We start from the raw sequence: 71,801 nt of genomic DNA, 5'->3' as shown, positions 1-71,801 counted from the left end.
CAATGCGTTCTAGATCTGTTTGAGACATGGAAAATTGATGCATTAATTTGTACTAATTTATGCATGTAATTGAATTGTTATTTTCAGCTTTATGAAAGTTTAAATAATATTTTTTCATGCCTCCCAGTGTCTACTCAATGACTAATCCAGAAAGTCTCAGAGTTGATTTTATCTCCAAGAAAACCACTCTTTTGTTTTCTTAACCAGGAGACATGTCTTCCATTAAAGCTCTCTGCAGGAATGAAGTGTGTTGGGAGCTGAAGTATGACGGAGGTTGTGTTTAGTAAAGGCTTAGTTGTAGGGTTTGGGTATTGTTTGAATTTTAGCAGATTCTGCTTATTTATTCAGATTCTTAATGATTCCCATTTTCAAGTGCAAAAAAGACGTCAGATTTTTAGATATGAAACATGTATATTATTTGTCTTTTTTTGCAAAGCATTCTATTGCAGCTGAATGCCACGAACAAAAATCAGCAGCCTAAACAACACAATATGGTTTATATACCAAATATGTGACCCTGGACCACAAAACCAGTCATAAGGGTCAATTTTTCGAAATTGAGATTTATACATGATCTTAAAGCTGAATAAATAATATTTCCATTGATGTATGGTTTGTTAGGATCGGACAATATTTGGCTGAGATACAACTATTTGAAAATCTGGAATCTGAGGGTGCAAAAAAATCTAAATATTGAGAAAATCACCTTTAAAGTTGTTCAAATGAAGTTCTTAGCAATGCATATTACTAATCAAAAATGAAGTTTTGATATATTTACGGTAGGAAATTTACAAAATATCTTCACGGAACATGATCTTTACTTAATATCCTAATGATTTTTGGCATAAAAGAAAAATCAATAATGTTGACCCATACAATGTATTGTTGGCTATTGCTACAAATATGCCTGTGCTGCTTATGACTGGTTTTGTGCTGCAGGGACACATATACCACAGCAAAAACAACTAGACTAACTAATATAGATGCCAAACGTTATTAAAGACAAGCAATAAAAGTATCACAAATAAATTCAGGTACAGAAATTGAAATTAAATGTAATCAAATGTAAAATGACACTAAATAGTTTTCTTTTCATAAATAAAATAAACCTTATTAAAGTGATAACAGATCAGTGAGTGATTTTATTTTTCTTTTGTTTTTTGATTAACATTAATGGCACAGACATCAGCAGGAATATTAGGCTGCTGTCACTTTAAGACCTAATGCATCGCTCCAATATACCGACACACGTTTGTTTTTCCTCAACTGTTTACTTTCACTTAAGACCGACTGTGTTTATGAGGATATTTTGACATAATTTTGAGTGTATTTGTCCGTTCAAGAAGACGTGAAAGAGAACTCAACACAGCTTTCTGTGTTCATGCTGTGGATGTGAAAACTGTATGAGTGCTGAATTGAGTTCTCTTTTGCATCTTCTTGCACTTTATTGCACATTAAAATGCGCCTGATAAGCACAAGACCAAGTCAGGACTAGATGTCTAATAGTAAAAAAACTGGTGTATAAAATTATGACCTGAGCAGCACTTTCCTTTGAATATCAGCTTTTTTAGTGACTGTAAATCAGACACTGTTCTCATCAAATGAGCAGCTTAGTTCAGTGTAGAAGCCTGTTATTTTGCAGGAAGACTTATTTTTACTCTCGCTACACGCAGTGTAAGGCGCACACTGCAGATAAGGTGTTTGCCAAGGGCTCAGTGTGCCAGATTTCAACAACACCCTTCTGTCTCACCGGCGCCAAATCATCAGATTCCTATGCTAGTTTAAAAAACTAAAAAATGTCTAAACATGCTGTCTAAATATGGCCAATTTGGTATAAAACATAATAATAGCATGATTTAAGTTGATGTTTTCGGTGGTACTAATATTTACACTGTTCACTGTTGCTTTTGTTTTTAAAGGAGTCTTTTCTGCTCAGCAAGGCTGCATTTATTTGATCACAAGTACAATAAACATAGTGAAATATTATTAAAATTTAAAATAACTGTTTTCTATCTGAATATCTGTTAAACTGTAATTTATTTCTGTGACACAGCTGTATTTTCAGCATCATTACTGCAGTCTTCAGTGTCACGTGATCTTCAGAAATCATTCTAATATGCTGATTTACTGCTCAACAAACATTTCTGATTATTATCAATGTTGAAAACAGTCGTGCTGCACAATATTTTGTGGAAACCGTGATGCATTTTATTTTTCAGGATTCACAGATGAATAGAAAGTTCAAAAGAACAGCTTTTATTTGAAACAGAAATCTTTTGTAACATTGTGAATGTCTTTACTGACACTTTTGATAAATGTAATGCATCCTTGATTAAAAAATAAAGTGTTCATTTATAAAAAAAAAAAAAAAAGTTAATACTTAATTTTGAACAGTAATGTGTCTGTATATTATGGCATTTCAAATTACCTTAAAAAATACCATGGTATTACCATGGTGCATATCTGAAAATATGGTAATATCACAATAACAAACTGTATTAAATTGTAGTAATTCCATATTGCTTCTTGTACTTTGATATACCATGGTACTGATCAATTACTATATTAATATATAATGCTATTTACATTTAAAATAATATTGTGGTACCATAGTAAAATCCTATTACTTCCATATTATTTCTTGCACTTTGAAATACCACAGTACTGTTCGATGACTGTATTTATATACCATGCTATTTACAAAGAAAACCATGGTACCATAGTAAAGCCATAGGAATTCCATGCTCAGTTTTTGCACTTTATTACCATATTCTTATACCATAGTGTTTTCATGACACCTGAAAGGTGCCGTATTAAACAAATCATGCTAATGACATGCTATTTATTGTAAGTGGATCGTGAATCTGGTTCTCGTCTGTGTGTTTTCTGTAGTGTGTACACACAGTCCACTGTGCTGTTTGAGTCTACACTGGACCAGCTTGAAGAAACCAGCGAGCGCGTTCTCAAAACCAGCCAGCGAGCTCGACCCAGACTCTGCCGCCTGCTCAGTGTAGATGTGCAGTCGTCGTCTGCAGACAGTGCAGCGTCCAGGTATGAGCCTCCACCATCCGCTCTGTGTTTCTGTGTAATTACAGCTCCGGGGCTTTCTGTCATTACCTGTTAGGAGGCAGGTGACTCTATTATGTGTGTAAACGAATCTGTCCTGAGCGTTAACACACACACACACACACACACACAGCTGTGGATGGTTACTGTAGCCCTGTGATGACAGACAGACAGTGTTTCCAGAACCTTCTGCTCACACACAGCCAAAGCACAATGCCTCTTGACACAGATATTCAGAGTGAATTCAGTCACAACGCCACACGAATTAGATTCGTAATGCATGGTGGATCAGTCTGTTATTCATCTGTGGTGTTTGATGAGGTGCTGTTAATTTATCTCACACAGTTTGAATAACACAAATAAAAAAGGTAATTGCAACTTTTTATCTTACTATTTGGACTTTGTTTCTTGCATTTCTAATAAAAAAAGGGTCAGAATTGTGAGATATAAAAAAAATCACAGTTCAGAGTTTCTCAGAGTTTTCTATTTCTGCCACAGAATTAAAAAATAAGGGTAATTGCTACTTTTTATATTAAAATTAAAAAAACAAAATTCTTGCAATACTATATTTTCTTCTGAATTATGAGTTTATATATCATCTTTATGAGTTATAAACTCTTAATTGTGATTTAACATCTTAAAATTCTGAGTTTGTCTCACAAATTGGGAAAAAAAGAGTTAATTGTATGATATAAACTCAATTGTGAGTGGTGGAAAAAACTAAATCGAGACTATGATTGAATTTCTCTTTCGTGAAGTAATGCTGGGGTTTAAATAAAGATATTCATATTAAAATATTAAAAGTTTAGGATATTTGGACAATTGGATATCTTTTAAAAGTCATGGCAACATAATGGGTGGATTTTTTAAAATGTAATATATTGTCAAATATAAAGAGAATATATTATTCTGTATATTTTTGAAATGCATTGAATAATTGTATATGTTATTCATTAATATATAAGGAAATATATTTTCTTCGTATAAGGATATTTTCTTTGTGTAATGCGTTCAACATGCAGTGCACGAGGTCATGTGACAGCAACAATGTAGCATACTGCCTTAAATGTTTATTTCTGTATATTGCTGTTTCACGTCCCTAAATAAACAGGTGGCAGCATGCTGTGTTTTATGCAGTTTGGGGTAGTAACTAGTTACATGTAACTAAATTACGTGATTTAATTACAAAATGAATGCAATTGTAATCAGTTACAGTTACTGAGAAAAATGTGTAATTAAATTACAGATACATACAGATTTAATTGATTTCTTTCATTAATTGCAGTGACTGCTCTAATACATGAGACATCAATGTTTCAGGAGTTTAGGACATTAATTAATTAATATTAACCGTTTATTTTTGTTTTCCCCAAGCCATTGTTAAATGCCAGTATTTCCAGTCATAACTATGCATAGATTTGATTTCAAAAACAGTATCACAGCTACTAAACTGTTTCTTGCTATGGTTTTAAATCAGTATTTAACCTCAGAAGCAAGTCTGATTTTGTGGTGGCTGTGCTTTAAAATTAAATTATTATAATCTTAATTCAAGGGATAAAGGATTGCGAAAGTGACAGTAATCAGTGTTGAATACTACTGTAAGGTCAACCCTGCCTGCTTTACATGTTTTTACAAGTAATCAAAAGTAATCAGTTGCATTACTTTAATAAAGTAATTGAACTAGTTACACATCTTATTACATTTTAGATAGGGTAACTTGTAATCTGTAACCTATTAAATTTCCAAAGTAACCTTTCCAACACTGGTTTTATGCCAGTGGTCCATGCTGAACGCCTTCAGGTCTTTCTGGGTAAAGTGGGATGGTGCTTCCCCCTTGTGGTTATTCACATGAATCACAACCTCACTGTATGGTGTGTGTTCCTCTGGCAGTGAGCTGTACTCGCGGCAGGGCACCAGCGACACCGTCGAGGAGGCAGAGATCCAGCGGGAGCTTCCAGAGCATCCAGACAAACTCTGGATCAGCACCTCAGAGCTGCCGCCTCCGGGAGCCGCGGACATCCCTCCCTCGTACAGCAAAGCCACGGGCCTGGACTCAGCGGGACGCTCCGAGGGCAGGAGGCTGAGGATACAAACCCCTGACGATGAGAAGAGCGCCGACACACTGCTCTCAACGAGCCATCAGCTGACCGCCAGCGAGCTGCTGAAGAGCAGGTGACCGCAGTTAAACACCTTAGATCACCTTGATGTGAGACTTCTAGACTGTGTCTACAAAATAGTTTTATTCTTCTTTTCAAAAGCATTATCATTCAGTAGTTTTGGATTTGGTAAGATTTTTCATGTTTTTGAAAGAAGTCACCTAGGCTGCATTTATTTGATTACATATACAATAAAATATTATTCAAATCTAAAATATCTGTTTTCTGTGTGAATATGTGTTAAGCTGTAATTTATTTCTGTGGTGCGCAGCTGTATTTTCAGCATCATTACTGCAGTCTTCAGTGTCACATGATCTTCAGAAATCATTACAATATGCTGATTTACTGCTCAACAAACATTTCTGATTATTATCAATGTTGAAAACATTGTGCTGCACAATATTTTTGTGGAAACCGTGATGCATTTTATTTTTCAGGATTCACAGATGAATAGAAAGTTCAAAAGAACAGCATTTATTTGAAAAAGAAATCTTTTGTAACATTATAAATGTTTTACTGTTACTTTTGTTCAATTTAATGTGTCCTCACTGAATAAAAGTATTAAAAAAAAATTACTGACCCCAAACTTTTGAACAGTAGTGTATGTAAAAATACAATCATATAACATTTGATTCATGTGTTGCAACACATTATGCATTATTATTTCCAACAATACTTATAATAAATAATTCTTTAAGAGTAACTATAATATTTTAAGACCCAATTGGTTAAATTATTTTACATTATGTTTTTAAAACAAGGCTATTTATGTGTGTACATATTACATATTATGTAAATATATTATGTAAATATTTTTAAATATTAGAAATGAAAAAGTGTGACAAGTCGCCCTGTATGTGAAAGTACACTTCAAAAGTACACAATCTGTTTTATATACTGATGCTCTTCTCCGTCAGGATGTTCTACGACGAGGAGCTGGAGGCGTCTGAGCATTTCTACCACTCTCAGCCGCAGTTCCTCCAGCTCTGCTACGCTCTCTATAACATGCTGGTGGCTCACTCTGAGATGGTGTGTTACCTGGTCATCATCCTCAACCACATGATCTCCGCATCGGTGGCCACGCTGGTGCTGCCCATCCTCATCTTCCTCTGGGCCATGCTGTCGGTTCCCCGGCCCAGCAAACGCTTCTGGATGACGGCCATCGTCTACACCGAGGTACCGCATCTCACACCGCAGACTGAGCATTGATAGTCAGGTGTCTCGATGATATGTTTTGGGTACAGTGTCCTTGTTACATGTGTTAATCCACTCACTATAGTAATAACAATATTATGCAGAATTACAAACATGTTAATAAACAATATTAACATTAATAAACAATGAGCAATGCATTTATTTCACTGTTTACTAGTGCTGTCAAACGATTCATCTCGATTAATCGCGTTCAAAATAAAAGTTTTTGTTTGCATAATATATGTGTGTGTTCTGTGTATATTTATAAATGCACACACATACAGTATATATTTTGAAAATATTTACATGTATATATTTATATAATTTATATTATAAATGCATTTATTTAATATATAAACATAACATTTTTTTTCTGAAATATATACATGCATGTGTGTGTATTTATTTATATATACATAATAAATATACACAGCACACATACATATATTGTGTAAAACAAAAACTTTTATTTTGGATGCGATTAATCGTGATCGTAGGCCTCATTGATCTGAGCTTAAACCTAAATAGTAAATATTGACAGAATTATCCACAAATAATGTTTTTTTTTCACTCGAAAACTGGTGCATAAGCTCTGATCAATGAGGCCTACGATCAATCAGAAACACAAAACCTGTGCGAATTGAAAGAAAACAAGTTCACGTCATTTTTGACAAGAAACGCCAGATTTTTCACGTGTGTGCAAACAAATATTGGTTTCATAGCCTCCTTAATATAGTGACTTGTGAGTGTACGACAGAGTTTAATCGTAACATATAATCATTGCAGTTAATAGTGTTCACCGTCTGTTTGATTACGTGTAATTTGTAACTAACTGCATGATTTTTTACTGTACATTTCTGCCACAGTTACCACTAATAACCTACTCCTAAATATAATGTAGAAACTTAATATTTTCAGATTTTTATCTGATAATTGTCTTAAAAAGCGCTATACAAATAAACTTGAATTGAATACAACAGCACAAATGAATGAGGCCAAACCTGGGACCATCGATGCCTGGAAATATTTTTCCTCCAATATATTGGATTATGTAAAGGAATGATTATATAATGTAACCTTTTTCTTGCTTATGTACGTATGTGTTTATTTATTTATTCTTTCTTGTTTGTCAAATTATTGTCAATGTGTCATTTATTCCTTCTTCCTTGATTGTTTGTTCCAATTATTGTTTATATTTGATAGACAATAAAAAGTTGATCCCAAAAAAGAAGTTGATTAGTGAGTACTTAGTTAATTAACACAGACCAGCTGACCACATACACATAACCTATAATCTTAATAAAATGTCACATAACCTGTGCTTTAGTCTGATAGTTAACGTGTCGCATTGATCTTTCTCAAAGTAATCTTTTTCTCATTTTCTACCTGCAGGTCACCATAGTGATCAAGTACTTCTTCCAGTTTGGCTTCTTTCCGTTTAACCAGAGCATAGAGCTGGACAAATCCAAACCCTTCCACCCGCCCAACATCATCGGTGTGGAGAAGAAAGAGGGCTACGTCCACTACGACCTGGTCCAGCTCCTCGCGCTCTTCTTCCATCGCTCCATTCTGAAGGTAGTGTCTTCATCCATTTAATCGTACATTTTGCTCAGACATGAAAATATCAAAATGATGTGTCATTAGCAACCCTTTGAAATAATGTTTTATGGTGACCGGTGGGATCATGTGTATACTGTATAGTTCCGGTCCTTGATTCTGATTGGTTGAGCTGCGTTCGAAGCTGTTGTAAATTACAATGTAACATACACCTTTGTTTACGTCTGTGTGTTGCTCGGCAACCACTTTGTTGCAACCACAACCGTTTCTGAGGAGCTACATTGTTTGGCGGAAGAATAATGTTTTTATTAATATCATTACATTTTATTTGCTTTGTTTTATTTTGTGAAACCTTGCTACATATGTGGAATAACCGTTTTATAAACGCAATAAGCCCTGTGAAGCCGTGGTTTACAGCTTCGCGTCGTGCCTAACAACGCTGTTATAAATTCACTGTAAACCACGGCTTCTTGGGGGTTATTGCTTTAATATATCTCCGCCCAGTTATTAACCCATTTTAAACTGGTCACCGTTATTTATATAGCATTTTAACAATACAGTTTGATTAAATAATGTGTCAATAATGCAAAAGGACAGTAGTAAACATTCAATTTTCAGTTAAAGGCAGTTCATCAATGTCATCATCACATTCTATGGTTACATTATACATATAAAAGCCCTTATACACTGTAAAAAAAAAAAAAAAAGTTGAGCCAAATTAAAATTTTAAGGCAACCAGCTTCAGCAGATTTTTGAGTTTTCTCAACTTGTCGGTTTAAGTTTATACAACAACAATTTGAGAATCTCCCACAAAAATAAGTTGAGAAAACTCAAAAATCTGCTGAAGCTGGTAAAAAATTTTTTTTTTTACAGTATACAACACTGAATGGGTATACTAAGATTAAAAATTAAAAAAAAAAAAAGTTATTATCCCACCGGTCACTATTGTGACCATCAACATGTTTACTCATTCTATGACCACACTCAACAAAATTTAGTAATTGTGAATTCATATATTAATACTAGACACCTTAAAGATAATGTGGACCAAAAATATTTGTCATATCTTTATGTTAACATACTTTACTAGCCTTTTGTTTTGGAGCTTTGATGCAGCCTTCATCATCATCTCACGGTGCAAACAGGAAGTAAACTGCTTTGGTCATGTGACAATTCGCACTAAACATGTGACACTGCACATATTTAATTGAGACCCTTTATTTTTTCCATATTTGCAGAAAATGCACTAAAACACCTGTCAGTAACATTTTTAGAGCTTTATGAATGAAAATTCTTCTTTACGGTCACTATTGTGGGATTGAATGGGTTAAGTGAGCAGGAAAGGTGAAAGCGCTCTTCTTCCTCAGTGCTACGGTCTGTGGGATGAAGATGAGCCCAGGTCAGGAGGTCAGACTGTGGTCTCTCAGCACACGGATTCAGACAGCGAAGAGAAGGCCCAGTCCCGGCCGGAGAAGAGCGCCGCTGACCTCTCACCCGTCTCCACACACGTCCGTCTGCCCAGAAAACCCCTCCACAGCAGCTCGGCGGTCCGGCGGCAGAGCTCCAGCGTCTCACAGCGCTCGGCCCGATCTAAAGCAGGTGCGCTTCTGCTCTGTGCTCAGATGTCTGAATGTGCGCTTACATTTGCAAAATTTGGTGGGCCAATAGGTCTAATTGCAGTGGTTCCAAGTGAGCCTCAAGATGACTTAAAATGATTTAAAAAAAGACAAAACTAGCTTTAAAATTTGCAGGTTGCAAGCTGACATATTTATTATTTTAATTTGCTTCCCCTAAATTCATGGAGAAGTCTTAGAAAACAATTTATTTTTAAAATGTACATTGCTTTCTAAGATTTTAGTAAATTCTATTTATGTCAAGTTCTACATTTTTAATGGGTAGAAATATTTCATCGCTTGGATTTCTATTGAAACCACTGGATTTTGGCTGTGAAAATTTGCTGAACAACAATAAATGCATCTTCAGGAATTTCACAGGCTTAGTTTTTCCCAACAATCACAGGAGCGCATAAAATAAATAAATAAATAAAAAACTTTAGAGAACAATAAAAATGTCACAAAGTGTTTTTCCTTAATAAGGGGATACAAATTGTGTTTAATAATTGTGCAATTGTATAGAACTGTTATAATCAGATTATTGTGCCGATGCTAGCGAAATCTATATATTAAATGTATTAGAAAAAGTTTGCTCAGACAGAAGCTACTAGGGTTTACATCAAAATTAAATGGTAGATACAGTTTATTGTGTAACCCATGCAATGTTAGCCAATAAAGGGAAAAATAATACAAGTCTTTTAAATATAAACAAGTCTGAAATACACAGTGACTCTTATTTAGAAATTCTATGTTTTACTGTTGCTGGCTGCTCATTCAGAAAGACAAGGGAGATAAAATACAGAAATCTTGTAATATAAACACCATAAAGTAAACACTGTCAGCAGCTGATCATAAGCATAAATGGAATAAATGCATTGCATTGATTGATTGAAACAGCAAGCCTGTAAAACACTCAACAGCACTGCGATTTGACGTTGAATATTCAGCGCTCACGTTTATTTAATGAAATCAGAGCCTGACGTTACTAATCACATTTGGCTGTATAATGATTCTTGTTTTTGTCATCTTAAATTTAAGAATGGTGATTAAGATGTTTGTTTAAGACATTTTAAATACCAGCAGGGAATTTGCACACGTTACTTCCTAAATAGGTTTCACAGTCATAGATGCAAACTCCTCACCTTACAAGGATAAATAAAGAATGAGGGTAATATTTAATGTATTTGAGGTCTGAGATGTGTGAACGGTGAAGAGAGAGAGAGAGAGAGGGCAAACATTTTGCATTTTAGGTCAGCATTGTCCGTCTAACCAGCCAATATTGTCTTGAACAGCCCGCATAGCACCTTATAACATGGGATTTTGACCAAATATATTCAAATATCTTGATTTTTGTAAAATGTTGCAACAAGATGTTATTTATTTATTTTTGTGTGTGTGAAAAATAACAGTTTTTGGACATATAAGGTAATTAAAAAGTAACTACAAAACAGCATGTAAATAAATATCTTTAAAAGAAATTGCACGTTCTCACCGTTTTCCCCTTACCGGTTTGCATCTCTGACCGTTCACACGCATCTATTTTGAGTCTCAAAAGCAGCGTTGATCCCTGATCTTGGCTCTGGATGTGTGTGTTCACAGGCAGCGGCGGCACGCGGACGAGTGTGCGTTCACTGAGCGCTCAGCAGAAGAGCCGCAAGGAGCTCGTTCTAGAGAAGCTCAGAGAACAGCTGATCAAAGCACAGCGGTTCACTATCAAAACGTGAGACTCCCGCTCGCCTCACTCATTTATTTGAAAGGGAAGTTACAACATCGTATTATTTTTATAAATTATTCAATCTGCCGGGTTTGTGTCGTTTCAGGATTCTGGATATCTACATTCCCATTCGGCAGTTCTTCTATAACCTGATCCACCCGGAGTACAGCGCCGTGACCGACGTCTACGTGCTCATGTTTCTGGCCGACACGGTCGACTTCATCATCATCGTTTTTGGATTTTGGGCTTTCGGGGTTTGTAGAGCTTCACCTGCTCAATCACAGGATAGCTTAAAGGAATAGTTCACCCAAAAATTAAAGTTTGCTGAAAATGTGTTCACCCTCAGATCATCCGAGATCAGGATGAGTGTGTTTCTTCATCAGGTTTGTAGAAATGTGTCTCTGCATCAGTGTCTCAGCAATGGATGCTCTGCAGTGAATGGGTGCCGTCAGAATGAGAGTCTGATAAAAACATCACAATAATCCACGATCCAGTAATCCAAGTGCATCTGCTGTTGTCTCTCACATCAAAATCCAGCCACATGTGTGTTTAGAGCTGTTTTGTCTTGTAAACGCTGCTTGATCTGCAGATTTCTCTCCTGATTCACACCAGAACACTTTTTCACTGCAGGAAGCGCTATTATGGATTATGGACTCATATTTTAGTTAAAAACATCTTAATGATGTATTTCGTCTTCTCCAGATGTTAACTGATGGACTGGAGTGCTGTGGATGTTTTTATCAGCTGTTTGGACTCTCATTCTGACGGCACCCATTCACTGCAGAGCATCCATTGCTGAGACACTGATGCAGAGACACATTTCTACAAACCTGATGAAGAAACAAACTCATCCTGATCTCGGATGACCTGAGGATGAGACAGAAGTAGCAACAGATTTTTTTGTTCCATGTTGCGACATCGAAGTGTAACGGATTATTAGAAAAGTAAAAAAACGTAGGACAGGAAGGAGCTTTGTTCTATTATCAGACTAAATGATTGGGCAAGTGATCATGAGCTCAAAATATTAAAAAAATGAAACCTATGCATGGATGCATCATTCACAATAAGATCTATAGCATGGAATTTCCATTATATGCCAACTTTAAGAACAATAAACAATGTAAGTGCAGTAAAACTGAAGTGAAATTGTTTCTCCACAGAAACACTCTGCTGCGGCTGACATCACTTCCTCTCTGTCAGAGGACCAGGTTCCCGAGGCGTTTCTGGTGATGGTGCTGATCCAGTTTGGCACCATGGTGGTGGACCGTGCGCTGTACCTGAGGAAGACCGTGATGGGGAAGGTCATCTTCCAGGTCATCCTGGTCTTCGGCATTCACTTCTGGATGTTCTTCATTCTCCCAGGGGTCACTGAGAGGTAAATGACGATTGATATCATTATTGATCCTGTTTAAAGGGATAGTTCACCCAAACATGAAAATTCTGTCATTAATTACTCACCCTCATGTCGTTCCAAACCCGTAAGACCTTCGTTCATCTTTGGAACACAAATTAAGATATTTTTGATGAATTACGAGAGCTCTCTGACGCTCCCATAGATCCTAACACGATCAAGGTCCAGAAACGTAGCTTTCATGCTAATTTTACGAAGCTACGAGAATACTTTTTGTGTGCAAAGAAAACAAAAATAAAGACTTTATTCAACAATATCGCACTATAAGGCGATGCGGAGGAGACAAATTGTTGAATAAAGTCATTATTTTGTTTTCTTTGCGTACAAAAAGTATTCTCGTGGCTTCGTAAAATTACGGTTGAACCACTGATATCACATGGATTATTTTAACGATGTCCTTACTACGTTTCTGAGCCTTGATCGTGTCAGGATCCTTGCTGTCTACGGGAGGGTCAGAGAGCTCTCGTAATTCATCAAAAATATCTTAATTTGTGTTCCGAAGATGAAGGTCTTACGGGTTTGGAACGACATGAGGGTGAGTAATTAATGACAGAGTTTTCATTTTTGGGTGAACTATGCCTTTAAGAAGCTCGAGGTCATCTAACGTGTGATTGGATTTGATTTCCTAGGCGTTTCAGTCAGAACACAGTTGCCCAGCTCTGGTACTTTGTGAAGTGCATCTACTTCGGTCTGTCTGCCTATCAGATCCGCTGCGGTTACCCCACCCGCGTGCTGGGCAACTTCCTCACCAAGAGCTATAACTACGTCAATCTCTTCCTCTTCCAAGGGTAAGAAATAAAGCTGGACTCAGCCTCAGAGACTCTGAACCTGAGGTTTACAACATATTAAAGTCATTCTTCATGTGGATGACCACAAATGCATTAATGCTAATATACATATACAACATTTGGAGTTAGTATGCATAATACTTCTATTCATCAAAGATGCATTAAATTGATCAAAAGTGACAGTAAAGACATTTATAATGTTACAAAAGATTTTTATTTTTTTATTCAATCTTTTGAACTTTCTATTCATCTGTGAATCCTGAAAAAATATTGTGCAGCACAACTGTTTTCAACATTGATAATAATCAGAAATGTTTCTTGAGCAGTAAATCAGCATATTAGAATGATTTCTGAAGATCATGTGACACTGAAGACTGGAGTAATGATGCTGAAAGTTCAGCTGCACATCACAGAAATAAATTACATTTTACTATATATTCACATAGAAAACAGATATTTTACATTGTAAAAATTATTTTGCAATGTTACTATTTTTACTGTATTTTTGATCCAAATAAATGCAGCCTAGATGAACAGAAAACACTTCTTTCTTTTAAAAATGTGTATATAAAAGGCTAACAATTCTATATTTATGCAAATTTTTTTAGTGAAATGTATTGAATATTTCTATATGATAATGGTTAAATAGTTATTGACAATTCTATTGCTCAAAAAATAAAATCATGTTTGGTAATCAAGATTATTGTCATTTTATTTATTTGTTTATTTATTTATATATATTTTTTTACATTAGAATTCTCAGAAATCATGATCATGAATAAAATATGATTTATTGTGCCGCCCTATTTTCTATCTTTTTAATAACACTGATGTTTTTGTTCATAAAAGCCATAGGCCAACTAAGGTCATGTGTTACAGTGATTTTACCGCGGTTAACAGGGTTTTAGGCACTCTGCTTCATACCATGTCTACTTACCCATCATAAAATCACTGTAATGCACAGCCTCTTATTACTTCATGCCTAGTGCCTAGATTTGTTCTGTTTAAAAGCCCGTTTTCTTTCAATACTAGACGTAATGTGTATAATACATTTTAGTCCATACCATACTTGGTTTGTGGCGTGTCAGAAGCGCTCGAGTCCTGATGAGTTCATCTTTCTGACCGATGCTCAGGTTCCGGTTGGTGCCGTTCCTGACGGAGCTGCGGGCGGTGATGGACTGGGTTTGGACCGACACCACGCTCAGTCTGTCCAGCTGGATCTGTGTGGAAGACATCTACGCTCACATCTTTGTGCTCAAGTGCTGGAGGGAGTCGGAGAAAGTGAGACTTCCTTCCAATGCATCTGTCCATCAGCGGCTTGTCAAACCTGCGTTTAGAATCAAATCAAGTCACCGTTACTTATATAGCGCTTTCTACAATGCAGATTGTGTCAAAACAGCTTTACAGTATTAAACAGGGAAATAGTGTGCCGTTCTCCTCTGGACAGACGAGACCAGCAGTTTAATTCCAGGCTGCAGCAAAGTCAGATTGTGCAGAGGACTCATCTGGTTCCCGTAGTCTTGTCCAGGCTGGACATCTAACAATGTAACAAGTACATCGGGTGTTTTGGGAAGTGTTCCCGGTTCTGGTTGACCTATTTAATGCAGCCTAACAATTCTTTAACAGATCTGAATAATATAAATGTGTTAATGTGTTATGTGTAAACCAGGTTAAAGAGATGGGTCTTTAATCTAGATTTAAACTGTCAGAGTGTGTCTGCCTCCCGAACAGTGTTAGGTAGATTGTTCCAGAGTTTGGGCGCTAAATAGGAAAATGATCTGCCGCCCGCAGTTGATTTTGATATTCTAGGTATTATCAAAATGCCTTTTTGAGTTTTGAGATCGCAGCGGACGTGAAGGACTATAATGTGATAAGAGCTTGCTCAAATACTGAGGTGCCAAACCATTCAGGGCCTTATAGGTAATTAGCAAGATCTTAAAATGTATACGATGTTTAACAGGGAGCCAGTGCAGTGTTGACAGAACCGGGCTAATGTGGTCATACTTCCTGGTTCTAGTAAGAACTGCTGCATTTTGGACCAACTGGAGTTTGTTTATTAAGCGTGCAGAACAACCACTCAATAAAGCATTACAATAATCTGGCCTTGAGGTCATGAATTAACGTTTCTGGTTTTAGTTCTCTTAAAATGCAGTTTTACAAATGCTAGAAATGTGGTTTTCGAAGGAAAGATTGCTATCAAATAGCACACCTAGGTTCCTGACTGATGATGAAGAACTGACAGAGCAGCCGTCAAGTAGACAGTGTTCTATGTTATTACATGCAGAGGTTTTTGGTCCTAATTAACACTTTCAGAATTGAATAGTAAGAAATTACTAGTCATCCAGTTTTTTATATCAACTATGCATTCCGTGAGTTTTGCGATCAGGATTTACGGGGTGTTTGTGTGTTTTCAGAGGTATCCTCAGCCTCGAGGACAGAAGAAGAAGAAGGTGGTGAAGTATGGGATGGGAGGGATGATCGTGATGCTGCTCATCTGCATCGTCTGGTTTCCTCTGCTCTTCATGTCTCTGGTCAAATCTGTGGCTGGAGTCGTCAACAAACCGCTGGACGTGTCTGTCACCATCACGCTGGGCGGCTTTCAGGTGCGGCGAAAAACTGCTGCTCATCACGCATCTGTGAGAAGTCCACTCAAATCAGGGAGAAATTAAAACAACAACAACAAGTCATTACTTTAAATTCTGGAAGCCCATTTCCATCACAGAAAATATATGAATGAATGAATTAAAAAAGTAATCACAACTTTGCTCTCACGATTTTTGCTGTTTCAGAACTGAGATAAAAACACAGAATTCGGACTTTTTAATCTGAATTCTGAGTTTACATCTCGTAATTCTGTTTATTTTTGTTTTCGACATGTAATAAATAATGAAAAATGCCATTTTTATCTCACAATTTAGACATTTTTTCTTATAATTATTTTCAAAAGTACTGTTCTTAGTTTAAATCTCACACTTCTGACTTTTTTAAGATAGAAACCCGAATTGTTAAAAAAGTAATTTAAAGCAATTGCCTTATTTAGTTAGTTATGTTTATTCTGTGGCATAAACAAGCTTCCATATGAAATAAACATTAACTGAAATAAAATGTTAAAAAACCTTTTGTCAGCTAGTTGCAAAAACTCATTTTCATTTAGTTTAAGTTGAAGTCCTACAATATCTTAATAAAACTTAATAAAAACGATATAGACATGCTATGAATAATAATAATAATAATAATACAATATATACAGAACAGTGCTGGGTTAGATTAATAAATTATAAATAAATTATGAATAATTGACTGTCATTGTTTGAATAATACTTAATCATGTAATCCATTAAAAACAACTATAATCTGACTATGAGCATTATAAAATATACTCTAATGACGAGTGCTTGATTTTTGGAATCTGATTGTGTAATCCAGATAACATGTAATCAGTTTAACTTAATAGCATATAAATGAAGCTAAATTAACAGTATTATCAAATATGTGGCCCTGGACCACAAAACCAGTCATAGGGGTCAATTTTTTCGAAATTGAGTTTTATGCATCACCTGAATAAATGAGCTTTCCATTGATGTATGGTTTGTTAGGATAGAACAATATTTGGCTGAGATACAACTATTTGAAAATCTGAGGGTGCAAAAAATCTAAATATTGAGAAAATCTCCTTTAAAGTTGTCCAAATGAAGTTCTTAGCAATGCATATTACTAATCAAAAATGAAGTTTTGATATATTTACGGTAGGAAATGCACAAAATGGAACATGATCTTTACTTAATATCCTAATGATTTTTGGCATAAAAGAAAAATGGATAATTTTGACCCATACAATGTATTGTTGGCTATTGCTACAGATATACCTGTGCTGCTTATGACTGCTTTTGTGCTCCAGGGTCACATGTCTGTGTTTTGTCTGTGCTTTCTAGCCCATCTTCACAATGAGTGCGCAGCAGAATCAGCTGAAGGACGTCACTGACAGAGATTTCATAAGCTTCATGAATTCATACAGACACATTCCTGTAAGTCACTCTCAGTGTGACAGCTTTGAAGAAGCGTGTTGTTTTAGAAACGCCACTCTTTAGTGGTTGAGTAATGTGTTAAGTGTAGTACAATCTCTTTCCCAGAGTGCACTGCAGTTCTTGGAGGCGTATACAGCGGAGGACGTGACTGTGGCCGAGCTGGAAGGAAGCTCAAACTCTCTCTGGACCATCAGCCCTCCCAGCAGGAAGAACCTGATGGACGTCTTGAGCAAAGAGGACCAGTTTCCTGTGACCATGTCCTGGAGCATCCAGAGGTACAGATACAGTGCATCACCTGGACTGGCCCTTTCACTTTTAGATATAAGATACAAAATATAATATGATCACAGTGTTCAGATACACTACCATTCAAAAATAAGTCTCTTCTGCTCACCAAGGCTGCATTTTTGTGATCAAAAGCACTGTAAAAATTGTGAAATATTATTACAATTTAATATTGCTGTTTTCTATGTGAACATTTCTTAAAATGTAATTTATTTCTGTGATGCGCAGCTGTATTTTCAGCATCATTACTGCAGTCTTCAGTGTCACATGATCTTCAGAAATCATTCTAATATGCTGATTTGCTACTCAAGAAACATTTCTGATTATTATCAATGTTGAAAACAGTTGTGCTGCACAATATTTTTTCAGGATTCACAGATGAATAGAAAGTTCAAAAGAGCAGCATTTTTTTTTTTTTAAATAGATATCTGTTGTAACATTATAAATGTCTTTACAGTCACTTTTGATGAATAGAAGTATTATACATACTCACTCCAAATGTATATGTGTATTAGCATTAATACATTTGTGGTCATCCACATGAAGAATGACTTTAATATGTTGTAAGAACAGCATTTATTTGAAATAGAAACTTTTGTAACATTATAAATGTCTTTAATGGCACTTTTGCTCAATTTAATGCACCTTGCTGAATTAAAAGTATCAAAAAAAAAAAAAATTTTTCACAGTATTGTATTATGGTATTCACATGTCCAAAAATCATGGTAATGGTCATTTATTCTAGTGCAGTTCTTAGGTGCATTGCAGTTTCATCTTTAAACACTAAATATATCCCATAATACTTCTCTCTTGTGCAGGAATCTGAGTCTGGGAGCAAAGGCTGAATTTGCAGTGGACAAACACATCACATATCTGGACATGAACACTAGACAAGAGCTGATAGCGTTGCTCAATGGAACCAGAAATAAACCTGTGTAAGTACAAATTCAACATATAAATCATGCATTGCATACTTACATTAATGCTTATATTTATGGTTCATGTTCTCATTCACAGGGTCATAGAGCAAGTATTTCCCTGCTTCATTCGAGCACCGAGTGACTCAAACGCCAAACCAGTAGATCAGCTTTATACAGGTAATGCAGAATCACTATGACGTTTCTCCATGAACACTGACGCCACCTGTAGCTCATACATCTCATCAATCCCTCTGTGCCAGGTGAGGGTTATAAGAGCATTCTGCTGGACTTGGAGAGGTCTCACAACGGCAGTGAAGACATTCAGGAGTGGTGGATTGTGGACCAGCCGTCGGCAGGGAAGATCCACATGAGATCCGAGCCAAAGCTGGAGAAGAAGAGAGAGGCAGGACTGCAGCTGTACGTCTTCAGTGATAAAGTCAGTCCTCCCAGCCTGGGCTTCCTCGCAGGTTACGGGTGAGTCATGGGATACCGGCCCAAGCACGCAGTTAAATAGTTCACGTATTTCACTTTTGTGGTTGTATCACATTGACCATATTATGCAATGTTAGATGTGCAGTTGTCATGCATTACAGAAACAAAATGTGGAAAACTTGTGTCAGACTTTCATAAGACACAAAAATGATATATCGTTATTAAAAGTAAGAACAAAGACACAAATGACAAACAATAGGTAGGATTCAGGTACAAAACAGTGCAGAAATGAATCAAATGTAAAATAAAGCATTGCATAGTCTTCACTGTATAATTTAAATATAGATTAATCCTTAGTAAAGCTACCAAAGTGAACCAGACGAGATCAGTGAGTGATTTGCTCTGTCTTTTGTTGTTTGATTAACATTAATGACAGACAGCATCAGGATTATTAGGCTGCTGTCACTTTAAGACCTATCGCACAGATCCAAAATACTTTCCTTAGCTGTCTACATTCACTTACAGCCTACGGTTTTTTTGTGAATAGCCGCCAAGACTTTTTTTACACAAGTGTGTGAGACAGATGGCGTTCTCTATTCACGCCTCAGTCAGCACATTGAGTTTTTTTTGTGGCTTGACTTTTGAACATGAAGCATTGTATTTTCTAATTCATGCATGTTTATCTCACTAACGTATCAATAACTGATTATGTTGTGGTTAAATGGCCATTTATGCAGGATTCCAAAAAAGTGACATTGTTATCATAAGACTTGATAGATTCATTGGATCATTCCAAGAACATTGATACCAATTATGCCACAATCGGACAAACTTTCTGTCCACCATACTTTTTTGAACTCCTCCTAAGCTATGTGTCCAATTTTCACCAAATTCGAGTTGGATCATCTTCAGACCATGCCAGCAAAAAGTTAATTTCGTGTCGATAGATGAATTGGTTCTCATTTACCGCATCAACGCATTTGACGGCATGATGCCAAGCTTCATCTGTGACCACAGCACATCAATTTAGTAATTGGAGCTATTGGTCAAAAATGATGAACCATTCAATCAGATCACTAGTGATTTTTTTCAACCATTTTGACTAAAATCATCTCAAAATGTATTTAATTACTGGTTTTGGTTGGTGTGATGCCTCCGGCCATGCTTAGGTCCTCATTTTGCCTTGCCGTTAACTTACCTCCAAGATGTTCATGTCGTTTTCTTCTGTCGCAAAGAAATTAAATTTTTTGAGGAAAACATTCCAGGATTTTTCTCCAAATAGTGGACTTCAATGGTGGTCAACAATTTGAAGGTCCAAAATGCAGTTTTAATGCATCTTCAAAGGGTGCATTAAATGATCCCAGCCAAGGAATAAGGGACTTATCTAATGAAATGATCGGTCATTTTCTAAAGAAAATAAATAAATTATCCACTTTTTAGTGTAAAGCCCTTTGAAGCTGCATTGAAGTCCACTATACGGACAAAAATCCTGGAATGTTTTAATTTCTTGGATGACATGGGAGTGAGTAAATGAACTACTGCTTGTTGATTTTGTGTTTTGTTTTGCAATCTCGGATGCAGGTGTAAGTAACGCCTCTCTGTGTCTCTTGCAGTATCATGGGCCTCTACGCATCCGTGGTGTTGGTGATTGGGAAATTCGTCCGCGAGTTCTTCAGCGGCATCTCGCACTCCATCATGTTCGAAGAGCTTCCATGCGTCGACCGCATCCTCAAACTCTGCACCGACATCTTCCTCGTGCGGGAAACCGGCGAACTGGAGCTGGAGGAGGACCTGTACGCCAAACTCATCTTCCTTTACCGCTCGCCAGAGACCATGATCAAATGGACGAGGGAGAAGACCAAATGAGCCTGCTGGGATTGTCGGAAACCCAGAGATCCCAAAGAAGAAGGATGCCGCTTCTCGCAGGAAGCGACGTTAAGACTGTGAGACAGAGACAAACTCGTCGCAAGAGGTTCGACATACAATGTGACCTACAGGTGAAACAGCTGTACCAAAGAGCCCTGATTCGGAAGCTACCCGATTAAGAATGAGCTCTAGCGCCACCTGTCTGTCGGGAGATTGGTTAGTCGCGCATTGTGCAATATGCTGTCCTGGTAGCTGGCCGTAAACTTGAACAAAGAAAGGAGACGGTGACTGAACACTAGCCACTTTTTTCTTCAGAGAAACCTGGACGCAGAAGTGCTTGGGTTTGTAAGACTACGCAACATTGAAATCATGATCTATCCTCGCTTGATCTTTAGGCTTGAACGGAGGACTGAAGGGTTCTCAGGAAGAGTATCCGCTCTTCAGGATATCACTTTAGTGACACGTCGGTGTGATTGTGGATCAATATCATGAGCATAAAGCACACTCTGGAAACCAACTATCATCTTATTTGTCCGTCTACCTGTTGCACTTTTAGTTTTTGTTACATGCATTTCAATGATCATTTTGTATGCATAAAATGTCTTACAGAAACTCAGAACTAAAATATGCAAAAATCACAGATTCTCTTTATTCAGTGGTGTCGTGAGACCATGCAAATCCAGAATGAACAGAAATTGTTCCCTGCAATTTCAAAGCACACCTTCTCCATTAAAACAAAAAATAAACCAAAATTGAGTTTCTCGTGTTCAGATAATCTTAAGGTATTTCATGCATTTATTTGCAGCATGCTGCTTCATCTTCTCATGATGTTCCATATGACAAGACTAAGCTGAGTGGAATAAGTTTAAACAATATTGAAGCTACAAACACAATGTACGGTTAATACATTCCCTCTTTTGGTTAGACAGGCACTGCTATTTGATTTCCAGCATGTAGTATAATTTAAAACGATGACTTGTGTAGTATTCCAGCACAACTCAAAGTTGTAAAGAAATACTGATTCACCTACAGATGATCCCATTGAACCGTAAAGCTGTTGGTCAGATTTGGGTTTTTGAAGCTTGTTTCCACCATGCAATAAAAAAAAAAAAGGTAATTGCAACTTTTTTTTTTTTTTTTTAAATCGCACAATGAAAATGAAATTAAAATTTGAATCTCTTTTATTTAGTTACTTATTTTAATTGTTTTTCATGGAATTCTGTTTAAATCACAATTCTGACTTTTTTCCCTTCAGAATTCTAAATTTTACATCTTGCAATTCTGTATTCTTTGTTGTTTTATTTTATTTTAAAATTTTAAAGGCAATTGCGACTATTGCACAATTCAGACGTTTTTTTTTTTTCTTGCAATTGCAAGCTTATACCTCAAGGTTCAGATTTTTCTTCTCAGAATTGCAAGTTTATCACAATTCTGCATTTATATCTTGCAATTTTGAAATTACGCCTCAAATGCAGAATTGCAAGATTTTAATGCAGAATTATGCCTTGCAATTCTTCGTTTATATAGAAGAAAGAGCTGAATTGTGAGATAAAGTCTCAGTTACCTTCATTTATTTATCACATGGCAGAAACAAGCTTCCATATGGGTTTTCCGGAAAACAAACAAATTTACATTTTAACATGAGCTTTGGAAGGCAAACCTAAATAAATATGCACATTTAAGAGAGGACGATGTTGTATAAACATGCTGCTTACACGTGAGACCTAGCATGGGTTTTGTCAAGAAGCTTTTCTTCTTCAGATGACTTTTCTCTCCTTAACAGTTCTGAAAGCTTCTTGAAACGCAATGCCCCTCCAGTACAGGAATATATTGTTTAGGGCTCATGCTTGCACCTTCATGGAGGAGTCTGAAGCAGCAGATGTGGAATATGTTTGGTAGAGCTTTAACAGAGGCCTCCAGCGTACTCGTCCTCCTCTTCCCCCGGCGGCGCGGCTCCAGGATCTCCGCTGGCAGCGGCAGCAGCGGCGGCTTTCTTCTTCCCTCCTCCAGGCACCTTCAGGCTGATGGCAAGCTTTGCATACTGGAGAACAGGTGAGACGACACATCAGTGTGCTGAATAAAACCAGCGAGTCGTTATGAAATCGGTATGGCGTTGATTTCACAGTCAGGAGCTCGTTAACAGTTTGTTTACACACATCAACACTGTTCAGTATTCAGCATGCACTCGGTCTGCCCTGATGACTGACTGAAGCATGTGAACCTAACTAGCTAATATGAAAGAGATCATTCACAGACTGATGTCTTATGGATGCATAAGCACAACAATCTGAAATGATGAATTATGACTGATATTATAGGGGGACTGAAAGGAAACAAACTACTGAAGAGTGGAAAACCGGAGACGAGGTGCAACAGACTTTCTCTACACTACTGTAATATGCAAATGGCTTTGATGTCATACCTGCCAAATTCTTGAAAGGGTGAATGAAACAAATAGGAGATAATGAAAAGATTAGAAAGACTGAACTAAACGTCGACCAAACGTTAACCCATGAAGAAAATAAAAAAAACAGTAAGTAAAGGTAACTGTGCTCTAACACACAGCTAAGATACAACAAACGGTGACACAATGTAATTAATAATAATAAAAATGTAATAACATGTGATTTTTTTTCAATACAAATAAAGTTAACACATTTAAGGCAAGACACTACAGCCACACATATATATATATATATATATATATATATATTTTTTTTTTTCACATGCTACTCAATAGTGAGCTTTTGCTTCTATAACATGCTTTCTTTCAGACTAGTGCAAAGAAATCATCCAAAATACAGAAGCATTTATTTTATTGAACTTTATCTATTTGCTTCTGTAGATTTCAGTTTCAATAAATATCTTTAACAGTGTTTTCTCTAAATGAATCAAATCTACACTTACAAACCAAAATTTTGCGTTTTATTCCTATCTATATTCTTAAGGTTTTTACAGAGGGATTTTAATTATTGCACTTTTATCTATTTGCATCTGTAGATTTAATTATTTTCTCTTACACCAAACTTTACAGTTTCTTTTTTTTTTTTTTTTTACCTATTGATGGGTTTTACTAAGGGGTTGTTCATATATTATATCATATATCCTGATTTACAGAACAATTTATTCAAAAAAAAAAAAAAAAAAAGCGGTGAAAATGTATATGTTTTTTTTCTGTCTGTTTACAGTATCTTCTGATTGATGGAGTAATAAAAATACAAATCCAAAATCCCCTCTGTAAAACCCTTTAATACATCAACAAAATTGACTTCATCCAATCTTCAGATTTCTGTTCTGGAAATGTATGCAGATTAGTGCACATATAATTAAACAATGCATCATTTGCTGCATATTCAACCAATTTTTCAGAAAACAGGTAATATAAAACAATTGCCTTAATGTGTTGTGATTAATCAGCTGGAGGAAATACAGTGAAATGCATTAGTTAAAATGTTGAGCCTGTAGTGGCTTGCCTTAAAACACACAACAGCTCTGATTTAGCTCAAATTAAGTTACATTAAATGAAGCCTCTCAGAAAGGGTTAACTAGAATTTGTGCCTTTGTAACTTAAAAAAAAGCACATTACACTATTCATATTCATTGTACTCTAGCCATGGAAACTGACACATGCTGGGAGACTCACGTCGTTGTCCATGTATTTGAGCAGCGGTGAAGTGCAGACGCGAGACACCTGATCCTCGTCCTGCTCATCGTAACCCTGCAGAAGCTGCTCCATGGCCACGCTGTCTTCGCTCCCGCTGAATCCTGGGATACTGTAGCTCTCCCGCACACACCTGTCGGCCGCCACATAGTCTGCTCTGTGCAGATGCACCAGCACCTGTGCGATGGTTTTCTGAGCACGAACACAAGACACAGTCACGTGTGGTAATGCACCTGTGACCGCAAAGGCTTTACAGCTCAGTAATAATGACGCACCTTAAAACACGTCGGATAATTCTCGATTTCCTTATACATGTTCTTCTCCTTCTGAAGAGACACGGCAGCTTCGTCAAACCTGTAATGAGCATCATTCATCTTGTATTAAACTAATTTACATTTAGTCATTTAGCAGATGCTTTCATCCAAATGAGGACAATGGAAGCAACAAAAGAGCAAGAGTGCAAGTGTTAGAGGGTAAAGTTTTTATAAATAAATAAAACAAGTAGATAAAATAGAAATAGAATAGTGTAGAATGAATACAGTTTGACTACAAATTCCATTTTAGTACAAAATCAAGTCAAATCAACGTATCGCATGAACAACACGCAAAAATGTAATGCACAGAAATGATACAGTGCTGGATACTCTGGATTTACAGCTAAGAATCCAGTCTAATTCACTCAGAACATTAGCTTTTCTAATCCTTTTGTATTCTATCTATTTGATTTCTTTTTATTTATTATACAGTTAACAAAAGCATCTGATTGCTTCCATTGTCCTCATTTTTAAGTTGCTTTGGATAAAAGCGTCTGCTAAATCACACGTTGTTTATCTTTATTATTAATGTTTTTAATACAAACTAATAAACTAGATGACTGATTAAAATGAAAATCAGCAACAATTACTTCTGTTGTCTAACAAGGAGTCTGGAAGCTTTGCCCACGAGCTCCACAGCTTGCCGCAGTCGCTCCTCGTTCTGAGAGAACAGAAAACGACAGGAATGTTTGTTTGTAGCTGGTCATAATGTGTGTGTGGTGTTTGCTGGAGGCGCTACGAACCTCGAACACTCCTGCTGCCTGCTGGTACAGATGAACGGCTTTCGCCAAATCCAGAGGTTCAATCAACCTGCAACCAACAAGATCAAGAGCTCGTTAACCGCCTACAGCTCTCACATCCGCTCTGATGCTGGAGGCAGACAGTGCAAAAACATGTAAATAAAAAGTTGAGCAAACTTAAAAAGTTTAAGGCAACCAGCTTCAGCTGATTTTTGAGTTCTCTCAACTTTTTGTTGTATTAACTTAAACTCAAAAATCTGCTGAAGCTGTGCCTTAAACGTTTAAGTTCTCTCAACTTTTGATTTTTTACAGCACTGTAAAAAAAATAAAAATAAAAAGTTGAGAGAACTTAAACGTTTAAGGCACAGCTTCAGCAGATTTTTTAAGTTTGCTCAACTTTTTTTTTTTTTTTACAGTGTAGTTACATATAACGGAATTACGTCATTTAATTACAAAATAAATGTACTCAATTACAGTAATTGAGAAAAAAGTGTGTAATTAAAATACAGTTACTTATGAAAATGTTTAAATCTGGGGTTAAATCTGAATTTGATTCACATACACACCCACATACAGGTTTAATTGATTTCTTTCAACATTGACTGCTCCCAAATATGAGACACCAGTGTTTCAAGAGTTTAGGACACATGCTTACTCAATACCCATTTTATTTCCTATAATGTATTTGCTTTATTTTTTAAGATCAACTTGTTTTTTCTAAGCTACTGTTAGATGCCAGCGTTTCAAAAACATTATCATCGCTATTAAACTATTTCTTGGGTGACACTTTATTTTAAGGCGTGCTTGTTACACATATTACATGTGCTTACTATTATAATAACAATTTATTATGCATAATTACATGCAACTATCCCTAATCCTAACTATACAGTAAGTACATGTAGTCAATTAATATTACTCAGTACTTAAATGTATAATTACACTTTAACAAGGACACCTTAAAATAAAGTGTAACCGTTTCTTGTTATGGTTTTAAATCTTTATTTAACCTCAGAATGATCTCAAAGTAAGTCTGATTTTGTGGCGGCTGTGCTTTCAAATTTAATTATTACAATTTTAATACAAGTGATGAAGGATTTCGAGTCTGGCAGTGTTGAGTCAGTCAGTGAGTGCTACTGTAAGGTTAACCCAACCTGGCTTACATGTTTTAAAAATGTTAAAAATATTAGAAATTTAGAAAAGTAATCAGTTGCATTAATAAAGTAATTAAAAAGTTATAAGTAGTGTATTTTTTTTAATAGGGTGACTTGCAATCTATAACCTATTACATTTCCAAAGCAACCTTCCCAACACTTAAAGCAAGTTTGTGAAGCACGCACTTTCCGGCTCGGTCGAGGGCCATGGCGGCGGTGTCTGGAGTGCCGTTCTCCACGTACATCACGCTGGCCTTCTCTATGTACTGAATAGCCTCAGGCAACCTCTGCATGTCCTGCGACAGAACAGCAAACACACACACATTTCAGTCATTTCACAGCTCTGTCATCATTTACTCCCTCTCACGTCATTTCTTAATAACTTGAAGAAAACTGTCTGCTCTTTTAAAGTTTGGTGCAGATTAGTTAGGTAGATTAGTTACAAATTGTGGTTATTTTCTGATTTATGATGAGGAAAACTGCAGTTAGTAACCTAATCTATTAAAGTACACATTTTAGACTATTTTTTGATTACTTTTCACCAAAGAATAGAATAATCTTGTACCATATTGATATAAATACACAAAGAGAAAGAAAATATACTCATTTGTTTGTTATCGACAATATGAAGTGCATTAAACGATACATTATGTTGGGGTTTCCCAAACTGGGTTCGAAGGTTATTAAAGCTAATAATTCATTAAATCATAATGTAAAATGCTTAGTTATATAATTTATAAATATTCATATAAATTATATCAAATGATGTTAAATGATACAATTATATTAAAATTGTTAAATTAAATTATGCTAAATTATGAACAACATATACATACATACATGTATGTATGCATGTATGCATGCATGCATGCATATATATATATATATATATATGTATATATGTATATGTATATGTATATGTATATATATATATATATATATATATATATATATATATATATATATATATATATATATATGTATATATATATATATATATATATATATATATATATATATATATACACATATATATATATATTAGTGCTGTCAAGCGATTAATCGCATCCAAAATAAGTTTTTGTTTACATAATATATGTATGTGTACGGTTTATTTTATATATATATATATATATATATATATATATATATATATATATATATATACACACATTCAGTATATATTTAGAAAATATTTACATGTATATACACATTTATATATTTATATTATATAAAAATATATTTAATATATAAACAACATATTTTTCTTAAATGTATACATGCATGTGTTTGTATTTATATATACACATTATAAATATACACACTCATATATAAATAAAAACTTTAATTTTGGATGCCATTAATCGTTTGACAGCACTAATATATATATATATATATATATATATATAGGTGGATAAATTTTAGTCAACAGCGAATTTGAATGATTGGAATGCAATTCAAACTCAAGAATCCCTTAAGAAACAAACAAACAGCACTAACCTTCAGCATCATTCCTGCTTGCTCGAAGGCCCTGCATACAAACACTTACGATTATAACAAAGAGCAAATTCATACAAAAACAATGATCTGCACAATAAACAACCTGATATCTGCAATCAGAATGAAAATACTCACTTGGCAGCATGAAAAAGACTGGACAGCGAGTCAAGGACAAAGAAAGGGGCACTCTGGACATTTTCAGATTAAATGAATGCAGGATGATGTTTGACAGACTAAATAATGGATCAATCTAACAGCGAGAGCAGCAGGAGGATACGATCTGTGGTTGGTGTGAGCCTCTGCCTCCAGTAAATAAGCATCTTTCGCCTGTTCCAGCTGTTTGGCATTTTTGAAGGCGACAGCTGGAGAAGAAAAGAGGAAGATCATCAGAAATCAACCCTCATGAGCTCAGATCACTGCATATCAAGAGTCGACTCACCTGCTTTAGCATATTCTGATGCAGCACTGTCATAATCAGGCTTCCACTTCATAAAGCTCGTCTTTAAACTGAGAAATGAAGGATTCACAACATCAGCTGCTGTGCTTTCATTCAGTTATTATTACTATCTAAACTTAAAGCATTTCATTTGAATGGCTGCTACAGCAAGTTAAACATGCAAACATGGGTTAGGACTTGACGTTTACGCATTTCTCCATTGTAAAAGTGTGTCGTTGTGTATATAATCTTCATAAATAGATTTTAATAATCATTTTTCGATGGTAAAATGAGCTGGAGCATCGTTTAAAACCTCTAACGTTATATATAGGCTGGCTTTACTTACTATTTTTCAGCCTTGGCGATGTGCTCGTGAGCTTCGTTGATTTTTTGCGCCATTGTGTTAAATAAGCCCTTTAAACTTGAATGATTGCGATAAATAAACGAATGACGCGGTTTGCTGCAGATCAGACGCTGTTTGTGTTGTTGTCACCTGATGATGACCCTGACGTTTACTTCCGGGTTACTACGTCATCTGCGCACATCCTACAATAAACGGCGTTTATTCTATTTCTGCAAATAAATGTTCATTATATGCTATCTTTGAAAGACGTTATTGGTACTTATTCACGCAAAAGTAAAATTGAGTATGTCGTTTTTACATTTTGCAAGGTTTGCGAAATGCATACCAACGTGTAATCTATTTATTTATTTATTTTTTTTACAGAAATGGAAGCTTCGAAAAAGTCTCTAATGCAGATTAATAACAAAAAGAATGTCATATTGTTATTTTTCATAGATTTAATTTTTTTTCTTTATAGCTCCCCCGCTGCAATCTTTGAATATGTCCTATTATTTAGTTGTTTCTGTTTTTTTTTTTCCTATGTGGTTATTTGTTTATTTTATTTATTTATTTTTCTCTCTTAAACACTGTTCTACAGTTTAAGATTGCCTTGTGTATCTGGATTTATTTGTTAATATTTTTGTAATGTTCAATCAGCCTTCTTTAATAATAATAATACTAATAAAAAATAAACCGCGTTTATATCTCAAGACTTTGGTCTCTATCGAGGTGTTTGAAATAAAACCGCAGAAGACTTTTACGTGATAAACAAACATAAATTCAACCCAACAACAAAACGCTTTAAAAACATTTTCCAGCGATCACAGAAGACGGTGATTGGCCCATCATAGCGACCGTTGAGAAAAGTAACAGTTACCACGTGACACTGCTCGTGCGCTGCGCTTCTGCTCGTCTAATAAACGCATAACCGAATAAGACTTATCAACGTCAACAGCAAATTGAACCAACATTCGGAAATTGACGAATGAAGCTAAGAATTATTATTAAGACGTATCGGAACTGACCAATAAGTTATTATTCAGACGCTACGGAAGGTGAGCAAGTTGTTTTTGCTGCCCGCTATCGGCTAAACGAAGCATTACAAGACCACTTTATAAACGCTCCACAAACAGCATAATAATTAATATTTTGTCAAACACAACTAGATACATTTAGTAAGCTCATTTTCTATATTTAGGTATAAAAGCATTTCCACTCCAAGAGATTGCTTCAATTGTGTTCAAATTCATTTTACTAACAAGTATTGGAAAACTAAGTTAACAATATTCTCCCATGAACTGTTTTCTCAATCATAGTTTTTAGACAGGGCAGCTTAAACCTTCACCGCTGAAGCATCTGATACATGTACACTTATAAACACAGGCAGTGGTGCATATATTTGATTATAGATGTACATGAAACACAAAAATATACAAAGAATTAAAAATACCAGTACATATTACATGGTTGGCATTTCTTTAATAAACATTTGCCAAAGGGGGAAAAAAACAAAAAAACATCTTCATACAAAAAAAAGACATTGTTGCTCATCTCCTTGAAATCAGTTAAACGTCTCTTTACTTTCAATTTTACAATGGCTATAGACAAGAGCTGGTGGGGAACCGGTGAGAAACACAGCTTTGATCCGTTCACTCGTTCAGTAGATTCACCAGTTCATTCCAGAAGTGCTACCAGTCTCTCCGGAGTCCTTTACAAGCCCCTCCAGTGAATTAACCCTTGCGACAGAGCCCATAATTGTTGAATCATTAGAAAGGAAGGAAAAAACCAAAAACAACTGACCAAAAAAGGGAAAGAAAAAGTAAAAAGAAAACGACTTCCATTACTGGTCATGTACGTGTGCAGATACAGCACATTCCTCCATCACACCTTCGCTTGTTTCCACCTACTTTATTCAGTAGTGCAAAACATCATTGTAATACTAGTCTGTCCTTACGCAGTTAAAGGAGACGCTAAGGTCATAAAAACACTTACCCTGGCACGGTAAATGCACACTCAAAAAAGGTACAGTTTTAATTTAAAAGACAGCAGTAGAATAGATTACAAAAATCAATCGGAGGGGAAACGAAAACAGCTCTATGAAATGGTATGAGCGGGAAATGCAAAAATTCCCCTCCCAACAGTTCGTCCCTCCAAGCTGTTACTCGAGTGCCCTCGGGATACTTAGAAATCTTACAAATCGAGTTCTGAGACTCTTAGTGCTGGTCGAGGGCAACTGCGTGCGTCTTTTAGGCTGATGATACACGGGGCGGCTTTTTTCGAGCACTTTCCCGTCGAGAACGGGTGGCACATTTCTATCTGGATCCTTTAGATCGGTCGTGGTCTCACCTGGTTGCCCGGTGAAAGCAACATTGAAGGGATAGTTCACCCAAAAATTAAAATTCTGTCATTAATTACTCATCCTCGTGTCGTTTCAAACCCGTAAGACCTTCGTTCATCTTCAGAACACATATTAAGATATTTTTTGATGAAATATGAGAGCTTTCTGACCCTCCATAGACAGCAATGCAGCTGAAATGTTCCCAGAAACATAGCAATAAAACAGTCCATGTGACGTCGGTCACAATTTCGGGAAGCTACGAGAATACTGTGCGCACAAAGAAAACAATAATAGCATGCATGCGCTTTCTCCTGAGCATAAACAATGCTGATTACGTTCTGGGGTACTCGAAGACGGTGACCCGAGGAGAAGAATTGTTGAATAAATGGTTTTTTGCACACAAAAAAGTATTCTTGTAGCTTCGCAAAATTGAAGATGCATTGTTGTCTATGTGAGAGTCTGAAAGCTCTCGGGTTGCATCAAAAATATCTTAATTTGTGTTCTGAAGATGAACGAAGGTCTTACGGGGTTGAAACTACACGAGGGCGAGTAATTAATGACTGAATTTTCATTTTTGGGTGAACTATCCCTTTAACCAAAGTTGCCTGGTAACATTGCTCAAAAAAACTCCCGCGTGCATCATCAGCCGTCGAGTCTTCCTTTTCTGAGGCGTCTGGAAGTTCGTCGGGATCCCGTCAAAAAGGGAGTCCTCTGCCCCGAAGCGTGGCCGTGTTCACGTGGGGAACGTACCCGAGCGGAAGGGATTGGGATGGAGAAGTCCAGGCTTGGCCCGGAGGGGGCGGCGGTCCGCTGTGATTGTACTCGAAGCGATGGTCCTTGTCTCCGCTGAACACCGCGCCGGCTCCGTGAGCGAAGGCCTCCGGGCCGAGAGGCGGCTGAGGGGGCATCATGTGGCCGAGGTAGCTGTCTGCGAAGCCGAAAGGCGGCGGGGGGCGGCTGAAGTCTGGCTCCGGGGGTCTGGGAGCTTCTCCTGGGGCTGCGGAGGACGGCTGCGCTGGATTGGTCTCGGGGGCCTGCCGGTAGTCCAGGTCTGCGCAGGGAGGCGGTTCTGGAGGCTCTGGGGGTCTCTGGTCCGGCGGGAGAATGGAGAGAGGCTCTAGAGGCCTGGAGGACGAGCCGCCGACTTCAGCTGCTGCGGATAACACAACCACAGAAGCTTATCAGGGGCTGCAGCCCATCACATACCTCCCTGCTGTACAGCAGGCGAGAAGCAGTGTGCACCACATTTACAGCAGAGGCCAAAGTTACTACAACACTAGTATTTTCATGATATTTCAAAATGGTTTTAAGTCTTTTGCTGTAGTGTGTCAGTAAGAAATATCAGTTTACATTCCCAAACATTCATTTTGCCATTAATTGTAATAATCCAGTGAGATTTTTGAGATCTGATCATCATCATCAGTCTGTCTGGAGTGACATGAAGAAACAGAACAAACTGAGACTAAATCCAGAAGAACTGCATCTCCAAGACGCTTCAAGAAACCTCCTGCAAAGCTACAGCACTGTTAAGCGTTTTAGGCACTTGTGTAAAAATGCTGTGAAATGAGGATGCTGTCAAAATAATGTCATAAATAGATTTTCTTGATCAATTAACTTCTATTAACTAAACTAAATCAACATTTGTTGTGAGCATGCTTAGTGTTTAAAGCAGGTTTTGTCCTCGCTGCACTCGAGCAGAGTTTCTCAGGAGCGTCGCAGGAGGTTTCTTGAAGCAGAGACACAGTTCTTCTGGATTTAGTCTCAGTTTGTTCTGTTTCTTCATGTCACTCCAGACAGACTGATGATGAACTATGCCCTAATTCACAGTATTCTTCAGACAGCACACAAAAAAATCCCCAGATGACCTACTACTTCCCCCGAGATTCTGCAGTGTGCATCCAGGACATTTATCTTATTGGCTAAAGGAGACAATTTGTGAATTAGTGAAACGTAGCTGGTAGGTCACAGCAATGGCTACATCACCAACGCAATACATCCAGATTACATTCATACTATATATGATGCGATCTAGGAAAACTCCTCGGATGCCGCGTTTTCAGGAAATTAAAAAAATAGGTTGAATGTCAATGTGTCATCAAAATTGGTTTTTCATTGAATTATTCTATAACATCTTGTCAATCATCGCTGAAAATAATATCTTGCCAAATTCGCTTGTTTAGTGCAGAAAAATAGCGATTTATTGTGGCAAGCATAAAAGATCTTTTGCCTAATCGCGATTGTGACTTCATTTCGATTAATCACCTGGAGAAACAGGGCTGGGCTCAGGCGGCGGCTCCGGTGCGTTTGAGACGCCGCCCTCGGCCCCCTCGAACCCCATGACCTCTCCTGCCGCTCCTTGCTGGACTTTGAGGAGCTGAGCGAGGAACATGGTGACGGCGGTCTGCGTGGCTGCGGCCGAGGCCTCTCCGTCGCTCTTGACCGACGGCTGCGGGGAGGGAGGCGAAGGCGGCTTGGGCATGGGTGGTGTCCGGGGCGGCTGAGGGGGTTTGGAGACTTTGGGGAGCGGAGGTGGCTCCGGGGGTCTCTCAGACTCCTGCGGCCCGGGCGGCAAAGCCTGCGTCAGCTGCTGCAGCGTCTCCGGGTTCATCTTCGAACCCACGGTCTGGGCGAACTGGGCCGAACCCACCGGAGCGCTTTTGGACTGCAGGAGGTTCAGAAGCACAGCCAGCTGTTCTTGAGTCAGTTGTGAGTTGGGAGCTTTGGGGTCTAAAAGAAAGAGACAAGTGAAGATTGAACGGTTTCCTTATTACCAAATGAAACCTGAACCGACTCAAAGAGAAACCGGCTGGGTTGCCATTAACGTCTGTTTCCAAGTCAAATACTAGCTTAAAAGAGTTATTTAGTATAATTTTGCCAGAATGTAACTTCTATTATAACTTGTTTGTTTGCTGGTTTTTATTGTATGTGTTATACTTGTATTTTTTGAATGGTTTTTGCCATGAAAACAGCCTAAAATGCTCAAAGTTCATGAACCGGACATCACTAGTGTGGTATAGTCCAGCCTTAAGTGAGTTCACTTCATAAAAGAGTTTTCTACATGCATTAAAAGCTGCATAGTCCAATAAAATACATTTGACAGAAAGGGGAATCTTGCATAACATGCATCGAGTAGGGTCTTCACCTTTAAGCAAAAATGCATGAGTCAAGTCTTGTATCCAAATCGGACCGAACCGTCAAGTTACTCAATCAAACTCACTTTCAGACATCAGACAGTCACTCAGACTCGAAATGAGCCAAAATACCAGTGCATATGATCCTATGACGCTTTAGACATGTAAAACTTCCATACTTCAAATCATTATTTGGTGCTTCAATAATACAGAATTGCATACGCGTGATGTAGTTACTCAATTAACCCTCAAGACTAACCTTTTATTAATTTGGCTAAAAACGTATTTAAGAGAGTATTTAAATGAATCATGTGATTTACTAAGGTTTGCAGTAGTCAAATGGCTGGTATTTGCGCCATTATTTAACACCCAAGAAAAGCACTTGAGCTCTCATGCAAACGTGGCTGTTTAGTAAAGCCGACCCCTAGTGTTTTAAAATCAGGTCACATTTAAATCATGTAGTGTATTCCAGCCTTTACTGACTGCTACAGGACAACATAGTGCTGTGGGGGGTGTGGCTTATTGTGAAGATGCTAAGTGGTTGCTAAGGTATCACTAAGGTGTTGTGGGTGACAAAACGAGAGAGTAACTGGTGCATGTATCTATAATGTGTGACAGACACAGACCGACTAGCGATAGGAAGATGTGGGTTCGTCGAGTGTTTGCGGCGACGCTCTTACCCAGCAGGGCTGCAGCGGCAGCAGCACTCGGACCTTTGTGCGCCCCGGCGGCTGGGAAGCCCTGCGGCGTGTTGCTGCGGCTGTCGTCCAGACCCAGCTCCTTCCGAGGGGCTTTGGGAGCGGTCAGCTCCTCCGGCATCTGCTTCTGCCGGCGCCGTTTCTTACTCCACAACTCATGGCAGTCCTGCCACAGAGGCAGACTAGAAAGAGAAGAAACGGAGACCACCGCACAGAATCAGAAGCGAAAAACTAATCTTAGCTGCTCGCATAAAATTCAAGGCATTGATGTTTGGCTACAAAACCAGCACTGGCTCTGCACCGCTTTACCGAGACTCATTACTTCAGACTTATGTGCCTCTAGAAGCTTGCGTTCTGCGAGTGAACGTCGCTTTATTGTTCATCTCAAAGAGGCACAAAATCACTTTCACAGACTTATAAATGTTCCCTCCTGCCCAACTCATCCTTAACCATCTTCAAGAATCGGCTAAAAACACATCTCTTCCATCTTTATTTGACCCTCTAACTCTAGCAATCTCTATTATAATTCTATTCTTTAAAAAAAAAAAAAAAAAAAACTTGCTCCTTTTAGACTTGCACTCTATTCATTTACTAACTGCTTGTTTTCATAACACACAAACTAACACTAGCTTCTTTATTCATTGTATCTATTTCTTTTCATTTACTATACAATTAACAAAAGCAAAAAAAGGCCTCTATTCTTTTTTTATTCCGTTTTCTTTTTATATATATATATATATATATATATATATATATATATATATATATATATATATATATATATATATAAAAAAACAAAACCCTTGCTATGTGTACTGTGTTAAGCTAACTGAGACTTGTTATAGCACTTTCATATCATTGCTCTTTTGTTGATTTTGATTGCTTCCATTATCCTCATCTGTAAGTCGCTTTGGATAAAAGCATCTGCTAAATGACTAAATGTAATCTAATCTAGTTTTTTTTTTTCATCCCAGAAAAGCTAAGCATAGACTAAACTGCCTGGACCGAAAAACAACACGCTTAAGTTTAGTTTATTATTGTTTTAAAGTGTTTTATTTACTATTTTTAAATAATACTCTATTTTAAATGTATTAATTATATAAAAATAAATAAAAATAATTCTGGTATAAATGGAAAAACAAATTGCAAAGTTAATGATAAAAGCAAAAAACAACAAAAAATCTCATACTCAGGTGGGGGCATCTTGGCTGGGTCCACGTCTTTGAGGAAGTCACTTCTGAGAGCTTGTTCTGCAGTGCAGCGTTTGCTCGGGTCCAACGCAAGCATATGGTCGAACAAATCCAGGGCCATCAGAGGAATACTGAAACATTCAAATGAACAGACGCTGCTAAATGATGTTTACAGCACTTAAAGTTACCTAAAGAATACATTTTTCTTTACACCTCTAATGCTTCCTTCAAATCATATCAAAACAATCCTATTGACAAATGAAACCCACATGAACACCACCACAACGACACAATTACCACTGCAAATTAGAAGTTAATTCATTTCAAAAATCATGGGAGAAGCAAATAACTTATGAAGACGTTGATGAAGAACGGCCTTAAATCTTGCCACAAAATACAATACTTCTATTGTCTTCCCGCCAAAAATAAAAAGCTCACATCACAGTTACAACAGAACTCTCGGACAAAAACTTCCCAGGAGGACTCGTATCCATACACACCCTATATCAGTGTTTCTGCAGGCTTTATGATAATAAATGTAAGAATTTTTAAGATCAAGTCAAGACAACTTAAAAGGAACACTCCACTTTTTTTGGAAATAGGCTCATTCTGCAACTCCCCCAGAGTTAATAAGTTGAGTTTTACCGTTTTTGAATCCATTCAGCCGATCTCCGGGTCTGGCGATAGCACTTTTAGCATAGCTTAGCATAGATCATTGAATCCGATTAGACCGGTAGCATCGCGTTCAAAAATGACCAAAGAGTTTCGATATTTGTCCTATTTAAAACTTGACTCTTCTGTAGTTATATCGTGTAGTAAGACCGGCGGAAAATGAAAAGTTGCGATTTTCTAGGCCGATTTGGCTAGGAACTATACTCTCATTCCGGCGTAATAATGTGATATTACGCAGCGCCTGAAAGTAGTCCCCAGCTATATTATAACCAGTTACCTGGCTGCGGACTACTTTCAGGCGCGTAATATCACTGCGCCTGCCGCGCCATGGTACGGCAGCAAAGTTCCTTGATTATTACGCGGAATGAGAGTATAGTTCCTAATCATATCAGCCTAGAAAATCGCAACTTTTCATTTTCCGCCGGTCTTAGTACACGATATAACTACAGAAGAGTCAAGTTTTAAACAGGACAAATATCGAAACTCTTTGGTCATTTTTGAACGTGATGCTACTGGTCTAATCGGATTCAATGATCTATGCTGTTATGCTAAAGTGCTATCGCCAGACCCGGAGATCGGCTGAATGGATTCAAAAAAGGTAAAACTCAACTTATTAACTCTGGGGGAGTTGCAGAATGAGCCTATTTCCAAAAAAAGTGGAGTGTTCCTTTAAGGAATGAATCGAATGGAACACAATATTCAGTATGGTCTCTAAATGCAAATGTATCCGCAACACTAAAGTTTGTAAAAGCGACAGATATCCATTACTTTTTAATTCATTTTACAAAAATAAAATGACTGCATCACACTGCAAAGAAAGTGATGATGTTCTTAGTATTTTTGGCTTGTCTTCCAGTTCAAATGTCTAAAGATTTGATTAAGAAGCAAATTGACAAAATAAGTCTTGTTTTATGAGAAATTGATCAAAATGTTTGAAAACAAGAACAAATATCTGTCAATGGCCTCAGAAAAATCAAAGTTTTCATTCCCTATCGACAGACATTTATTTCTGTTTTAAGTATAAATTCACTTAATTTTGTTCAGTTTCTCAGAAAACAAGACTTCATGTTTAATTTGCATTTACAAGTAAATGCATCTTAATTTAAGGATGTTTAGATATTTGAATTGGAAAACAAAATACTAGTGCAGTCAAACAATTAATTGTGATTAATCGCATCCAAAATAAGAGTTGACAAAATAAGAGTGTGTGTACTGTGTATTTTTATATAAATACACACATGCATGTATATATTTAAGAAAAATGTAGTTTATATAATAAATATATTTATATAAAAATTATATGAATATAAATATATACATGTATATATTTTCAAAATATTTACACAGTACACACACATATATATCATCTAAACAAAAACTTTTATTTTGGATGCGATTAATCACGATTAATTGTTTGACAGCACTACAGAATACTGAGGCAGATACTCATGTTTTTGCAGTGCTTGCAACATTTAATTCCATGATTTAAGACTTTCTGCTCTGATACAAGACCTTTTAGGCCTTAATTGTGAAAGGGCGAGTTTAAGACTTTAAGACCTTTTTAAAACCCGCAGAAACCCTGTATATTAATTTAACACTTTGTAGTCATGAGCTGTAACGCCTTTTAAAACAGACTAAACTGGTTCCGTTCATTTCTGATTACTCACAAAGCAAACTCTTCCCTTAACCTCCGCCTGTACTGTTTCTTTGGTTTCATGGTGTTGAAGTAGGGCAGCTTGATCACGTCTGGCCACACAGCGGGACAAGGGCTGCCACAGATACGACTGGATTGGACACAGATATATAGGTCAGCTGAATTTCAGACTGCAAAACGGGAACATCCAGTCTGGATCTACAACCACACGTGGACAGTTTTTCTTACCTTATGAGCTCGAGCTGCGCCAGCTCCTGGTTGGCCTGAAAGATGGGCTTCTTTGTGAAAAGCTCTCCCAGAATGCACCTGTGTGACATGGAGGGTTTAAACACCTTGAGGAGGTGGAATGTGGAGTGATTTCTCTATTAATAGCACAGCGTTTCCTCACCCGCAGCTCCACATGTCGATGGCGGGCGTGTACCGCTCTTCTCCCAGCAGCAGCTCGGGCGGCCGATACCACAGAGTGATCACTTTATTGGTGTACGGTCGACTGCAGAATGAACACACAGGACGAGTCAGAGTCTGCTCAGTTTACGCAAATCATAACTGCTTGCTGAATCAAGTCAGGACGTTCTGTGGCTTCGCAAATGGAGGTACGTACCTCTCTTCAGAGTTATACAGACGAGCCAATCCAAAATCTGCCAGCTTGATCTGACCCCTGCAGGACAGCACACATTCACACATCAATCAGATGATAGATTTGCCATATTATGAAAGTTTGGAACACAATGATTTGTGAGCCTGGACCACAAAACCAGTCATTAGGATCAATTTTGTTTTTAAAAATTGAGATTTATACATCGTTATACATTATACATAGTTTTCAACTATTTGAAAATCTGGAATCTGAGGGTGCAAAAAAAAAAAAATCTAAATATTGAGAAAATCACCTTTAAAGTCGTCCAAATGAAGTTCTTAGCAATGCATATTACTAATCAAAAATGAAGTTTTGATATATTTACGGTAGAAATTTACAAAATATCTTCATGGAACATGATCTTTACTTAATATCCTAATGATTTATGGCATAAAAGAAACATGGATAATTTTGACCCATACAATGTATTGTTGGCTATTGCTACAAATATACCTGTGCTGCTTATGACTGCTTTTGTGCTGCAGGCTCACTACAATTCACAACACGAAAACGCAAGGTTAAGACACAACGTCAAACACGTCCATCAAGTGCAATGGAAAAGCAGTGCAGTGGAAGGCCGAGATTCTTGTGAAATGATCCCAGATGCTGAAAGCAACCCGATAAGAAACACTGTGACTCTGGTGTGCACTGACTTGTTATTGAGCAGGATGTTGGAGCACTTGATGTCTCTGTGCAGGAAGTTCTTCTTGTGGCAGTAATCCAGTCCTTCCAGCAGCTGCCTCATGAAAGACTTGATGTGGCTCTCGTTGAAGTGCACAAGGCCCGACTCCAGCAGGCCCATCAGATCATGGTCCATGTACTCAAACACCAGGTAAAACGCCCCTGTGAGATAATCACACAATTATCACAGCGAGCAGAGACTCTTGAGAGCCAAAGGATGGGTCATTTCCATGCAATACCTTTGTCGTTCTTGAAGTCTAAAGCGTCCTCCTTGTCGGTGACTATCTCCTTCATGTTGATGATGCTCTTGTGGTTGAGCTGCCGTAAGATCTTGATCTCCCTGATGGCTGTGATAGGAAAGCCCTCCTTTTCATTGTCCAAACGGACCTTCTTGAGGGCCACCAACTCAGCTGAATAAGCAAAACCAGAAAGATAGATTAGCTACATTAAGTGTTTAATGGCCTCAGAATGCATTAGCATTCAAATTAAGGTACTTAAGCACAGACTATAGTTCTATTGTCACGGTATACAGTGGTTGCCAAAATTATTAGAAGTAGTATAGCATTTTTTTATTTTTTATTTTTTTTAATGCCATGTCAGCATCTTAGGCTATTTTCATGGCAAAAACAATTAAATGCATAACAAATACAATATAGGAAACAAACATGTTACACTGGATTTTTTTTACATTTAACATATGATAACAATTCTAAAATGTTTTCTGGCAAAATTATACTAAATAACTCTTTAAGTGAGTTTACTAGTACTTCCATCAGCTAAAAGCAGTTATTTCTATCTTTTGCTGTAGTGTGTCAGTAGGAAATATCAGTTTACATTCCCAAGCATTCATTTCGCCATTAATTGTAATAATCCAGTGAGATTTTTGTCTGACAACAGCCACCACTGTATATAGATGTTTGAGAAGAACTTACCAGTGTCTTTGTCCTTGGCTTTGTACACCTGTCCATAAGTACCTTCTCCAGTGATCCCAATGATTTCAAACTTGTCAACGCACCGCTTCCCCAGTCTATCTCCGTCTCCTTGATCTCTCCGAAGCGTGGACCACATATTCTGCAACACAACCACAGATGATGCTTAACGTTGCTAACCTGAGTAGATGTTGCAGGAGGGATTGTTTGACTACATACTTTGGTCTCTTCCGCGGGGTGGGCGTCTTTTTGTCATCAGGTGAGCTGTGAGGCGAACCAGGGACGATGCCCGGGAGCTCTGGAGGAAGAGGGAGGTCTGCGAGGAGGTGACGGGCTTTCCTTTCGGGTTTCTTCTTCCCTGTGATTGCTGAAGACTCCTTCAAGATACTGGTATTGAAAAAAGAAGCCATCAGTAGAAATAATAAAAAGAATGCACAATCCAACAAAGTGTGGATACAAGGTTTCTGCAAGTCTTAAATTCACCCTTCCACAAATTAAGACCTTAAAAAGGTCATCGATCAGAGCAGACGGTCATGGCATTATATGCAACATGCACTGCAAAAAAAGGAATATCCTCCACAGTATTTTTGTCTTGTTTTCCAGTACAAATATCTGAACATCCTTAACACGAGATACATGCACTTGAGAAGTAAAATGAAGTTTTCTGAGAAATTGAACAAAACTAAGTGAGTTTGTGCTTGTACTAATATCTGTCAATGTGCTATGAAAATGAAACGTTGATTTTTTTGAGCCCGTTGGCAGATATTTGTTTTTGTTTTACTAATAAACTCACTACATTTTGATCAGTTTCTGAGAAAATAAAAATTCTAACAATTTATCTTTAGACATTTGCACTGGAAAAATACAGAGAACGGACAACAATTTTTTGTCTGATCAGAAGATATAGCAAAAGCTATTTCCATGTTTTAGTTATGCTGCTTCTTTGTCAAACGAATTAAAGGAAAGTTGTTAGACGCTGTATTTTAAACTATTGCTAATACAACTCATTTTCAGCTCTCAATCATTCACATTTCCAGAATACACCGACTCAACGAATGCTCATTTATGCTTCCCTCAGGTTGGTCCTTGAATTGTCTTAAATAGGTCTTTAAAAAGTCTTAAACTGACCTTTGAAAATCTGAATATTTCTGCAGGTTTTATGAAGATGAATGTTGAAAACAAACCTGTCGCTTCCATCCAGATGATCCAGGTTGTTGGCTGCCAGCGGAGGAGGGGCTACAGCTGGAGCAGCTGCTTTCTCTCGGTCCTTGTCTTTAACCTGCACGGACTGTCCTCCTTTCTTTTTATCCTCCTTTACCTTAGCTTCTCTGCTGGCCTGCGAGGTGTCCGAGCTCCTCTTGGCGGGTCGATCCACAGGAGACTGCGGCTGACTGGACACCGGGGTTCTGGGGCCTTTCTCGGACACAGGCGGCGGTGAGGGAGGCCTGGTCTTCTTGGTTGTGTGGTTGGTGACGGGGCTGGGCTGGGGAGCGCTGGAGGACGACGAGGAGCCCTTGGTCGGGGTGGAGGTATTGCTGGAGTTCTTGACGCGGGCGGCTTCGGCGGCCTTGGCTTTCTTCTGCTTGCTGAGCTCGGCGGCCAGGCTGCTCTTCAGGGTCAGCGAGCTGGGGGACAGGCTGGAGGGCCGGCTCCGGGACCGTGAGTGCCGGTGACGGCTGCGCGAGCGAGAATGACGCGAGGACTGGTACGGGCTCCTGCTGCGGGACTTTCCCGTCCGCCTGAAAGCAACAGCAGAATTCATTCATATCAGGGTTCCTACATTTTTTTCCATTTCAAAATGCCATACTTTTCCAGACTCAAATTTCCAAACCTCTCAGACCATATTTAAAATAAATGGTTCATAGTGCATCATTTTCAGCATTATGTGAGCCTGGAGCACAAAACCAGTCAAAAGTAGCACGGGTATATTTGTATCCCCATGTATATTTTAAAAACAAATTGACCCTTATGACTGGTTTTGTGGTTCAGAGTCACATATCTGGTATATAGTGCAGGCATCTAATATTTTTATTTTCGCTGGGGTTTTTTTTTCTCCATTGATTTTCTCTAAGTCACATTAACATACAGAGCCCCTAAAATAAAAAATAATAATAAAACAAACAAACTTTTACATGCACACAAGAAACTTTTTTTTGCATGCTTACGCATTACAGTTTCTAGTTTTATATAACCCATTTCCTTTGTGCATCACCGTCATCTTACTATGAATAAAACAAGAGCATGGATGCACATGAATTAATATAAATCTACTTGCTCAAAGTGTTTAATATTTGTTTTTCGTTAGGGCGGTATGCCATATTTCAAGGTCTTAGGTCTCTTTAACGCATACTTTGTGGAGGCCAAGAAACCACAGTGAAATGGGCTGATGGCACAACAGGTGGCTCAGCGTGCATCGTCCTATACAAGTTAAATGGTTTCTTGTGCGCACATAAAAGTCTGTATATTTTATTTTTGCAAAAGTCCTTGAGGCTATGTAATATATAATACGCTAATAATATTGTGAGAAGAAACCCAAAATGCTTATAACCTGCATTTTGCATAATGAAGAAGTGCACCTCGAATTAATTCAGTCGTATTTTGACTTTGACGTTGTAGGGAGTGAAATTATTTCCTTTATGAAATTAACTCAGGAACTCACAGACGCCATGCAATAAAGCCATGAAACTAACCTGGAGAAGAGATCTCCAAAGAGAACAGACAACACCACCCTAACCAAACTTATCTTCTTTGATCATTTACGACCCCCTTCTTCACCCTGCCATCTCTGCATCTCCCTCTTTCTCCCCAAAAGGGTTCACTCAAAGTTCATTAAGAATATGCAAATACCACATATCATGCATCTTGTGAACCTGTTGTTTTTCCCCTTCATGTTTGGTATCATTTTAAAGGTCTCGGTGCGATGGGTAAACTAGTCTCAATTTCACAGTAGTCACTTGTATTATGAGAAATATTGAAAACGTAAGTGAATCCTGTACCTCTGTTGCGGGGGCGGTCTCATTTCAAAACCTGATAAACATTGCTCTACAGGTGTGACCATTTGGTGCACGAGAACAGCTCCTAGAGAGGTTTCTCATCCCCCATACACAGATCTAATCTGTTTTGGGGCAGAGAATAAATGTTTATGGGCCTTTTGTTCTGTGGTAGTGTGGTAGTATTTAAGGGTAAGTTGCAAATCAGTCGGTGTGATTCTGCAGCCAGATCAGCCCGTAGTGTGGAGGGTATTTAATATGTTCCATACTATGTATTTTCTTCTTGAACTCAGGTAAACATTTTACTCTTAGATTCATCTTTGAACAACTGATGTTATGCATTTTCTTATTTTTGAATTGGCTTCTTATTGTTTTATGTAGTTAATTGGCACGACACGTTTACCTGACTAATAATAAATTGTTCTATTTGATTTATTCTGAACTGTCCTGAAATCATTGTGACTGTTAGACTGTGAGGAGGCTTTTGTTACCGCAAATCTACGGCCAGGATAGATCAAACTGAAGGCTCATGAATGAACGGAGCAGTCGGCACGTCATCGGAGACCTCAGATTTCTGGTTATCACTGGTGCTAGCAAGCTGTACGGGAAAAGACTAAGTAAACTACACTTTTTGTCATAAGCAAGCAGTTGGCGGCAGACAACTAGGTATTAGTCTACCTGCATCCTCTGACTAACATCGGACTGGCGAGCTTGTGATCGTGAGACCGGCGCTTCGGCCGACGCTATAGGCTCAGAAGACACATTAGGTCCCCAGTGAACGGATAATTGAAAATATGGGATGTTGAGGATAATCAAATATTTAAATTAATATATAAGCAATATTTGTGATCAGTTTTTAATTAGAAGTATAGTCTAGATAGCTACACCATTAATTTTATTTATCTTTCAATAAACAAAGGGGATTTACTATATAAATTAAAACATGAAAGAAATACTGTGTGATTATTCCTTAAAAAAAATAAAGTTTGAATAATTTCAGTAGTAGGGCTGGTAGTAGTATTACCGTAAGTACATTCTACTGAACAATATTAATATATTTCTGGCACAATGTCTTCAAGTTAAACCGAAATTTAATTTTAACGGGTTGCCGTGAATACCTTTAAATTTCCGTGTGAATATGATATGACGCTAGTTTTGCTCAAATTAAATGGTAAAGTGCCCATGAAGTGACTCTCAGAACAGTTCTGTAAATGTTGTTTATGTAATTACGCCCTCATTTAGTGAGACGACAGACGCTGAAATCATCGCAAGCGTGACGCGCACTTCAGCATGTGTTTAGTAAACGAAACCACGCGTTTTGTGCCTTTTATTAACACAGAGACACGCAGGATTCATATATTAATTGTCAAATCATCATTCAGGAATAAGATTGCGTAGGTGTTTGAATCAAGATCACAGTCTTAATTAATCATGCAGCTCTAATTGACAGTTAATCAGAATATTCCCGACTTAAGCATTTTGTGGCAAACACCATAAACGCAGCGTACATTTATGCATCACGCTCACATATGCACAGATTCAAACTAAAAAATGGTTGATGCCTCAAGATGTGCTGCATCACATTAGACATCATCACTGGTTGTTGCGTCTAAACCATGCAAAATGCATGAGTTTTGAAAATGTGGGAATGAAATATGAGAGCTAAGTGGAAGGGACTTTTTTCTACAATAATGATTTAAGTGATTAAGTATAATCAAGCAGCAGATCACTGACTGCACTGCTAGCGCCGGATATTGAGAATGACTGATATCTGACGCTCTGTTGTTGTAAACCAAAGCCATTGTGAAAACCCCTTCTGTCTGTTCCCCACACACTGACTTTATTAATATAATTTTACTATATTTGAAGCTTGTGGTTACTGTACGTTCACTGTGCACAATACAACATTTTAAAAACCTCATTGTGTGTTTTGCAGCAGAAAGCCATATACTTCCTACCATTTAAAATTTTTATTTTTTTTAATTAATACTTTTAAACAAGTATGCATTAAATTGATTAAAAAAAAGTGACAAAAGAAATGTATGAAGTTTTAATTTCTATTTCAAATAAATGGTGTTCTTTGGAACTTTATATTCATCAAAGAATATCTATGAAAATATTGTGCAGCACGACTGTTTTCAACATTGATAATAATCAGAAATGTTTGTTGAGCAGCAAATCAGCATATTAGAATGATTTCTGAAGATCATGTGACACTGAAGACTGCAGTAATGATGCTGAAAATACAGCAGCGCATCACAGAAATAAATTACAGTTTAATAGATATTCACATAGAAAACAGTGATATTAAATTTAAATTGATTTGAAACATTTCACAGTTTTTACTGTAGTTTTGATCAAATGAATGCAGCCTTGGTGAGCAGAAGAGACTTCTTTCAAAAACATGAATCTTACAGACCCCAAAATTCTGATCAACACGAGGGCGAGTAAACTTCCAACAGAAATATCATTTATGGGTTTACTATTCGTTTAGTGAAACAAGTGTCAAATACTGTGCATAACGCAGTGCTACACACATCAGTCGCTCAAGATGGAAAACATTACACATTTAACTGATGGTTTCTTTTATGCAAAACAATATTCGAACACAGAGACCAGATAAACTCAGGTTCCCTGTACTTATGAAACCAAGGCTTTTACCTTGTTTCAATACAAGCTGCATTTAAGTGATCTGAGAGATATTAATCAATAAACGGAAAGAAAGAACTAAACATGGCTGCTTATATAGAACGTATATTTAATCATTAAAGAATTGCAAATGTGCTAAGCCTTCATCCTAAACAAAACAGTATTTCATGCTGAAACACTTGTCGAATTTACTATTAACAAAAGTGATCCAGTTTATGATCACTGTCTGTGTTATTTGGTTGTGCAATCATCTGACAGCAAAGCGGATGAAGCCACATAACGACTGAGTCAGCCAATGAACACGCATGTAATTTGCTTCTCAAACTGAGATTACACTTATGTTTATAATTACAACCATCATTATGCCTAATTCAACAACTGACTGAGCCCTTTATAAAACTCACTTATGACTTACAGTTTTAAACTCATGATGCTAATGTCACAAAGTCTAAGGCTTCAATGTCCAGTGTGTTGCTTAAGCCACGGGCCGCTCGACTCGAACCAGCTCACCCTCCCGTTATAAAGCCTGCGATTCACGTGAGCTCAAGCACCACGAGACACGTGTCTGCCGCATTCTTCTTCACAGTGTGTGGAAAGAGTCAACAGTGGGTGGAAAGACTACTTTAAGGTCAAATGAATCAAATCAAAATGTCTTCTACACGTTTGTGCCGACTATAACTAAAACAGCAGAAACAAATAAAGGCTGTATGGTCTTCATAAAGTCCACAACAGGCAGAAGACAACAGCACAATCTTGAAAACTAGAAAAACAATGTGCAAATTATTCAAAAACTATATACAGTTTAATATACTTCTGGAAACGCATTTGCATCTGACAAAGAAAAGCAACAATCACAAGCTGTTATAAAAGCACAATAATATCCTTCAGCCAATTAATAAAACCACGGTACGTATAGTTTCTAACATTTGTAACATAATGGATCTTTGTTCAGCGGTGAAAGTAGCTTAATTTTAATAAAATGTTTGATTAAAGTAGTGGCAGAAAATACGGTTACCATTGTATGGATTTGTGAAAGCATGTGAAAATACCACATTTAATAACATGTTTTTACTCCAAACTCACTTCATAACGTCAGTCGAGTGTTTGAAATAAATCCTTCTGTGAGATGATGTGGCTTCTTACACAGAATCAGGCACGCAACATATTTCATAGTATTCTAAGAAGCGAGTATTGGATTATTATATACTTGTAGTCGTGTGTTTATTATTCAAGATTGGTGGAGATTTACTGCTGATCACAGAACTGTGCTTCACTGAAAGACACGCACGACAATCGCAGCTTCTGCCTTTGCCATTTAATTTCGATTAATCGTGCAGCCTCAATTTTCATATCGGTGCATCCCTAGTTACTAACCCACGCATAACATATAATTAGACTTTCTTGGTACACAAGACTAGTGGTCGACCGATATTGTTTTTTTTTTTTTTTTTTTTTAGTCAATGCCGATATCTTGGAAAGCAGGGTGGCCGATGACCGATATAAAGCTAATATAATTGTATTTATTTTAATTAATATTTAATAAATTTGAAATCATTTGAAAATGGATTAAAAATAAGTGTGTAAAATAAACATTTATACTTTAGATGACAAAGCATTTTTCACAAATAAATAAATATTTAATAAAAATATAACTAAAAAGGAAATAAACACTGTAACCAACAGGGCAGTCGGTATTTTGGGAAGTTTGTGTACATTGGGAATCATATATATATATATATATATTTTTTTTTTTTTTTTAAATAAAGCCAAGGTAACACTCATTTTACATACAGCACACAGTGAAAATGACATCGTCAAAATAAAAGCCTCGAAGGAAAAGGCTGATGCCGATATTTGAAAAATGCCAAATTTGAAAATGCCACTAAACAACAGCAGGGATGCACTCGGCTTACCTGGCGTCCGGACTGGGGCTCGGGGACTTTCTGTAGGGGCTCCTGGTGCGGGGGACCTCGCTCTGCTCGTAGGGACTGTGTCGGCCGTAGCTCGGTGACCGGCGCCAGTACGGGCTGCTCGGGGAACGCTTCCTCTTACTGGAGTACGAGCTCGGCGACTTCGAGACGTTATAGGCACCGTACAGCTCTGAATCCCGAGCGTAGCAGGTCGAGCTCGGAGACAGCCTCTTAGCGGGGCTCCTCCGGGAAATGAACGGGTAGTTCGTGTTAGGAGACTGGTATCCGTAGGAATACGCCGTCGCGAAGGGACTAACGTTATCCGCCGCTTTGAAGCTCGGGCTGTTCCTCCAGTAGTCGTCACGGTAAGCTTGCGGCGGGTCCCTATACGCGGAAGGAGGGTCCTTCTCGGATTTGGACTTGCTTTTAAGTCGCTTCGACTCTTTCTTGTCCGCTTGGGCCGCGGAGGAAGGCTTCTTGCCGTTACTGTCGTGATTTCTCACGCCGCTGCGGGACTTGAGCGCCGCGTCCCGTTCTCGGTTGGACCGGTTCCTCTTCATCTGCTTCTCCAGGCGTCCCTTCTCGTCTCTCCTCCGAGAGGAGTCGTCGTGCTCGCTTCTGCCCGGGGTGAAGCTGGAGTCCTGGAGCTCGGCTTCGCTCACGGACGGGGTGCCGGTTCTGGGCGACGGGCTACCGGAGAAACGCTCGGACTGCGAGCTCACGTCGTCGTACTCCACTAAAGTCCGAACACCCCCGTCGTAAACCACCTCCTGCTGCTGCCACGGCTGCTGCTGCTTCTCCCAGCCGTGCTTGTGCTTCTTTCTCCGGGAGGAGGACGACGAGGACCGCCGCTTCTCCCGGTGCCGCTCGCGGCGGCTCTTGCTCCGCTTCGCCTCCCTCTGACTCCTCTGTGACGGCGGGCTTCTCCCCCGGCCCTCGCGGGGAACGATCTCTGGGTTCGGCATTTAATATCCCACTTTATCGCTCGCGTCTCAATCCCCGGTGTTAAACAAAGCAAAACATTTGAAACCCACTTTAAGCGCTATTATAGCACAGCTAGCGTTAGCGTCTGTGTGCTCACACAGCGACCGTTCCCAGCCAGATCACACCGAATCCATCGCATTCACTCATCCCAACGCACATCAATCGGATAAACCCCTAAAAAAGCCTCGGAGAAGTCAATAAAAGCCTCGAGTTGTAATCCAGTTCCGTGCATATGATGAAGAGATTGTGTTAGCCAGCCTGTGCTAACTTAGCAGATCCGCCACACAACAGCCTTTAAATCCGCCTCCATGGCTCGGATAGCGCTGTCCTCCCGGTGACGAGTTCAAAACGGCTCGTTTTCTGCGCCTGGCGAGATTTCCAAAGGGAAGATCTCATCGAAAACGTTAGTTAAATCCACACATACTTATACGGGGCTCAAACTTCTCGTCGCCCTCTCACACCGACTCACTAACAAGGAAGTAGCACGCATGTTGGTCAGCGCGGAGTTCAGCTCGGCAGATTCGACACGATGCAGAAAATCATAAATCCCGTTTAGTCCAGAGAGTTGGATTTACGTGGCATTTTGGATCTAAATTGCATCTCAATAAAAAATACTAAATAAATCAGCTGGTTATAGGATTGAATTAAGCTGCAATCATTCCAAGCACAAAAATAAAAGTAGCGAATCGAGCGCACTATCCCGCCAGTAGGCCTTTGCTCTCTGAGGCCTTCAATCAGAGAAGATTTGCTCTAGCAGTGGCACTTATTAACTCCTAAACCTTGCAAACATATGCCGCTGGCAGCAGAGGGCGCCACCACGTGTCTCCTTTTGTACATGCGACGCTTTTTATATCCATGCAACAGTTGAGAAATGAAAGTGTTTAGGTTTCAAGTACGTGGCGGTGACTGATTCCGTGCATTGTGTGTTCAATAGGATCAATCTCTTGGAAAACTAGAGCGGTTTCCTTAGGTGTCTTATCTGCAGACCTTTGGCTGATCTGCTGAGGCATAAAAGGGCAAATGAATGTTGTAATTGAAATAAAACCTGAAAAGTTACTCAACATTTGCTGATTAGAAGGGAAAAAAACCCTGGTCACTGATAAGCATAGACAACTCACTATGCAATAAAGATCAAGACATTAATTATTCATTTCAGTAAATAAGTCAATGCACAACTACAGGATATGATTTGAATGAGCATTAATAATAGTTCATAAATAAACATCACACACAAGTTAATAATTCATATAAAAAGTGATGCAGGACATTTTATGGGGGGAATAACATAAAACATACTTTCAAAACAAGTAACAGACCATAATAAAAAGGAAATAGAAATAGAAAAATTAGAATTGATCTAAATTCTTTAATTTAGACAAATTACATTTTATTTTTTGACAATAATGACTAATTGCTGCATATTTAAAGAGGTAAAACTAACTGTGTTTACTATGATATTTTGGTTCCCATTTCATATTTCATAAGGGCTGTTGTTACTAAACCAAAATAACCTGACCTCAGTTCTGCGGGACCAAAAATTGTTTTTATAAGAGCACAAACAATGTTGTAATTTATTATTTATCTAAATCATTGACAATTTCTTTCTCACAGCCATTTATACCATTTCATGTTTTAAAAGGGGTTTTACTAGCAATAAAACAAAAGCAAACTGGACCACAAACTGTTATCAAACAGCACAAATAATGTTGTCTTTTTAAATTTATTCAAATCATTTAATTTAGACAATTTAATTTCTATTGCGTCCAAATACCTTTACAGTCAGAAATGCAGGAACAGTGAACTTAAATGCAGTTCGTTACTTTACAATTTGGGTTCAAATATAAAACAAACCTTGAAATACTACAGACAACTGAAAATTAGCTATATATTCTGTATGCTTTATTTTGTAATCATAAGACAGAACATTCTGGACACACACAGCCCATGCTGCACACACACACACACACACACACACACACACAGCTTTTGTAAGCAGATATAGCACCATGAACAGGCAGGAACACAGCTGCGTTTGCTACTAAAGCCACGGCCTCAGCGATATACACTATACTCTCACACAGACACGTCACAGGAGGCTTTGTGTTCATCTGCTCACAGTAAACTGCATTCTGGCTCCTCAGAAGAGTTATTTTTGCTGTAGATCATTACTGACCATTAGTGAGCATCGTTGTGCTATATGACAAATAAGAGGACTGATCATTATCCCATGCTGAACCGTCATCATTTATTTTTAAATGTTGCAATTCACTTTAAGTGATGGACTTATGTTTGTTCCTCCTTCAAGTTGCTAGAAGAGCTTTGAAAGTAATTCCTAAAACAGTACGCTTTCACTTCCATTTTACAAGAATGACTGCTTATGATTAACTAGACTATCTGGCATATATCATCTTTTTCTTTCTACTAAAATACAAATATACAGAAGCTTGTTTCCACCATGGGATTAAAAAAAAAAAAAATAATTCCGATTATTAAAAAATTTTTTCCTTCTCATAATTGCAAGATATAAACCTGGAATTTTGAGAAATAAACTTTTTTTTTTTTTTATTTAACCACAAAATAAACATTTATTTTTTTATTTTTAAGATGTCTCACAATTCTGAGAAAAATTAAGAGAATTGTGAGAAGAAAAAAAAAAGTCGTATGATAAAAAGTCAGAATTACCTTTTTTTATGGCGGAAATGGGCTTCCATACGATACAGAGGTATAATGGGAATAAAAGTTAGTACTGATTATAAATAACATTCTTGTGAATAATAAAGCACATTTAAATTAGAAAAATTTATTTTTTTGAAATGGCTGAAATAAGCTTTCACATTAACAATACATATATAAAAAAACAGAAAAGCAGGATGAAAAACAAAACAGTCACTGGATTGATATACATTAAAATGCTTAAGACTGGAACCGTGGGGCAGGAGTGCACAAGCCGTCCAAATCCATACGTTTTGGATTTTCACATCACATATGAAAAGCATAAGATTGTCATCATACTGGTCATCGTCCAATAGCAAGGATGCAAATCTCTTAATCATGCCGCTGACGTCCATCGAGAGCCTCTGTCCCGTTCTTCTAGCTGCCTCTCTGATTCTGAAGTGGTCAGACACTAAAGGAACTGGACTCAGTATGTATGGGTGAGTGTCACTTTCACAATGGACATCAAGGCATCAGGAAGTCAAGCACACTAAACCGCTGCAGCCAGAGGAACTTCCTGTTTGCCCACTGCTTCTGACAAGTTGCTGGGAATATTAAGGAATTGAAAAAAACAAACCGTAACTGGTTACTGATGTGACACAAATCTCATCGCTTGTTAGTGTACTGCAGTTTTTTATGCATAACAATTATTTGCTTAGCCACAAACCAACAAATAAATTGACGTTTATTTTATTTTATTTTTTAACAGTGCATCATTTTCCCATAAAGCTTGTCTTTTTTTTTTTTTCTTCTCGAAAGCCTGCTAATTAGCTCCGCTCGTGTGTTTTCAGTTTTTAAAGACCCCTCAAGTCAATAACGTGTTATGTCATTTAAGTAAATTGAGTCATTCAACATTAAAGTAATAAATCACACGCTCGTTTCAGCTTTAAGGCTAGAGACCCTGCTAAAGACTTCTTTACACCGGTTTAACATTGTTTTCAGGTGATCCAAACATAAATGTAAAACCCTCGTTTCAGTAAGATTTTTATGTTTTTAGGAAATCAGTACTTTTATTCATGAAGGATGCATTAAATAAATGCTTTTCTTTTCAACTTTCTATTCATCTGTGATTCCCGAAAAATTAAATGTATGACGATTTTCACAAAATTTTCCACAGCACAACGATTTTCAACATTGATAATAATAATAAATGTTTCTCAGCAGCAAATCAGCATATTAGAATGATTTCTGAAGATCATGTGACACTGAAGACTGCAGTAATGATGCTGAAAATACAGCTGCGCATCACAGAAATAAATTACAGTTTAACACACATTCACATAGAAAATTTGATTTGAAATTGTAATAATATTTCACAATTTTGGATCAAATAAATGCAGCCTTGGTAAGCAGAAGATACTTCTTTTTGAAAAACATTAAAAAAATCTTACTGACCCCAACGTGATTGAATCACAAAACATTTCTGGCACCTTTTAATCACCTGTGTTTAGTTTTGTGTATTTGCGCTTGGATCACCCAGAACTGATGTAATGATGTGTCCATTATAAAAGAAGGGGCAAGTGAGGTGGCCTCAGAACTCTTTAAACAAACCTGACATGAATAGAATAAACTAAAAAGCTCTCAAATCTCTTGCACATATGCAAGTCCACACAGACCAATAGTGTTCTGTGCTTTCAGACAACATTACATGAATCTATGAAATCGACTGTATATCAGACTGTCCCGGGCCTTCATCTAATCTGACACACAAACACCAGGAAACATCGCAGATGAGGATTAGTTGGCATAGGTACATATGCACAAGGAGGAGAGTAAATGATCACGGACACTATAAAATGCAACATCTTTCACGGATTCGTTTGGCCAGACTTTTTCTCTTCTTCTTTCCGTTCTTTTCCTTGCTATCCTCCATCTTCCTCGCGCGAATTTCCCTCATGAGGTCAAAGAAAACCTGCAATCAAGACGGCACAGCATCTTGGAAAATGTATCACTATTCTCAATTAAAAAAATTAATTTAAATCAACATTAAATGCTCTTTACAAACCATTTACATCCATATAACATCACATTTCCAAGGATCTTGAAGGATAGTAAGACGGATTTGTGACGTCACCCAGCATGGAAGTTGTTTTACAGACAAATTTAGACTGATATATCATTACAGAGGCCTTTTTTTTTTTAGCTTAAAATACTGTGCACTGATGAATCATGTACATCAGTGCCAATATTGTTTTCATGTTGCTTAAAGGAATAGTTTACCAAAAAAAGAGAATGTGCTCATCCTCAGACGATCCCAGATCAGGATGAGTGTGTTTCTTCATCAGGTTTGTAGAAATGTGTCTCTGCATCAGTGTCTCAGCAATGGATGCTCTGCAGTGAATGGGTGCCGTCAGAATGAGAGTCCAAACAGCTGATAAAAACATCCACAGCACTCCAGTCCATCAGTTAACATCTGGAGAAGACAAAAGCTGAAACTAATCCAGCAAGAAATATAAATCCATAATCCATAATAACGCTTCCTTCAGTGAAAAAGTGCATCTGCTGTTGTCTCTCACATCAAAATCCAGCCACGTATGTGTTTAGAGCTGTTTTGTCTTGTAAACGCTGCTTGATCTGCAGATTTCTCTCCTGATTCACACCAGAACACTTTTTCACTGCAGGAAGCGCTATTATGAATTATGGACTTGTATTTGAGTTAAAAACGTCTTAATGCTGGATTAGTTTCAGCTTTTGTCTTCTCCAGATGTTAACTGATGGACTGGAGTGCTGTGGATGTTTTTATCAGCTGTTTGGACTCTCATTCTGACGGCACCCATTCACTGCAGAGCATCCATTGCTGAGACACTGATGCAGAGACACATTTCTACAAACCTCATCTATATCTTGGATGAGCTAAGAGTGAGGACATTTTCAGCAATTTTTAATTTTGTGGTAAACTATTCTTTTTCATATATATATTGTTTTATTAAACGTATAGCAATTGAAGCCCAAAAAAGTAGACAAGTAGGTTAAGAATGCATCCTTAAAACTCTTTTGAGAAAAGGATGTAGTTTCAATAGCATTTACACAGTAACTACTAACCTCTACGCTGGTAAACTATCAATTCAGGTTTACAGATCTGGTTTTGTAGTACTGACCTTGTCTACGTTGGCGCGGGTTTTAGCAGACGTCTCCACGTAGCAGACGCCCCACTGATCCGCTCTGGCCTTGGCTTCATCGGCGCTCACCTGTCTCCTGTCCTCCAGATCAGACTTATTTCCCACCAACAGGAAGGGGACGTTCTCGTCTTCCTTCACCCGCAGAATCTGCTCTCTGAGTGAGAGAGTATCAGTAAGTAGGGGTGTAATGGTACACGTATTCATACCGAAAATGTTCCCTACAGGTCTTTCGGATCGGTACGTATGTGTACCAAACAAATCATTACATTTTCTCAGGAAATTCAGACAATAAATGCCGTTTTGGCGCTCTTTCATATCGCCGTATACTAACGCCTCAGTTCTGATGGCAGCGCGATCATCTCTTCCTCTTTATTACTAGTTTTAACACGAAATAAACTTGAATGAACATCTCACCCCTCACGAAATCGCTCAATTAGTGTTTCAACCGCGGAAAGATGTGATTAAAAGAGCATCTGGCCAAATATTAGACTATATATTCATTATATCTCACTTTACCTGTTAGTGATATCTTAATTGTTTAATGTATATGTTTAAATACATATTTTATGAAACATGTTATGACTCTGTAAATGATCATATTTCAACAACAAAAAGAAGTTAACAATTTACATGTTTGTAATACAATTTTTTAATTTGAGTGTTGATTATTATATTTAAAAATAAATAGTAATTGAATTTAAGTTTTTCTGTTGTTAACTGTAACCTTATAGAAGGGCTCCCTATAGTTTAGAGCAGAAGCTGAGGTACATTTTTATAATTAATAATTTAATTTATTTAAAGAAAGTGCAATTTGTTCATAAACCATTGTTAAATTTAAAAGAAAAAAGCTATTTATATTTAGGTTTTTGTCCTTCTGCTGTAAAAAATAATAATAATGCCTTTGCAAAAATGTTTTTGCATTCAAACTTTAAACAAATAACTATTTAAAGTGCCATTACTAAATAAATAAATAAACTCGTAGACTAGTCACTCATTGGACAACTACCATAATCAAGCACTGTGGCCCAACCCTAATACAATTAGACAAAAAAGATCAGGGCATAAATAAGATAATCAATTAAAGAGCAACAGTTTAAGTCTAAAATCAATGCAGCTCTTTGAAATAAGCTCAGTGCTGTAAATCACCTGAAATCAGCAGTCGCTGCAAAAGACTCTAATTCGGTGATGGAGAAGACGCAGAGGAAGCCCTCGCCGCTGCGGAAGTAGTTATCCCGGATAGCCGCATAGTCCTCCTGACCGGCCGTGTCCAGAATATCTATCTGCACCTCCTCGCCGTCCAGAACCACCTTCTTCCTGTAGCTGTCAGCTTTCGTGGGCTCGTAGTCTTCCACAAACTGAGGAACAGAAGGTAGATGTGTAAAGGCTTTACATGCGAACAAATATTGATATACATATGCTGATAGGGTTTCATTTAACCCATTTATGACCTTTTAACCGATTAAAAACACTCAGCAAACTTCCATAGGGCCTAATAACAATTAAATATGTAATATATATTAAATAATCTAAATTAAAATAAAAAACATGTAACATTTCTTATACATTATAATCCGTCTTATGGAGTTACTACTATAGACTTTTCAGTTTCACTTTAATTTGAGTTAGTTTTAATTATTTTGTTGCACGTTTTGACATTTTTAGGGTTTTTTATATATTGTTTTTATTAATTTATTTTAGTACATCAAGTTAAAGTACATGAGAATGAATAGGCAATATATTTGATTTTTTTGTATTTTATTTTATATTTATCACATTTTATTAAATCAAGTAACAATTTTTTTAAAATAATTTTAGTTTTAGTTTTATTTAACTATAATAACCCTTTAAATATATATATATATATATATATATATATATATATATATATATATATATATATATATATATATTACACTGTAATATCTGTTGTTTTTGACTGAAGAAAATATAGTTCTTGAAACCTCTGAAGTCACAAACTGAATTGTGGTTAATTTAATATCAATTCTCCCAGTTTCTGTTAATCAATTTTGAAAACAAGCAGCTTTGTCATAATTACAGTAGAAATACTGGAAATGGTCACATTTCTGTTTTGTGTTCCCATTTGTTCCAAAGCAAAATAAGGAAAATTCCATAATAGTGTGTCTATTGACTTTCTAAAATAAGAAAAAAAAAAAGAAATTATATTTTATATATATCATGCTAGTTAGGGCTCCTGAATACGGTTCTCAAACTAACCAGGAACACGCAAGCTTTATTGACTACCTGCTTTAACCAGGCTTAACCAAGCAAAGGTTGATGCTTTTGGTCAAAAGCAGACCATGCAGCTGATATTGCCACCTGGACCAGCTATCAACTCTATCAAATCTGCTATCATTTTCAATAACAGCAAACTACAACACTTCATAACATTATGACATGAACAATGACATTTGTGACCCTGGACCACAAAGCCAGTCATAAGGGCCAATTTTCTTTTAATTGAGATTTATACACAATAAATAAGCTTTCCATTGATGTATGGTTTTTTATGATCGGACAATACTTGGCTGAGATACAACTATTTGAATATCTGGAATCTGAGGGTGCAAAAATGTCAAAATATTGAGAAAATTGCCTTTAAAGTTGTCCAAATGCAATGCATATTACTAATCAAAAATTAAGTTTTGATATATTTACGGTAGGGAATTTACAAAATATCTTCATGGAACATGATCTTTACTTAATATCCTAATGATTTTTGGCATAAAAAAAAAAAAAAGGATAATTTTGACCCATACAATGTATTGTTGGCTATTGCTACAAATATACCTGTGCTGCTTATGACTGCTTTTGTGCTGCAGGGACACATATATTAGCATTATTATGATTTCTGCAGGGTAAAATCATTTTAGTAATGTGTGGAAGGCATCCTCACCTCATCGTACATGAACTGCAGAGTTAAAGCAGACTTTCCCACACCGCCGCTCCCAACCATGATCACCTTGTGGAGAGCCAGCGAGTTCTGCCCTTTGGGCTTGGCTGCTGCCATGATGAGGATTGCTGCGGGGCAGGACCGAGAGGAGAGCTGGGAGGTTCGTGGGTCGGGTCGGGGAGGCTGTGAAGATGCTGAAGGTCACTGAAGTGAGGGGTTAGGGTGGCAGCTTGTTCCAGAGAAGATCATGTACTGCTCGTGTGTACCTGGACGAGATGAAGAAAAACATTCACATCTCTTTCTGTAATATTCTACTCATTACTTAGCCAAAGTTATGACTGTTTTCACTTAAAACTACTTGCTTATGTTCTCCTGACTAACCTAACGCATCTGCACGAGCATTTCTGTGACATCTGGGTCAGTGTTGTTATTGTTAACTAACACTAAAACTAACAAATATTGATTTTGTTCATTGAAAAAGCAATATGTGGTGAAAAACTTGGAAAAGTTGCCTTGGCAACCGAAACAAAATAAGGTGAAGTACTAATATTAATAAGACTTAAATCTAAATAAATTAGAAATATAAAAAAAAAGAAAAAAAAAATGACAAGCACAAGAAAATGACTAAAACTTAAACTAAAATTAAACTTAGAATTATAAAATAAGTAGAAGTACTAATTACTAAAACTGAATAAAAGGAATAGAAATATTATTTTATTTTATAAAATAGGAGTATAAAAATACACAGTACACATTACAAAATTACTAAAAATGTAAATTAGAAATAATGGCTTCTTGGCAACTTACTCAAATAAAATAAGCTAAATTGGTCGAAGTACTAATATTATGAAACAAATTTATTTATTTTTTTAAATAGAAACATATATTTAAATAATTCTACAAAAATGATAAAATTGAACAAAATGACTAAAACCTGAAAATACTGAAAATATAAGTAATAAAAGCTAATAATTCCAAATATCTAAACAATACTAAAATAAGACAGTTCTGGGTGGGGTTACAAGTGACTGATGACCTCAACATACATCACAGCAAAACAAACTGCTCCTCGGGTTACAAGTGACACCCGGAAACATCAGTTAGATGCGTTTGAGTTATTTTAAAGTTCAAGAAGCATCAGTTCTACAAAGAACAGAAAGAGACGACTCCCAGCCGAAGGAAATCCATAACACTGGTGATCTAAAGCTGATGCGAGGAAAGGACTGAATGATTCATAACAAGTGGTGTCATACGAGTCTGTGTGTGTACATCAGTACATATGAGCATATTATATATGCATGTGTGCGTGCGTGCGTTTGTGTGTGTGTATCATGCACAGACAGCGACAGGCCAGGGCTGGGTCTGCTAAACACAACAACAGCTTCACATTCAGACAGTCACAGTCTGCAGGCTTCAGCACAGCACACACATAAAGATGTGGGAGATATGATATAATATGATATGATATGTCTGTGATTTCACATCACTACTCATGGTTCATGTTTCTTGGCACACTGCAATCCAATGGTTACTTTGAATATGTACAATGATCATTTTATGCTATTCTTTATGAGTGCCATATTATGGGAATAATTCAATGCCATTGTGTTTTATTGAGGGTTACCATGGTATTAGCATCTGTTACTATGCTATCAGTACTTTTGTAAGAGTCATTTGTACTGTCTGCTCTCACACAGACAGACACACACACACACACACACACACACACACACACACACACACACACTAGCTAGCCATCATCTCTCTCTCTCTCACTCTCTCACACACACACTCTCTCTCTCTCTCACACACACACACACACACACACACACAATCTCTCTCTCTCTCTCTCTCTCTCTCTCTCTCTCATATGTTCATTAGCTTTCATCTATTAGCACCAGGTCTGGATTTAATATTACAACCACAATATTCATAACGCCTTCGGCTCCATATCTCCCTCGATAGCAGAGCTAGATCTTACCTTTGTGTCTGCTCGTTCAGCTAAAGGTAATCCAGAGACACAAGGACTCTTGGGAAGGAGGAGATTCCTCTTCCCTGATCTCTCTCTCTCTCTCTCTGTCTCTCCCGTTACTGCAGCCTCCGAACAATGTCATCAGATCCGGACCTAATGTGCTCTCAAACTGCACTTCCGTCTGTATTTACCGCGACTGAAGCCGGTCTCCGTGATCTCCGGTGTGGCAGCAGTCAGCGCTGGGTGTGTGTCGCGGATGATGATCCCGATAGGCGGGTCACATGGATCCGCTTCGGTTTTCCACGCAGGGAAGCGGCGCGCGGCGGCTGTCTGCGCATGCGCACTTGCGCAGGCGATCCCTCCAGATTCACAGAGCGCGCGCTGATTAGAGTCAGGCGGGAAATTAATTAGTAGGCCTCTAGAAAGTCTTTTTGAAGTTTGGCCGTTCGTGTTTATATACTTATCTCTAAGTTATGTGTTATTAATCTTGAGACAAATCACTTGAGCTCCAGTCTAAAAGCAATTAACGAGTGGCTAAAATGGAGTCCGAGAGCGAACCTGGTACGTTAACGTTAAAGCGAAATCTTGTTCGTTATTCGTGAAGACAGACGGTTTAAACTGGTCTAAGCTATCTAGTTTCTTTATTTGACCCTCTAACTCTAGCACTCTTCTATAAAAACATTTTCTATATATATTAAAAAAAGACCTCTAACACTAGCTTTATTGTTTTTCTATTATATTTGCTTTCGTTATATCTGTTATAATTAACAAAGAAAAAAAAACCTTGCTATGTGTACTGCGTTAGGCTAACTGAGACTTGTTATTGTTTGTTTGTTGACTTCGATTGCTTCTATTGTCCTCGTTTGTAACTCGCTTTGGATGAAAGCATCTGCTAAATGACTAAATGTAAATATTTAGCTGACTAAGATGGTCCGGTACCTCAAAACGGGTGGTCTGTCACCTCCGTAGGTCCTATAAGCATGAAGACCAAGACTTTACTGTCTCACCTGAAGTCCAAATATGCTGATAAATCTTGGAACGAGACCGTTCAGCTGGTGCGGAGATGCATGGTAAGAAAACTGCCTTCAAGAAATATCCCAAAATGAAAGTTCAGTAATTAATTCACTCCTGTGTCTTGTCTGCAGAGCTGGGTAGTAACTGATTACATGTAATCTGAATGACGTAATCAGATTCCAAAAATTAAGTACTTGTAATTAAATTAAATTACATTTTAAAATACTTGTAATCAGAATACAGTTACTTTTTTATGGGTTACATTACACAATAGCTATAATTTATTGAATTCCTCTCTTAAATTTTCCTTTCTAAAATAGCCTACCGCTTGTAGACACTCAAAGTCTTCCAGTTTTGTGGACCTTCACACTGAGATCAGTCAGATGGATTTTGACCACTGAATTTACAAAAAATATTTCATGTTTAAGAAGTGTTTCAACATTGCATCAACTACTGGTGAACACATTAATTTTATTTGAATTATCACTCGGTTGGTTATTTTAACTTGGATTACTTTGTCTTTCAAACACATTAAAATTCACAAATTCACCAACTTTTGTCAAATGATCCTCTTTCACCCAATATGTTTTAATTTGACGTACCCTTGAGATTTTAAAATTTATTTTAATAATGAAGTACCACATTTGCATGTTCATGGTTCTCTGATGTTGATTATGGTCACATGACATGCAAGTAAACTTTTTTTTTTAATCATTTTTTCAGTGTTTTATTTTGATTCATTATTTGTTTTAATTTAACATTTGAATTATTAACATTTCATTAAACTCATAATCCCCCTGCAGTTCCTTCACAAACCTTGGGAAACCTTGGCGTAATATAATATTTAATGCACTTCATGTTAATAACAACACATGGAATATATTTTCTTATTCTTTGTATTTTTATATCAGTATGGTACAAGACGAGAGCGAATATAATATTGTGGAATAGAGTCTGTGAAATGCATTAACGGCTTTGACGTTCTTCTAAAAATCTCTTTTTGTTTTCCACAAAAGAGAGACTGTCGTACAGGTTTGTAATGACGTGAGGATGAGTGAATAATGACACATGTTGTTTATATTACTTAAATTCACATTGCGCATCAAGCCATATAGCATCAGATATGCATGTGTGGGTTAAAGCAGGGTGATGTTATATGGGAGAGGTCAAGGCTGGGTCAATTATTGCGCATTAGAGTCCAAACTTAAGTCTCACAGGCATCAGCCTCAGATTTTTGCCGTTGTGCATGCACAACCTTCCAAATCTATTCCAGATGTTTAGCTTAAGACCGTTGCGGATTGCATAAATCAGTGCCAGAATAATATGCAAACAGCAGGTCGCTCTCCAGAAAGATGATTAAATCTGCGTTTCTCTGAGCAGCTGTAAGGTGCAGAATGGTGTGTGTTGGTTGGAAAGTCACTGCAGGATATGCTTGGGGTTATATTTTCTATAAATATATTCCTCAGTGCTTTTTAACAGTTCTCAGTATTGCTGTGGTGAAACGAGCAGGTGAGGAGTATTTTTCTTTATAGGAAAAAACAAAAGGAGACGGTAGAGTCTGTGAGCCAGTCGCACAATGTCTTCAGAAGATCAACGAGGCGCTCAACGGTGAGGATGTCCTTGAATTCAACTCTAACATAGTTCTGTGAATAAAAAATGTGTTTTTCTCCTTCTCTTATATTTCATGGCTGTTTGTGGTTTGTCTGTAGTGTCCTCCTTGACCGTAATGGTGTCCAGACTAGAGATGATTGCCAAGCAAAGAGGGTTTGAACTTTTCCTACACACAGATATCGCACTTATTGCTTACATTTTTCTAAATTCATGTTATTCATCTTTTTGTGAATGCTTCATCCATGATTCAGAGTTTTTTTTTTAATTTTTTTAAAGTAGATTTTATTTTGTCTTGCCCAAAAATTGCCACAGTTGCTGGCATGGTGTTAAAAAAAACAAACACTGGGATGTACTTCTCAATATGAAAGAAAAGATCTGTCATTAATTGTTACATTGGGACTTTAAGATGTGTACCTGGAGATTAAGTCAGAACCATCTTGTACAACCAATGGAAAAAGTGTGGATTATCCTGGAAAACCTGTTTGAACACAGTCATTATTTTTGCATTTCTGCGCAGTGCCAGCTGACATAGAAATTACACCTTTAAAGCGGTACTGAACTAATCGTTCATCAGAAGTTTCAGTATTTTTTTTCAGACTGTATTGACATAGACATCCTTGTTTGCGTTCCTCACAAGTTAATACTTTTTTTAATATTTTAAAACCTTGGATGAGTTTCAGATTTCATTGCTGCCCCTTAAACTCTGTGCGGCTGCCTCTTATCATTTTAGCTGACAGACTCCTGGTTTTTGTAGATTGGGGTCACATATGAGCCCCACAGAGACGGTGTGTTACCTGACAGCAGACCTGTTTTACGTCGAGGTGGTGCTGCTGCCGGGGGGAAGAGTGGAAGATGTGAGGGTGGCCCATCACGGCGAAGCTCCTGAGGTGAGACGATGTGCTTGTTATATTGTGGAAAAGAGTCTGTGAAATGCATTAACATGGTTTGGTTTTATTTGTAGTCCAGCCCATCACTCCTCCAGTTGTTGAGGTGAATAGAAATGTTCTTTATTTCAAGAGAAATATGTATTGAAATAAATTGGAGTTGGAGTAAAATGGTTATGGTATTCCTGCAGGATGAAGAAATTTCAAGAGTTCTCTCTAAAGTTGGAAGATCTTGCCTCTTTTTATAACATCCCAGGAGACAGGTATTGTTTTCCGGTATCTGATTATGAGTAGTGCCGGGCAACGATTAATCATGATTAATTGCATCTAAAATAAGTTTTTGTGTACAAAATAAATAAACGCAGTACAATCACTTATGTATATATAATTCACACACATGCATGAATATATTTATATATAATATAAATTATATGAATGAGAATTTATACATGTAAATATTTTCTATGTATATACTGTATGTCTATATATTAATATAATGTGTGTACTGTGTATATTTATTATGTAGACAAAAAGTTTTTATTTTGGATGTGATTAATCATTGCCCAGCACTAATTATGAGGTAATGATTTAAGCTGCTCGTATATTTCTGTAACTGTGACTGTTCTCTGCCAGTGATGTCAAGATTAAAACCTACGCCTCTCTTAAGCACCTGGAAACCGATCTCTTCAAAATATCCCATTTACCAAGGTGTGACTAACACCATACGTGTTTCTCAAGATGAAAGTCTGTTATCATATAATGCAGTGAACACTGTCTCCTCTAGGTCTTTGAGAGAAAGTGACCTTCACGTTGACCTCATTATGAACGGCAGGATTGGGAACATCCAGCCAGGCAAAGAGGGTACGCAAGGGAGAAACCGTCGTATCAGCATGTTTTATGTGAAATATTAAACTGTTATCTAATGTCTCCTTACTCACAGGAACTCCAATGACCGTCGAGTACTACATTAGTCCATTAGATGTTCTCATGGGGTTGTCAAACACAGGTATTAAAACAGTAACTTGGCACATAACTTCTAATCCAGTGTTATTTTTTTATCTATATATTGTTAGTTTTTGAAAGGTTTCTTTAACCTTTTTTTTTGTTTTAGTAATTTTTGAACGTTTTTAAATTGTCATTTTATTAGTTTTTTTCCTTTCAGTTTTAGTAGCCATTTTATTTTTGTTAGTTGCCAAGGCAGCATTTCTAATTTGTTTTAAATGCAAGCTTTTAATCTATTGTGTGTGTGTGTGTGTGTGTGTAATAAATATATATATATATATATATATATATATATAAGTTGTTCTAAGACCAGAACAGGTATTGTTTTGGTTTTAGGACAACTTTGAAAGGCTTTGATCCACTGAAAATGTTGACTACTGTATACATACATACATGCATGTGTGTGTATATACAGTCATGGCCAAAAATATCGGTACCCTTGGTAAATATGATCAAAGAAGGCTGTGAAAATTAATCTGCATTGTTAATCCTTTTGATCTATTATTGTAAAAATTCACAATGTAACCTTTCATTGGATAATGAGAATTTAAAATGGGGGGGAAAATATCATTATGAAATGTTTTTCTCTAATACACATTGGCCACAATTAACGGCACCCTTTTATTCAATCCTTTTTGAAACCTCCATTTGCCAGTTAAACAGCTCTAAATGTTCTCCTATAATGCCTGATGAGGTTAGAGACACCTGACGAGAGATCAGAGACCATTCCTTCATCCAGAAGGAACATACCATCTGTTGGTATTTGATAGAATCCATGATGCCATGCGTCTAAACAAGATGTCCAGGACCTCCAGCAGAAATATAGGCCCACAACATCAAAAATACAGCAGTACATTTCATTGTACACATGGGATACTTTTTATCCCTGTGTTCACCAAACCCATCTCGAGTGTTTGCTGCTAAAAAGCTTTTTTTTTTTTTCTTTAGTTTCATCTGAGCATAGAAGCCAGTCCCATTTGAAGTTCCAGTCGTGTCTGATAACTGAATATGCTGGAGTTTGTTTCTGGATGAGCGAGGATAATTTTTCTTGAAACCCTCCCAAACAACACGTGCTGATGTAGCTGCTGTTTGACAAGGTTTTCTGACCCTGAGACTCAACTATTTTCTGCAGTTCTCCAGCTGTGGTCCTTGTAGAGTCTTTAGCCGCTCAAACTCTCCTCCTCACCATGCATTAGGACGATATAGACACACCACCTCTTCCAAGCAGATTCATAACATTGTTGATTGGAAATTCTTAATTTATTGCTCTGATGGTGGAAATGGGGATTTTCACTGCTCTAGCTCTTCTCTTTAAGCCACTTCACTAATTTGTGAAGCTCAATTATCTTTTGCTGCACATCAGAAATATATTCTTTGGTTTTTCTCATTGTGATGGATGAATTTGGGCTTTGTTTTCCTCCTATTTATATTTCTGTGAAACAGGAAGCCATGGCTGGATAATGTCATGTTTATAATCACTCTGGAGTGCTCAAAATTGTGAATGAGCACTGGGTGCCAATAATTGTCCGTGTATTAGAGAAAAACATTTATTTCATAATGATACCCCCCCCCCCCCCATTTTAAATTCTTATCCAATGAACGGTTAGATTTTTGTGAATTTTTAAAATAAAAGATCAAAAGGATTAACAATGCAGATACATTTTCACAGCCTTCCTTGATCATATTTACCAAACAACAGGTCTATCTAACTATAAAATACCCAGTGGCATCGTTTTTAATCTCAGATTTACTTTAGTACATTAAGTTAAACTAAATTAAAATGAGAAGTTGAAAAAAAGTACATTTTAGATATTTATTTTCAGTTAATATATCTTTATTTCTATTTTTTTTTTTTGTGTGGTTTTAATTTGTGTTTGAGAACTAAAATAACCCTGAGCCTTATGCTTTTATGGGTTTTGAATTGAATATAGGTGAGGTTAGTGGTGGGCAGATTGCTCTGGTAACAGTGGGAAGCAGTGACGCCTCTCACAGGCTGCAGAGGGAGTCGCTGATCTCTTGTCCACCTCAGGTCGACTCTCTCGGGTGAGTACTGGAGTGTTGCATACCAGCTGTCTTTAGAAATTGTGACTTAAATTGTTTTGGTGACAGATTTTTGCAGCTAACACACAAGTTGCAGTTTCAAATAGAGACCGACAAGGAAATGGGAAGTAGTTGTGCCCTGAACAAATGCTTTTGACCCTTCGCAATTCCCTTTATCACCAGTCTAGAGCGAAGAATGAATGGTGCAATATTGATTTTTCTGACCCTTATTATACCAGCCAAGATTACATCTTCATATTTATTTATTTTTTCTCTGTGCTCTAGGTTTCCAGTGTTTCAGCCGCTCACTGAATCCTGCTCTGAATTACTCCCTGCCACCTTTCTTTTCAAACTACAGCCGCCGTTACCTATGCTTATTTCCTTCATAGACAAAATGGGCAGAGTCACAGGTGCATCATACATTGAGACATTATGGTTGAACCTTATCATGTACTGATGCCGAGTCTCTAAACATTACTCAGATGGAGTTATAGCTGAGAAACCCCAGCAGGTGGAGCCTCTACCTCAACTTCTCATGAAGACCAGCAAAACGCTGAACTCCAAGATCTCCTGGACAGAAAGGGTTCAGTTTGTTGTGGTCTGTAAAGCCACCAAACTTTGCATAAACAACTATGATAATTACATATATTGCAAAGAGAGATTACAGGATAGTTTTGTTTGTTTCATTACTGGCAAACATACATTATTTGCATTGAACTGTACTCGTCATTCTTTGCTGCTAGAAGATGTTTATTTTGGGACAGCAAAAGCAGATGTTAATTAATTTGCTCTTCTCTGTTTCGGTCTTATTTACCTTGGTTACTGTCTTTAATGTTTCTCAGCCATTGCCTGCCTCGGAGTACCACAGTTATGTGTTCCCTGGGGCCGAATGGGGCAGAGAGTCCTGGAAAGGAGCCTTAATTCACACAGTCCCCTTCACACACCCCGGCCACGTCCCTGCCTTACTGGATCTCCTTCGCCATCAGTCTGCCATCAACGTCCTGCTGGCAAGCTGCTTCAGTGACCACAGCCACCACATAGGTTATTAATACAGCTTATTCATGCATTCAGCTGGCAGTAGACTGGCAGCACATTCTCTCAGACTCATTTGCCGTAATTTAAGATGGAGCTTTTGCCTTCTCACTTTTCATGAACTGTAGATACTGGCTTACTTTATGACCTGAGATGTGAGATCCTTCCAGAATCAGACCACTGCCTTTCTGTTACATTCAGCCTTGATGATGACAACCACCTGGCTGTTCGTAAGGACCATTACACACTATATTAAAAATATGCATTATAATCAGAGCAGCGGAATCCTTGGCAATCTTCAAGAATTGGCTAAAAAAAATGTATTCTTTTAAAAAAAAAAAACTAACACTAGCTTTTCTAATCTTTTTGTATTCTATTTTTCTTTTTATTATACAATTAACAAAAAGCCAAAAAAAAAAAGGCCCCTAACACTAGCTTGCGCCATTCTTTTTCAATTCTATCGGTTTTCATATATATATATATATATTTTTTTTTTTTCATATTAACTAAGCAAATTCATTGCATGCTGTCTGAAATGTTTTGCATCATATTTTGGCACATCTGGAATGCTGTGGAAACCAGTCAGCATATGTACAATATGAAAATGTAATTTTATGTGTTAGTTCAAGTGACTGTGGTGGACTCTCATCAGATGAGCTGCAGACTTCTGATGCCTAATTTTGTGGATCATAAATTGGACGACTACATATCCAGGGTCCTTATGCGGTGCGTCCAACACTTTGCATCACTATTGCACATGCTCACTAATAAACTCAAACCTTAAAGGGTTTGTTCATGCAAAAATGAATATTTCCATTAGTTACTCACCCTCATGTCATTCTAGATTCATAAGACATTTGAGATTTCCGTTCCTCCGTTGAAAGTCAATTCACCCAAAACTTTAACATAATAAAAGAAATCCACATGAATGAAACCATTTAATCCAGGTCTTCTGAAGAGACATGGTCACTTTATATAAGCAGATTTATTTATTCTTTTTCACATAGAAACATTGTACGTGCACTGATCATAGTGCCTCTGAAAAACTTTGAACAAGTTCATAGACATCATGAATGGAACGGTTTAATCGGAGTCTTCCGAAGAGACACGATCACTGAATATGATAAAACAGCGATTTTAGATTTTCACATACAAATATTGATCAATGCACAAAGCACATGATATATGGTCAACGAGAGCTCAAAACATGTTTGCTTAACACACGGAGGACAGAAATCTCTCAAGTTTCATTCAAAACATCTTAATTTGTGCTTCAACAAAAGTCTTGGGTTTGAAACAACCTGAAGGTGAATAACATGATGACTGAATTTTATCGGTGAACTATCCCTTTAAATAAAAAACAAAAAGGAAGTTATGGACTGACGTAATCTTCTGAAAGCTCTGCAGATTTCCACAGTATTTAAACACCCTCTTGTTTGCAGAGTCCAGACCTTCCATGTTTACTAAATATTTTGCTTTCACCTTCCTGTAATCGTGTAGTGCTCTCAGATTTTATGTTCTCTCAGATATTCTGCAGATTTTTACCCCAAAATGCCCAGAAAATGTTAATGCTTCAAAGTGAGCCTTGTCCCAGACTGCTGCTCGTTCTCTGGAAACTCCCTCCGTTCATGAATCATCCTTCACCCGTTTGTTTTTCTGTCCAGATGCATGTCCGTTCCCATCACGATGAGGGCCATACGCAGGAAAGTGACGCCTCCCTCCTTACCTGCAGCCGACCCAGAGTCCTCTGCTGCGATGGAGAGCACTGATCAGTCTGTTCCTGATATCATCAGCACCGTCCGCCCGTCTGCCTCCGTCTCCTGTGATGCCGCTGAGGATGTGATCATGGCCTCTCCTCCTCCAGTCTACTATCTCATGTCTGTTGGTGACCCAGCGGCTGATAATGTGAATACAGATGCAGTTGCTAACTGTTCCCCCTGTGCTTCTCTGGGTGTGTATTCACACTGGGCGACCAGTGGACTTCCTCCAGAGCTTCTATAGTGCGAGGAGAGGTTTTACTACAGAGAATTTTAAGAGATTTCTTACACCATTTTAGTGTAATCGTTAATAAAAAATAAAAGTTATCTTAAAAGCTTATAGAAAGCGGCTTTATCCCGTGAATTCAAGTCTGACTACTAGAAATCAGAGCTGTTCCTGGTCATATTGTGCATGATTTATCATGCACTTGTTGCATTTATTTTAAAGAGGGGAAAAAATACTTATCTTCATTATTCACTGAATCACAGAATAGTCTTTATTACGAAACCAACTGCCAAATGCAGCATTTTTAAGTGCACTTATTTATTATTATGCATGGATCACTTCCAGAAGCTGGCTAGTGGTTGTCTATGGGACACCCTTAGTATTTCTGCCAGGGTCCAAAATTAACAATTTTAATGTGTGAAAATCTGCTATGGCAAGTATTTGTGCTCAGCGAACGAGATGCTTTAGATTCTCCCTGTGGTTTTCCACCATAAGTTATGTTAACTCATTCCTACAGTTTCATAAGTAAAATCTGCTTGAATGTGGTGTTCCATAAATTTTCTTGTCATTTCAATGCTTAAGCCGCACAATGAATTATTCTAATTGTATAAAATAAAACATCCAAGTGCCATTTTAAACCTAAGAATATTTTTAAAAAGGCATATTAATACATGTAGCTTCAAGGAACATTTTCCGTATGATAATGTGAAGCACATGCAGAGCATCCAAGTTCAGTTAATACATTGACACAACTAAAATAAGTATCCTGCTCCAAATGTCACATCTGGACATTCGGGAACAAAATGTGCCGTTTTTTTTCTATATTAATACAAATAGGGAGTAATGCATGTCAGACACCCTCTGCTGGACAAAATCACATCCGACGTGGTCACAGAAGATGATAGCGGGTTAAAAAGTAAGTTATGTTAAAAGCACTGCATACAGTAACACATTGCTTTGATGCCGTTTGACAGCTACAGTATTGTTCAAAATAATAGCAGTACAATGTGACTAACCAGAATAATCAAGGTTTTTAGTATATTTTTTATTGCTACGTGGCAAACAAGTTACCAGTAGGTGCAGTAGATTCTCAGAAAACAAACAAGACCCAGCATTCTTGATATGGACCCTCTTAAGGCTGTTGAATTAGTTGAAAGGGGTGTGTTCAAAAAAATAGCAGCGTGGCATTCAATCACTGAGGTCATCAATTTTGTGAAGAAACAGGTGTGAATCAGGTGGCCCCTATTTAAGGATGAAGCCAGCACTTGCTAAACATGCATTTGAAAGCCTGAGGAAAATGGGTCGTTCAAGACATTGTTCAGAAGAACAGCGTACTTTGATTAAAAAGTTGATTGGAGAGGGGAAAACCTATAAAGAGGTGTGAAAACTTATAGGCTGTTCAGCTAAAATGATCTCCAATGCCTTAAAATGGAGAGCAAAACCAGAGAAACGTGGAAGAAAACGGAAGACAACCATCAAAATGGATCGAAGAATAACCAGAATGGCAAAGGCTCAGCCAATGATCACCTCCAGGATGATCAAAGACAGTCTGGAGTTACCTGTAAGTACTGTGACAGTTAGAAGACGTCTGTGTGAAGCTAATCTATTTTCAAGAATCCCCATAAAGTCCCTCTGTTAAAAAAGGCATGTGCAGAAGAGGTTACAATTTGCCAAAGAACACATCAACTGGCCTAAAGAGAAATGGAGGAACATTTTGTGGACTGATGAGAGTAAAATTGTTCTTTTTGGGTCCAAGGGCCACAGGCAGTTTGTGAGACGACCCCAAACTCTGAATTCAAGCCACAGTACACAGTGAAGACAGTGAAGCATGGTGGTGCAAGCATCATGATATGGGCATGTTTCTCCTACTATGGTGTTGGGCC

The 71,801-nt window shown here is 37.5% G+C and overlaps 5 protein-coding genes across 8 annotated transcripts in view; 2 read left to right on the top strand and 3 right to left on the bottom strand.

Annotated features, from left to right (window-relative positions):
- Nucleotides 1-22,139, top strand: part of LOC131533372 (piezo-type mechanosensitive ion channel component 2) — a 143,233-nt gene extending 121,094 nt beyond the window's left edge. For all 3 annotated transcript variants that reach the window (XM_058765676.1, XM_058765678.1, XM_058765677.1), the window contains 17 exons: nt 2,893-3,051; nt 4,957-5,238; nt 6,140-6,398; nt 7,809-7,991; nt 9,341-9,572; nt 11,186-11,306; nt 11,407-11,554; nt 12,461-12,675; nt 13,341-13,499; nt 14,633-14,780; nt 15,914-16,102; nt 17,432-17,524; nt 17,630-17,799; nt 18,628-18,744; nt 18,827-18,906; nt 18,990-19,203; nt 20,775-22,139. In XM_058765676.1, coding sequence (XP_058621659.1) covers nt 2,893-3,051; nt 4,957-5,238; nt 6,140-6,398; nt 7,809-7,991; nt 9,341-9,572; nt 11,186-11,306; nt 11,407-11,554; nt 12,461-12,675; nt 13,341-13,499; nt 14,633-14,780; nt 15,914-16,102; nt 17,432-17,524; nt 17,630-17,799; nt 18,628-18,744; nt 18,827-18,906; nt 18,990-19,203; nt 20,775-21,027 — 3,022 coding nt within the window. In that variant the 3' untranslated portion in view covers nt 21,028-22,139. The remainder of the gene's footprint in view (nt 1-2,892; nt 3,052-4,956; nt 5,239-6,139; nt 6,399-7,808; nt 7,992-9,340; nt 9,573-11,185; nt 11,307-11,406; nt 11,555-12,460; nt 12,676-13,340; nt 13,500-14,632; nt 14,781-15,913; nt 16,103-17,431; nt 17,525-17,629; nt 17,800-18,627; nt 18,745-18,826; nt 18,907-18,989; nt 19,204-20,774) is intronic.
- A 10-nt stretch (nt 22,140-22,149) lies between these two features.
- On the bottom strand, nt 22,150-29,359 carry napga (N-ethylmaleimide-sensitive factor attachment protein, gamma a). The gene is made up of 11 exons (XM_058765684.1): nt 29,179-29,359; nt 28,836-28,903; nt 28,674-28,758; nt 28,532-28,549; nt 28,397-28,427; nt 27,083-27,192; nt 25,746-25,812; nt 25,593-25,663; nt 24,964-25,042; nt 24,671-24,880; nt 22,150-23,068 (listed from the first exon to the last, which is right to left on the bottom strand). Exons 1-11 carry the CDS (start codon nt 29,229-29,231, stop codon nt 22,931-22,933), a joined length of 930 nt encoding a protein of 309 aa, XP_058621667.1. The 5' UTR covers nt 29,232-29,359; the 3' UTR covers nt 22,150-22,930.
- Nucleotides 29,360-30,634: 1,275 nt separating this feature from the next.
- On the bottom strand, nt 30,635-50,389 carry cdk13 (cyclin dependent kinase 13). The gene is given in 15 exon segments (XM_058765342.1): nt 30,635-32,666; nt 33,776-34,240; nt 35,325-35,524; nt 36,532-36,663; nt 38,872-38,988; nt 39,087-39,164; nt 39,247-39,348; nt 39,460-39,516; nt 40,149-40,338; nt 40,416-40,586; nt 41,109-41,195; nt 41,198-41,247; nt 41,325-41,492; nt 42,290-42,844; nt 48,658-50,389. Coding segments are annotated over 15 exon segments (3,792 nt in total). The 5' UTR covers nt 49,620-50,389; the 3' UTR covers nt 30,635-32,208.
- A 2,033-nt stretch (nt 50,390-52,422) lies between these two features.
- Nucleotides 52,423-60,500, bottom strand: ralaa (v-ral simian leukemia viral oncogene homolog Aa (ras related)). Of its 2 annotated transcripts, none has more exons than XM_058765339.1 (5): nt 60,362-60,500; nt 58,384-58,646; nt 56,616-56,824; nt 55,449-55,623; nt 52,423-54,262 (listed from the first exon to the last, which is right to left on the bottom strand). In XM_058765339.1, exons 2-5 carry the CDS (start codon nt 58,495-58,497, stop codon nt 54,140-54,142), a joined length of 621 nt encoding a protein of 206 aa, XP_058621322.1. In that variant the 5' UTR covers nt 58,498-58,646; nt 60,362-60,500; the 3' UTR covers nt 52,423-54,139. The 2 variants fall into 2 exon arrangements, with proteins under 2 accessions (XP_058621322.1, XP_058621323.1); XM_058765340.1 differs by having other exon boundaries at nt 52,423-52,895.
- A 274-nt stretch (nt 60,501-60,774) lies between these two features.
- zgc:111976 (mediator of RNA polymerase II transcription subunit 1-like) lies at nt 60,775-70,673 on the top strand. The gene is made up of 17 exons (XM_058765338.1): nt 60,775-60,913; nt 61,322-61,422; nt 62,899-62,974; nt 63,076-63,130; nt 63,732-63,864; nt 63,939-63,967; nt 64,053-64,124; nt 64,495-64,569; nt 64,646-64,722; nt 64,802-64,867; nt 66,795-66,906; nt 67,189-67,313; nt 67,386-67,501; nt 67,746-67,944; nt 68,064-68,165; nt 68,559-68,661; nt 69,600-70,673. Exons 1-17 carry the CDS (start codon nt 60,892-60,894, stop codon nt 69,934-69,936), a joined length of 1,800 nt encoding a protein of 599 aa, XP_058621321.1. The 5' UTR covers nt 60,775-60,891; the 3' UTR covers nt 69,937-70,673.
- The last annotated feature ends 1,128 nt before the right edge of the window (nt 70,674-71,801 follow it).

This window comes from Onychostoma macrolepis, chromosome 24 (genome assembly GCF_012432095.1).
Source record: "Onychostoma macrolepis isolate SWU-2019 chromosome 24, ASM1243209v1, whole genome shotgun sequence".
Classification (NCBI taxonomy): domain Eukaryota; kingdom Metazoa; phylum Chordata; class Actinopteri; order Cypriniformes; family Cyprinidae; genus Onychostoma; species Onychostoma macrolepis.
Note: the sequence above shows the minus strand (reverse complement) of the source record. Positions and strands in the feature narration are given on the sequence as shown.

Coding starts and splice junctions, on each gene's coding strand:
- napga (XM_058765684.1), bottom strand. CDS start 29,231: ATGGCGCAAAAAATCAACGAAGCTCACGAGCACATCGCCAAGGCTGAA. Junction 28,759..28,835: donor ATCAGAATATGCTAAAGCAG/GTGAGTCGACTC, acceptor TTTCTTCTCCAG/CTGTCGCCTTCAAAAATGCC. Junction 25,664..25,745: donor AGGCAGCAGGAGTGTTCGAG/GTTCGTAGCGCC, acceptor CTGTTCTCTCAG/AACGAGGAGCGACTGCGGCA.
- ralaa (XM_058765339.1), bottom strand. CDS start 58,497: ATGGCAGCAGCCAAGCCCAAAGGGCAGAACTCGCTGGCTCTCCACAAG. Junction 55,624..56,615: donor GCAGCGACTGCTGATTTCAG/GTGATTTACAGC, acceptor TCTCTCACTCAG/AGAGCAGATTCTGCGGGTGA. Junction 54,263..55,448: donor CCCGCGCCAACGTAGACAAG/GTCAGTACTACA, acceptor TCTTGATTGCAG/GTTTTCTTTGACCTCATGAG.
- zgc:111976 (XM_058765338.1), top strand. CDS start 60,892: ATGGAGTCCGAGAGCGAACCTG. Junction 63,968..64,052: donor TCACTCCTCCAGTTGTTGAG/GTGAATAGAAAT, acceptor GTATTCCTGCAG/GATGAAGAAATTTCAAGAGT. Junction 64,723..64,801: donor CATCCAGCCAGGCAAAGAGG/GTACGCAAGGGA, acceptor CCTTACTCACAG/GAACTCCAATGACCGTCGAG.